Source organism: Argiope bruennichi, chromosome 2 (genome assembly GCF_947563725.1).
Source record: "Argiope bruennichi chromosome 2, qqArgBrue1.1, whole genome shotgun sequence".
Lineage (NCBI taxonomy): Eukaryota > Metazoa > Arthropoda > Arachnida > Araneae > Araneidae > Argiope > Argiope bruennichi.
Genome location: NC_079152.1, coordinates 119663985 through 119724932, shown reverse-complemented (window position 1 = coordinate 119724932; position 60948 = coordinate 119663985). Strand labels below are relative to the sequence as shown.

Genomic DNA, 60948 nt, shown 5'->3' with positions numbered 1-60948 from the left:
GATTGATTCAATTTGGTGTTTAGGAAGAATGAAATTCTTGCACAATTATTATGGATTTCTATCCAATTCTCCACGAAATTTACCAATGCCATGACTATCTGTCCGTTTGTGCGCATAAATACATTACTCAAAAACTAGATAGATGAAATTGGAAATACAATTTTACCACAAGAATATACATTTGTTCTAAATTTTGAACAAATCCAACAACTGTTTAACTATTCCATACACATGTTATTGTTGATGTATAGAGGATTTTGGAGTCAAACATTCCAAGAGATTTCCAGCAGACACATTCAATCAATCACATTCAAACTGAGCGCAAAGAAAGCCATGCTGTAAAAACATACGAGGAAGTAAAGGACATTTAACTTTGCTATGCTGCTGGGTCAATTCTATTTCAGCAATTCCTTCAGAGATGTCTCATTAGATGACATGTAGAGCTAAATTTAATTTTTTTAAACTGGTAATTCCCACACAAATATAAAAATTGTTGTACATATTTAGTAGCAATTAATTAAACAAAATTATATTTCCTTATTAAAAACTGTGAAAATAGCGAACACAATATTTTATGTTTAAAAACAAATTAAATTAATTTTTTACAGCATTTTATATACTTTTAGCTCTGAAGCCGAAAGCTCTTAAATAATATAACATAAAGTCTACGGATATAGCCTTTTTACTCAAATATTAACATTGTAAAAATGGACTTACTTAATGCATTATGATTGAGCCGCTAAGTAATGCCATGTGACTCAATGTCGTAGGGACTAGGTGTGTGAGCTATAGTTTCTCCAGTCGCTATGGGAATAAAATATTAAAATGGAAATGCCACTGTCTGAAGCAAATATGACAGAGAATATCACATCCAGGGCGCCATTTACGCTTTTTAAGTCGAAGATGACTGGGGGAGGCGGGGGTGCACAGAAAATCGTATTATGGTCCGGCCGTCGTTTACTCGTTATGCTATTGAATATCATTTAGATTTAATTGTATTTTTGATGCAAAAACTATATTTGGTCATTAATTGCCAACATGATGCTTTACATTCTACCGCAATTCAATTTTGGTGAAAAATCTACGAATACCAATTTTCAGCATGAAATAATCTGGCGATAAATAGATACTTTTCAATATATATTTTTTTTTCTCTAATCGCATCTGTTTATTAATTCTATATGACAACTATTTCGAATTCAGAGTAAATATCTTTTTTTTTTTTTTTTCAAATAATCCGAATATGCATAATTTTAAATAATCAAATATATGCATTGAATAAACTGAATGTCAGGAAGCTAAATAGAAGAACAAATTATATGAAATGCCATTTATTTTAATATCAATTTTTAAAGAAAGTAACTAATAATACTCTAATTACTACAATATGACATTCTTTCTCTATGAGGCTTTATATACAATTTAAATAATTATTGACGACATTTGAATGTTACTATAATTATGAAATTAAACATCACAGTTATAATTAACAGTTAATTGCATCACTGTTATAGGGGGGGAGAGGAGATAATTTACCTCTCGAATGCGATTATACGAAAGTGGATTCTGATCTTGCAACTATATACAAACTAACAATCCTCTGAAAATCCAACTTCATCACTGCGACTTTTAAGTACAATAATTACTGACAGCAACTTTTTTTAACCGTTAATTATAGTCTAAAAGAAGTATTGAAGAAAAATGAAACCACAGAAGTAATCATTCGTCATAACCTTTACGATATTCCACTTCGACCCTGTATTTATATGGAAATGATACAAATAATTTTGAAATTCAGCAAAAACAAAACTGAGGATAAATCGGTTATAAGCAAAAAGAATGCCAATAATTTATAGTTACTTCTACCTACCAATTTACTGAAAGACAAAACTTAAGACATTTCAGTGTAGCAGCGGTAACCGGTTACGCGCAACGAGAGCAGGTGAATTTAACATTCAAGGTTACAAGCAATAAATCTGCAGATGTTTATTCAGTCAACCGTTAAAAATCGAATGCATGAATGTTACTGGGTAAGCCCGTGAAGAAAATGATCCATTAGAATCTTTGGTGAATCATTTAATGTCTAGATGAACGGCAATGTTTTATTTCGAGATACAAATCTGTACATCATTTCGAAATATAATCGTTTTTATTAAAACTACTTATACAAAGAGAGAAAGATTTTTAAAATTTCATGTTTAATGGCGGTTTAAAAATAGGTCAAGTATTAAAAAAAAATCACTTAAAATAATTGCCATTTGTTTGATTAAAATAGGTGACTACTAAATTTTTAACCCTACATTAGAGTTGCAAATCATTAAAAAAAATTAACATAAATTGAGTGTATTTGTTGTTGTTGGTATATCTGGACCTGCAAATGCCAGGTTGCCATACAATGGATTTAATATATATGACTAATTAATATGCTGAAGAAACAGTTAATGTGGTACAGAAAATAGTTAAAAATTCAGTGTTTTTATAAAATTTTTGGTAAAAATTTCTCAGCAAATATTAATTTTCTACACTCTAAAAGAACACAGTTACCAACGTATTATTACGATGATGATAGATTTAGAATTTTGAAAAAATTATAAATACCAAACATCATAATGCTTTAGCTTAACTGTTAGTATGACTTGAAGAAATAGGAAACTTAAACAAAAATAGGTAGCCTTCCTATCCTTCCTAAAAAAAAAAAAAAAAAAAAAAACTCAATTTTTTTTAACATCATAAATGAATATTTAATTACTTTAAAGGATCAATTTCTTACGTTTATTAGAATTTAAAACAGAAAAGAAGCAATGTACTTTTAAAATATTGCATTTGAGCAGATGCAGCCATCAATCATGATGATTATAAGATTCTTATGAAACTGAAGTTGGTTTTAAAAGCAACAAAAAGTAAAAGAATTAAATGTTTTTTTTAAAAGACATTATTGAATATTCATAAGGGCTTTTTTACCCATGAAAGTAAGAGAGAAAATTTTATAAATAATAAAGTATAAAAAAAAATATTGTGCAATAAATTCAAAACAAGTGGAGATGAAATTTTATTAAATCACCATAGTACCAAAATTTAAAGTACAATTTCACATTCTGGACAGGACAAGACTTCACTGAAATATACATAGAAATATGTAAACTTTGAAAGCGATTGTCTGGTCTCATATATAAAAGCTTTGATGATGTACAAGTTCTTCAGTAAAAAAAAATTCTAGTATAAAAATCATCTGGCTAAATGTCTGTACAAAAGTATATTACATATTTACGAAAAAACCTTTTTAAGTAAAAAAAAATATTTAAAAAATATGGCAAAAAGAATCACTAAAAAGGAATCGTAAAAAGGAAAATGCATAATAAAATAAATACAAATGATCTGTATCAAATTCTGTTTCCCTTTTCATTTTCTAGATAGAAATAAATGCATTTCATAAACAGTTCTTAAAAATTCAATTAAAAAACAAATTGTCCATCAAATGATATAAATAGGATGTTATTCAAAAAATTTTAAAAAGTCACGAAGTTGGTATAAATTTATATAAAAAGAAACTGAAAATAAGCTGTTTAAACAAATGCAATACCTCTTTTCATGAATTTGTGGGGCATTTTAAAGATAATAAACAAAACAAAACAAAAATCCAAATAATAAATTAGAAAAATTAAAAAAAACTGTTGCTATTTTTAAAGATATTTCAATGATTTATTTCAGTAGAAAAAATAACTAAAAAGCTAATAGTTGGCACAAGAGAAAACATCCCAGAGAAAAACTGAACAATGACAACTAAATTTTTTGTCAAAAATAAATATACCAATGAATCATGATCACTTCACAGTATTCCTTTCAATCTTTTCCAAAATAATCAAGATTTAATAAAGTTTATATATTAGAAGTGGAAGCCCACTCTTTCTCAAGCCAATAAAGCAAAGAAGTCTCCTATATGAAATTTTGAGAATGCAAATTTAAGGAATGCAAAACCAATAAAACAAAGACTTATTCATCAGTTTTAAAATGTCTACTTGTTGTAGGTTATACATTGTTCTATTTTCAAATAATAAGCAATAAATTTTGAACATTTAAGAAAATAGTCCATTTTTTTTTCAAGAATTAATCAGAGAATTAGTTCAGTGCTTTATTGGACATATTACAAATTTTAAAAAATCAAATATTCATTTCCAATAATTGCATCATCAGAATAGACTTTATGCACTGATGGACCTTACTCATATAAGTTTAATTTTCATGAATCTAAAAATCCCAAAAACATTTAAATATACATAAAAAATCTTATGATTTTAATACTTAGATGAACAGATTCAGAATCATACAAAATAATCAAAAGAAACTGTTTGCATTATGGGCATTAAAAATTGAAAAAATAATAATAATAACTAACAAAAATTTTACTGAATACACAATGACAATTATTAACAGCAACTGATTAATGAAATATTTTTAAATCAAAAATTAAAGTAGAGAAAAATAATCAAAATTTTGAATTCTGAAACAAAATTTTGAATTTCCAAAGCTCATTAAAATGCATTTACATATAAAAAGAAATAATATGAACATACATAATAAAAAACAACAAATTACATATTATAAATTTAATTTTACCTTAACCTTTTAAGTGGTAACAAAAAGTTAATTTGTCATCATACAGTGTCATTCCAGTAATTTTATTTAAGGGTAAAATTAAGACCTGTAACATTAAAAAATTGGTAGAATATGTAAAGGCAGAATTAAAAAAATAAAAAAATTATTCTAGCAACAAATAATACAAATATGCAAAATATCATAGCATTTCATTCTCACTCAGTAATGCTGAAAAAATACCATTTATATATTTATCCTATGAATATTGAAAACTTTTAGAGAAACTAATTCATGAAATAAATTAGACAACTCAAAAATATTTTTGAACTATTAAATAAAATAAATCTGCCAAAATAGTTTATGTTCAAAATTTCCATTACAATTATACTAACAGTATTTATCTATTCAATTTAATAAGGGGGGGGGGAGGATTTATACATACAATAACAAAGAATTAAGGAATACTTTAATATACTCAAAACAAAATTTTTAAAAAATCTTATTTTCTTTAATAAGTTTTTAAATAAAAAGTGATATCTCCATTTAGAATAAACAAAAACGAAACTATTTTGTTAAAAGATATGCTATGTATAAACACATTCAAAACCAAAATTTTAAAAGCAATAACTCAACTTTTTATACCAGTGGATATAAATATTTCTTGAGTATAAATTTTATCAATATTTCTTTCGAAGTAGAACAGTAAAATTTTCACAATATTATTAGCACAAATCACAATAGCAGCACGAACAGAATCACTTATTTTTCAATATCAAATACTTTTTAGACAATACAGAATACATTTTGCATATCATTTGATTAACAGTTTTATTTAATACACTTTGTCAAATTTACCTTTTAAGAAGAAAAACATATTCCTTACAAGCACCACCACTGAAACTCCAGAATTGGAAAAATATAAGAATTTTAATGTTAGACACCATTTTTATAAAAGCAATGAGAATGTAATACGATAACAAGATATGCTTATAATATTTCTAGCTTAGTAGAAAAAGAGTAAAATATTTATTGCTCAGTTGAAAGACAGTGGCAAATTAACTAAAATTAAGTATTAAATAACTTTATTGTACTTGAAAAAAAAATCTATACAAAAATTCTTCAATTGCATAAAGAAAAAAGGATTTCTAAATTTATTATTATATCTAAAAATCATGCATTTTAGAGACTTGGTTAAATAAAAATTAATGGAAATTTAACAAGAAAATTTATCATAAAAAATATAGATTTTACAGCCAGCACTTAATAATAATATTTATTATTTTTGATTTTCATTAATAAATATCGATTTTGCACTCGAGTCTAAATCAAGTCAAACTTAAAAGATTCTAAAAAATAAATTTAAAAACCACATACAGATTTATAATGAGAAAAAAAAAATTATTTATCACAAAAACTGTAGTACAGAGATTTTTTTTAATGAGGCACTCCATTTCATTCAAATACTATTTAAATATGTATTAAACTTGCTCACATTTAAAACTCTTGAAGTAAATCTGTCCACAGATATTTACTCAATATCAAAATAAATAGCATGACAATTTAAGCTTCTAGAGCCTTACACCTAAATATTTCGTTATTTACATGAAATAAATAATTTTAAAAGGCATTGCTGTGGAATCGATGAAATTTGAGTGAAGAATGCCAATGAAAATCAAGATTTTTTTCACTTTTTTAAAGAACTTGTTAGTTCTTATTATTATTGCATGTAAGAAAAAATATGATTCTTATTACTAACTGAAATGCTTGATTGAAAAAAAAAGGCGTACATAGGTTATAATTATCATCAATAAATATGGCCTTCTTAAAACAATCTCTTAATAAGTTCTTTGTCATAATAGTCCATAATTAAAAAGAAAATTATATACATTTCATTTCTATGAGGCACCGCTGGAACCAACAACTTAAAAACTACCACTTAAATATACAGTAAGTCATAAATTAAAGCACCTAACACCATTGTTGGTCTTGTTAAAATTACCTGATATGCTATAAATGCATAGTCTGCATATATGTTTGATAAATGAAAACTTATACAGAAGTTTCAGAGTTCAAACGCAGAACAAATTTATTGCTTTTTGGGTCAATGACTTCTTCAGTGATGCATAGATGAGGCAAACGTGAGATAGTAACTAGCAATGAAATGTCATTTTGTCGAAGCATGAAAATGCAACCTGCTTCTATGGGCCGAGAAAGTAGAGTGTCACAAACCAAAGCCCAAGTCTGGCTTGGACGATGTTCTCGATCATTCTGTAGAACAGGAGATGACACTAGGTATTTCTCAAGGAAGGCTTTGGGACTCAGATCATGACTGAGGCATAGTGCTAAGTGGTCAAGAATGGATTGCATAGTGTGTCGAGGCTGTTGTCGTGTTATGCGTAAGAATTTTTGAAGGGGTTTTGCCATGGATGGAAATATAGCTTGGGCAGCTTCAGAAGGATCCATGGGTATGGCAGGACCTAGAAAAGGGAGTGGAGGGGGAAATAAGATTTTGGTTGAAGAAAAAGATTATCCAAGTTTACAATTAAAAAATAAACTGAATTCAAAATAAATTAAATAAAAATAAATCCAAAAGAGAATAATGTTAATTTAGAAGAGTGGTCAGTTAATTATACAGATTTTAATGCTAAAAAATATTATAGATAAAATGAAGTCTGAGATCACAAATGTCAAGTTATCACACAAGAACATTATTTTTATTATTTGTCTTAATTAATTTAAGTGATTAACCAGTTTAAACCAATTTGAAACAATCACGAGACTTCTCTATCAGTTTCTATCCCTATATTATATATATATATAATGATATTTTAAATTCTTGATTTGATCCAAATTAATTTCCAAAACTTTATCTTAATTTAGCCCATAGTAACTTCATTCTAAAAAATTCTCTTGTATCCAATTCCACTTTCGGTTTAACTCCTCTGCAAAACTAATGCGCCATCAGAACTATGTTTCAAATGAGAGTGATACTTTGGTGCCCTTGAAAAGGTGTCAAAGGTCAACACATGTATTCCATTGGCGCATGGCCAGAAATCCAATGTTATATAAGGCGAGTGATCATTTGTTCGGCCCTTATTCCCTTTTTATGCCTTCTGTGTTTGTGTTGCGCTGCGTCTTCTTGTTAATAATTATGCTTTCCCGAAATGGATATTAAAACTACAAAGTCTCTTCACTGCTTCGAACCTGCATTCTATTTAAACCAAAATATGTTAGATATTATTTAACCGACAGGATTTCGAAATTCATTACATATATATATAATTTTTTTGAACTTTCATTTTCAATTTTTCTAGCTGGAAAAAAAAAGTTTTAGAACTCGACCAATTTTAAGATGAAATGACAGCTATGATGTCATAGCTCTACGTCAACCTTTTAAAAAGGCATCTGCTGTCCAAGAAGCATACATAATAATAATGCAATACTGGTAAAAGCAGGTAAAAAAATATATGCAATTAAAATATGATGAAAATTGCCATTTATGCTTTATTCATTGTCTATGCAATTTTGAGCTACAAAACCCCTTAACCAAAATAACATCATGTTCTCACCTTTATAAAAGATCATTTATTATCATGCTGTATATAGCAATTTAAGAGGATTTTCAAGAAATAAGCAAAACGATTTAAATGAATTAAAAATAAGAAAGAGTAAATCATACTGTTGCTATTGGCGATAAGCGAGGACTGAACTCGCAACATTTGGGTTTGTAGCCGAGTAACATGACCACAAGACAAGAGTAATGCCCATGCCTCGTAGCTGTTATCTGGCTTATAGTCACATAAATTTTTCCTTTTACTTTTTTAAAAGGAGGTTTTTGTAGTTAAGTAGCATATTATAAAATTAACTTTACCCTTCAAAACCTCAGTTTTAAATAAAAAAAGATATTTCATAATCATCTTTAAAAAAATTATCTCTTCCTAGATTCTATATAATATTAATGGTTAAACTCAGAATCCAATTCAAAACTAAACAAATAAAAATATACAGGCAATGTACTAATCTGGACAAGTTCAATGACTAATGCTTATTTAAAATTTGTATATTAATGTAATTAAAGAAATGTAATTTTATTTTGTAGCAAAGGTAACTAAAAAGACAATTTATATTTAGAGTACTTTACAACACAACCGAGTCAACAATAAAAACACATCAAATTCACGATCTAGATTTCAGCATCCATAAGAATAATATAAAATATAATGTTAAAATTTACTAAACCTACCTTGTTCATCTTGTAGCCTTTTAATGTGCGTAAAAGATTCTTCTGCAGCAGATATCAATCTTGCTCTCCGCTTCCTCACTCTTCGTTCATACTCATGCTCTTCATAAAAGCGTTCATTGTGACTAGAGTCTCGTCGATGAATGTCACTTCCAACAACACTACGATTTGTGCAATTCATAGGACTATTAGGCACATTATCCACATCATACATTTTAAAACCAGGCGCTGACTTGCGTGATTTTGTTGGTATTGTTTCCAGGTATGGATTATAGATTGAGAAATCCCTATAATAATATTCTAATATTAAAGCTGCAGCTCTTTGGATGCTCAGTTGTCCAATGGTGTAGCAATGGCTTTCTCCATCTGGAGAACGAACCACTTTCACAAAATACTGAGTATTTAGTTGTCGCAGCTCAATTAAAACAACAGCAAGATAATGAATAAACAATAATGTATCAACCAAAGAAACAGCAAATAAAACAATGCTATGGTAATCATCATGACGTTTTTCGATGATTCGGACTCCATAAAAAAGCCAGTAAGCGAATGTAAAAACTATCATCAATGCTAAAACAATTGCACGATAAATAAATATTCTAGGAAGAGTGACCTTTGGCCTTCTGAAAAATAAAGCCCATGATCCAAATAAAAGAATTAAAAGTTTAAATGATAAACTTATTAAAAGTCCATCACATTCTGGTCCACACTTTTGCACTTTCCAATCTAGTGCTTCAACCTTAGGCAGAATAATCATGACTATAGGTGAAACAAAGGCACAAAAGGATAAAAGTGTTGTGAAGACGGTTCCAACCCACATGTGGCAGTAAAAACTAAGGCTGGTTTCATAATCTCTGTTGAGTTTCGATATGTCATCCAATGACCCAGAATGGTCACTGGTATTCCCAGTAATAGCAGTTGTGTTATCACCCCAGTTGTCATCTTGTGATAAAATCTGTACCTCTATGAATTCCTCAGTTCTGCTATCATTGCCATTACTGCATTTGCTTGCAAGTGTTGAATTATGGGAACGATCATTTTTTGGAGTTCGATGTAAATGTTTGGGCCTACTACGGCTGCCATGATGATTCGATCCACCATGAGTACTATGGGCTCTGCTGCGTCTTGATCGAGATGACTGTTCGCTATAACAAGAACGTACTGATTCGGTTTCCATGTTGGGCTTGCGTGGTAGATTTATACCCGTGCCAACATGGATGTCTCCTGTCCATAAAGACATAGCCAACTATGAGCATCTACAGATGATTATTCCTACAATGTACCTATAAAATTAATCAACATTAAATAAAGTTTAATACATTTATAAGCTATCAAAATAAATTTTTATTTCAATCAAATCAGTTTAGTTGAAACACAATCTCCTTTTAATTAATTTTTTAAAAAATTAAAATTAATACTTTTTATTTTATAATGAAATTCAAAATATTTTCATCAAAACCTTGTTTTAGTACTGTTAGAATTTATAATTCAAAAGGAATTTCAACTATGTATCCTTTATACATTAACTTCAAAACAGGATTTTACTTTCATTTTAACATTTCAGTATATAAATGCACTAAAAAAATATACATAAACATTTTGCAATATAAAATTTGTATTATCTTTAGGTGAATACTATTTAATATATTTCATTTGCCATTTCATACACCCTTGCCTTATTCATATCTGCATCTTAGCTTGATATTTTTGAGACAAGAGAATTATTTAACTTAAATTATCAACTTTTTTTATGTGGCTAACTTTAGTTTCATTTTACTGTAAGTGGCGTATATTTTTTCTTTCTTCACTAGTATCGAAATTAATATGATGCTAAATATAAGAAAGGTCTGGTATATACTTTCATATAGTAAATGTTTATTTAATTTAATAAATAGATGAAATTCAAATGTTAACTTTTGTAGATTAAAAAAATAGTGAATTATGTATTAGTTTATAAATATATATATATATATATATTTATAAATCTTGTTCTATAAATTGGTAAAAATCTTTGTCCTTACAAATAAATAAAAAACTTTATTTTCATTAAACGTAAATTATAATTGGAATTGTCGCTTTTTTTACCATCGTCTAATAGTTAAAACACATAAGAAACCCTCATTCTTACTCTGCATTTTATTACTTTAAAATATTTCCATATGCAAATAAAATATGATTCAATTAATTAACTTTTTACAAATTCCATCAATTTACAAACTATAAATACAATTACAAACGATTTACAAATTTCATCATCTAGTTAAATGGAAATTTTATTTATTACTTAAAAAGAAATGCAACATAAATTGTAAAATTTAGACAAATATAAATCTAAATACCATCTGTTTTATGTAATACAAGTAAAATTCACAAAAGTATAAAATGGAATATTTTGAAGAATATATCATAAAGTAATTACATATAACAGAAATTTTTTTAACACAAAATATATATTAGGGCATATTTCATATATTTCTACATCTTTCTAATTCTACTGAAAAAGAATCAGCTCCGAATACAATATAACAAATAATTTGGCGGAGGGTAATGTTCAAGACAGGATTTAAAAATTAGGGCACCAGACAAAGAGGACAAAACTTAGGAATACCTAAATAAATCTGTACTTATTGAATTATTAGTTATGCTTTGAGCTCATCTGGATTTAAAGCATGAAATCAGCCAAAATGAACAGCAAAGATATTTAATTTATAATAAATGCTGCATTGAATTAAAATGCATTTTTGATCTCACAGCTAGAAAACATAAATTGATTTAGCCATCTTTTAATTATAATAATAAATGAAAAACAAATGACTTGCATATTTCATTAATAAATAAGGATTAAGCAGATGGGAAAGGAGTATTAATGTTAAAAAAAAGTTAACAGAAAATAGTATAAAGTTAATGCACAAAAACTGAAATGCAATGATCAACAGCATATATTATATTTAAAAAAATCATTATAAGTAAGATCAGTTTGAAAGCATATACAAAAGAGGCAGATAAAATAGCTCATGATTCAAATTAGTATTATATATATAATTATTATGAATATATATAATAATGTATAAGAGTAATTTACAACAGCAACTATGATGATTGAAAGAAAGTTAAAAGAGAGCAATATGTAAATGTCATTAAAGAAAGCAAAATGTAAATGTGCAGCATTTTTTTAAACTACTTGAATACAATGAGAAAAGTTTTACTTTCAAATACAATACTAAAATATGTAAATAAATATTTTTTTTCATAATAATTTTCCAACATAAGAACATTTTCTATTTACTATCCTCTGAATACTTAGGAAAATTTAAATAGATCGTGGCGTTTAAAAGTAAAAATCAATACATTACCAATTATTGATTTTTACACATGCCCGTGAAAAATTTCAACTCAAATTAAGTTAATATTTATTCTTGTAAAACGGCTTACATTGAATAGTGCTTTTTGCTTAGCAAGATAAATTCCACTTGAAGAGTCATAGTGATTTATGATTTTTCAATCAGACATTACGTTTATAACGATTCAGACTTTTCTAAAATGTCTAAAAAGAAATCAATTATTTCTAAAAATATAACATGCAACTTTCTTACTCATACCCTAAATGACATTTTGAAGATCTGTCCCAAAACATTTTTATTTAAATAACGAACACACCTAACATTAAAGAACCTGAACATCATCCGGTTTAATATCCCAAATCGATCTGATTATTCTACTTGTAATAACCAGTAATTTTAAAAACGTTCATACAATTACAATTTTATGTGGACTATCATAGTACATTGTAGGAAATACTAGGATACTGCAGCTAGAAGAAATTAAAATGTAACACATTTTTTAGCAATATTTATTTAACTGCAGACATTCAGAATATAAAAGTAACAGGGCAAATGACCCGAAATCTTTTGGCAACTACATGGAACAATGCTGGATGGATTGAAAGAAATGCGATATAAAATATTAGCAATTATAAAATCTAGTATCACTTACGAACAATTTAACTGCGGTATTCAAATGCGCCTGTTACATTTTAAAAATAGAAATAATACAAACTCACCATAACAATATAATCGGCGTTGCTAAGGCAACTTCTTTCATCTACTAGCGTCATCTTTTGCCGTCAAAAATACCGACTATTCAAATGTTGTTCACTTGTTTAAGATATGAGATATAAGAAATGGAACTTGCACAGTTTGAAAGTCAACATTTTTTTAACACCACAATATTACATAACATATTTATCACAGTTTGATGTAAAAACTTTCAGGGCCCAAACAAATAATACTAAAACTGTCATGGCGCGATCAAAGGTTATCCTCGGGCAAGTCCATTAATTAGCGTTTTGTTGTCAGCATATCATACAACCTGTTAATATAAGCAGGATACGTTTCACAAAATTCATAAAAATTACAGTATAATTTTGAAAATTGATGAAAAAAATTGAGTAAATGCTATGGAATGAAAGGGTTTATCTAGAACTGAGAAAATTTTTCAGCACTTTATGCAATGAGGAAAAATTGAATTGATTGGCATATTAATCTATAGTTTTGGTACTTAAAAAATGCAATAGAAATGAAGAAATATTTCAGAAGCTAATGTTTATGAAATCAGTAAAATTCAGCACGTGTTATATTATATTAGGAATAAAATGCACACGTTTCTACATTGTGTAACTGTGACTGCAACTACGCAAATTTTTCTAATTTCTGTTTTCTTGAAAATGTCCCTTTAATTTTTTGATTATTTACAATTTGTGATCTTTTGTTCAAATTTTCGACGTCTTTCCTCATAATAATTTTTACAAAAATTATTTACCGGAGCAAGTATTCTGCTTAATCATAAAATGTTTAAGAAAACGTACAAAGTCAAAACTAGCACTACAGTCAAAGCTTCTGAAAGGTATTTTTCGTAATAGCAGCAAAAACAATAAATAGAAAATTTATAGAAGTGTACTGTACTGTAGAAGAAAATTGTAATTTCTAGTAATTAAATTTTTATATTGAAAATTCAGTCATTACTTTTGTCATATTTATTTAATTATTCTAAATTATATATTTGTTCTATTATTTGATCCTTCTGAAGAACTTATTAATCAACAATGTTTCAGACATGATTTTTTTAGTTCGAAGCGAGCAACTTATTTTGAAAAGATTCCTTTTTATATGCGTATTGTCCCTCATTTCGACTTCGTCTCTTCCAAAATTTGAATGATGTTTATAATAGCAGGAATAAAAAAATCATCATGAAATTTTTATATCAACATAATGACCTAATTTGCTTACTAATTTTATTTCAATTTATTTATGCACTTTATTCCATATGTTATTGAGTTTTGACTGTAAGGAAGAAACATAGGGTTAAACTTAAGAATATAATGCTATAATAAGTCAATTTTTTTTCAAGCAATATTTCTCCATATTTGGTATAAGAACAGGAATGTTTTTCATACTTTTTATGTTATTTGTTAAACATTGGTGCAAATTCGATTATTAAATAGGTTTTATTCTTGTGAAAAAATGTGTAATTGTATAATTTATTGTTAAGTCATGACTTATTAATGCTTTGATCTTAAAAAGTAGCTTTGTTGAAAGTTAATCTTTTAAATTAATCTTGATATTTGTTGCAAATTAAGTAAATTATTTGAGTTTTAAAGATTGACATTACAAAAATTTATGTTGCCTGATTATATAAGAGTTTTTATTAGTGATTGTATTTCCCTGCATAATTGGTCAATTCTAATCCCCGAGAATTATTTTTGCAGTGTATTAAAAATTTATACATATGCCATCTTTTTTTCGCAACAACATTATTTTATGTGGATATTGCTTTGTATTGATTTTTTTTCACTTTTTTAGGAGAATACAATGTATATTGAAATTATTCATATGTTTTGGAATTAAGAAATCTTGTATTTGTTATAACTCTTCTAAATACCAGGTTACTTTCATGTAATATTTTTATTATCTGATAAATTAGCTTTTGAAGTGAATAAACTGAACTTATTTGAGTTTTATTAAATCTTAATAATTTATCAATGGAATTTTAAGAAACAATTTATATAAATAAGTTTATTTTGACAGCTCTTAAACCAAATATAAAATTGACTAAATTAACTAAAATTGATTCAATCAATACATTTTGTTTCTTTCTTCTTTAACATCTCTATATATTTGCAAGTTACATTGGAGTTTTGGAAATTGTGCGCATAATTTAAATTTCAGAAATTGTAATTTTTTTTTTTTTGTAGTGCAGATGCTTGGTATTTTTTTCATATATGGGAAGCTTAATTATGATAGCTGTGGATGTGTTTTGTAATTATAAATCATTATTTAGTGAGAAAAAAAATATGATTCACAGGCATGCAGGATCAATAAAAATTATATATTTTCAATAACTTAAAATTGCTCTTTCCTTATAATGCAAAGAGATTCTAGATTAAAATATTGCCCTATCTATGTATTGCAGACAAAATTCAAAAACTATGAGCAGTATATGGAAAAATTGCTTTTTCATTATGTTGTTTAGAGATTCTAGTTTAAAATATTTGCCTATTTATACATCACAGACAAAATTCAAAAACTATGAAGGCAAAATTCAAAAACATAATTTTTTATATTGTATGATTTGTATTGTATTGGTAAAATGTATTCAATGTTTAACCTTTTTTTTCTGAATATTCTTATTTGTTATCTTTGTTTTAGGAAGCGTCTTCGTAATTTTGCGGAAACTTCATTTCCAGATCTATCTCAAAATGACATTAATTCTCTGATTCCAAACAAAATTGAAATGAATCAAGTAAAAGCAATGACTCATTCAGGTTCTGTTGCCATGATATATTGTTGTGGGCAAAATCCCATATTTTTTCAAGTTGAAGATATTTGTTACCCTACTGTTTATACTTTATGGAAATTTCCCAATTTGTTACCTATAGTTACTACAATACCACCAGTACTTGAAAAAATAACAAATGGTGCAGATCTGATGGCTCCTGGTGTTGTAACTGATGATTATATAGTAAAAGATATGAATAACTTAAAACCAAATGATATTTGTGCTGTCAGAATAATAGGGAATAAAGCTGCTGTAGCTGTAGGAAAAGCACTTATGTCAAAAGATGAGCTTTGTCAAGAAGGTGTTAAAGGAAAGGCTGTTTCTATAATACATTGTTATAAAGACAATTTGTGGCTGTCAGGTGAGCAAATAGATCTGCCAATCTTGCCAGAAGAAGAATCTATGGAGTTGCCTGAAATTTTAGAGAATGTTAATCTTTCTGATACTACTGCATCAGAAGATGCCCCAAATGAGGTTTCTGACTCCCTACCAGAATCTGACAATCATGCTGCAGTAAATGACCTTGCTGATGATGAAGTATCTAAAGAGAATGAAATTCTTCCAAATTACACTATGGATGAAATTTTGCATCATTCTTTTTTCACTACATTAAAAGTTACTGGGAAAAAGATAACACTGCCTATACTAACAAGTACATTTTACAGCTCTCATGTTTTAAAATCTTGTCCACCTGATCTAAATCTTGATATTAAAAAGACAACATACAAGAAACTTTCTGTGTTTCTGAAGAAAATGCAGAAAGAAGGTTTGGTTCTGATTAAGGAACTGAGCAAAGGAGTTGAAAGTATTGTGTCAATTAATTTAGAAAATCAGAGTATAAAATCTTATTCAATAGAGCCTTCATTTAAATTACACTTAAATTCAGAAAAGGAAAAGACCGTCGAAGAAGTGCCTTCATCTAACATTCAAGGAAATTATAAATTCCCTCTTGTAACAGAACTTTATGTGATATCTGCACAAGTAAAGGTCTTATTTGAAAAATATAATCTAAGGTATGATGTTATTATTTATTCCATTAAATTAAATCTTTTTAGAGTATCCAGGTGATAAGCTCTATTAGGTAATTATATAACTAAAAGGATTGAAACAAAAACACTTTGTTGACAGTGGTATATGCGTTGGGTTATATTTAAACATAATTACCTTTCACATTGAAATACTTGTTATAATAAGACATAATTTTTTTTAGTCTGCATCAAAAAAAATTTGCCCATGATCGTAATTAACTTCATTTTTTTCATGCTTTTTTTTAGACTCTTTCCAATAAAAAGATGAATATCAAAGAGGTTAAAATCTAAAAGTACATGTGTATTAACCTCATGTTTGTAATTAATCATCAAAGGTGCCATATTTTTAATAATCAGTGATTAATCACCAAAGATGTTATGTTAATTGTATCTTTGACTAAGTTCAACTATGGCGTGTTTAATGCTGAAGTCCATTACTAGTATTCTATTGAGCCAAAAGTTCACCAGTATCATGTAGTTACTAAATAAGTTCCAATGTAAACTGTAGGGAAGGAGGTTGAAGAAATATTTCCTAACCTCAGTCTGAAATGAATTGTTGCATTATAATCACCGTATGGGGACAATGCTTGTATCAATTTTCTTAAGTGTTATGACAACTCTTTAGAAACTTTTTTGCATTGCTATATTAAATAATCATGATTTATCTGCCTTTTAAATAGTTTGAAATAGTATGCACATACTTTTTAGAGATTGTTATTCAGCTGGGTGGAGATTGTAAATGGAGTTTACAGTCTGGATAACTTGTGATTATATTTTTTTATATATTGGATTATTTTATTTTTATTATTATTATTATTATTATTATTGCTTTGTAGGATAATAAAAAGAAAAAATATGATTTTTTTTCTTCTTCTAGAATCTATTAGTTTTTTTTTTTTTAATTCACATACTAATGAATATCTAATAAGTATTTAATGATGAATGAAGTTTTTGATGATTATGTAATTTTGATGGAATTATTTTTATTTAATTTTCTACTATTGGGGACATTTTCTTGTTATTTTAATTTTCAATTTAAAGAGTGCAATTAATTTGCCTAAGCATGAAATATAATTTGAAATTTAAAAAAAAATAATTTAAATCAGTTTTTAGCTATCAATTCTAAGCAATTTTTCCTCACCTAATATCTGTTAAAGGGATAAAAATTGGGGAAAGAAGATATACGTAAAAAATTATAAATAAAAAAGGAAGTATTAATGAAATATTTTTTTTCCAATTCTTATTTTATTTTACATTGTTTATCAATTCAACTTGCTTTTTTTGAAATTTATGTGCATTATTAAATTAACTTTAATTTATATATATATGAATAGGAAAGGAGATACTATACCAGTAACAACAGTCAGAGAGGTATTAAAGCGTTATGCAAAAGAAAATTCCCTTCAAAATGAAAACAATCCCAGGTAAATTTTACTTCAATCCAAGATATTGATTTTAACCATGCTAATGCTAATATTTTTATTTTTCAAATAAAATTATGATATGGTTATCCATGAATGTTGTGAAAATATAATAAACATATCATATTAAGTATCAATATGCTAATGGTATTGATAATTAATAGGAAGATGCTGTTCATAAATTGCTATCATTATTGATTCTCTCATGCTATCAAATGACTTTCTAGGTGCTTTGATTTATTAATTAGTATTGTTTAATTTCGTAACTTATTTTTTAAGATTTATCACACAGAAGGTTTTCTTTTCCTTACTTATTCATTTGAAAGTATGATTCCTGTTTTGATTATTTATGTAATTATCTTATTTTATTCATTTTCAGATTTTCATCACAGTTTCTTTCTTTTCTTTTTTTTATAATAACAGTCATTTGACATTTAAAATACTGAGACTGATTGAAAATTTATGAGTTCCTCTATTTTTATCTTGTATTATTTTATTTTATAAAAATTTGACATTGATTATATTTTTAAACAAATCTTTCAACCCTTTTTTTGTAAATTGGAATAATAAATCATGGTTACCAATACTCATTATGGCTATGGATATATAAAATTAGGTAAATGGAATTTGAGCTATTTAAAATAAAAAGACCCAAATTATTTGAAAAAGTAACCAAAAATGCGATTAGTATTTGTCTTTGTTTTTTTATTTATTAATCAAATTAACTGTAATTAGCAAAGTCATTTCAAGAGGGAAAAAGTCTCAAAGATCTTTTGCTCAATTTGGATTTGCTCCATAATTATTCAAATTTCTCTATTTAGTGAAATCTATGCCATTATATTTATCAATGTTCTGTTTGCTAATCACTAAATCTATTGATTAGCAAAGATTTAAATGCAAAGATCACAATGCTTTTGCTAAAATAACTTTAATCTATTTTTTAATTTAATACATATGAAATGTTCATTAAAATATTTAAGTATTTAGATTTATTATAATTATTTTCATTAAAATATTTATTAAAGATAATTATAATAATTTTGTACATTTATTTTTTGTATGTGTTACTTTTCTATCCAAAAAGAAGCAATGTAGATACTATTCTGTTATGTAACATTATAGAATATATATGCAGAATGTAGATATTGTTCCATATTACTGTTGAACTTTATTCATATGAAATTTTGTTGACATAATTCTGAATATTTTGACATTTAAAGATAAATTGCTAAATTATTTTATGGTTATAAAAAAAGTATTTCAAAATTAAGTAAATATAATTTTTTTTAATGGTTGAATAATATTGAAAATAATTTCTATTTTATTTTACAAAAGCTGTTTTAGTAGTAATCAAGTTATTTTGAAATTGTTTAATATGATATACTTTATTAAATTCATAGCTTAATAAGTGATTAGCTAACTTTATGAAACATATATATGGAAAATTCTGACAACATATTAATTCTTTCCTTCCAATTTCATCAATTTTTTCTCCCTCTCATTTTGTCAGTTAAAATTTTTCAATTCAGTTCACACTTCGTCAATAAAAAAATTGATTTTTTTTAATATTATTAATTTGTCAGCTTATATTTGTTTAGAGCAAAAATATTTTCATTTCTCTTTTATAAAAAATATATGTAATATTTAAATATTTCTGATATAAAAAATAACATTTTTTTTTATGTAATGTTTTGGAATTAAAGCTACAAAAACTTTTCTTTTTATCAATTTTATATGCATATAAAAACTTGTTCTTTTATCTACTTTCTTATATAATTTCTTCCCATCTTATGGCATTTTTTAATTAAAAATTTTTTTGTGCTTTTAAATAAAATAATTATATTACTCAAAATAATCTTATTTTCTAAACTAATTAAAACTAAACTAATATTTTTAACTAAATTTATTATTAATTAAACTTAATATTAAGTAAATAAAAATGAGAATATTAGCACCAAACCTTTTTTTTATTATTATTGTCTTTGCTCTTTGTGAAAATTCAGATTGCATTAAGAAATTTTTAAAAATTATCAAAAGTCAATTTTTCCCCAAAAAAATTCATAAATTTTAAAGAGTAATTCATAATTTAAAAAATATTTTGAGCAACAAATCAAATGCAGATAAAAATGATTTAAGCTGTTTACGATGTTTACATTCATTAGGAATAACAGCACTTAAAAGTATAATTTCTCCCTACATGAGCATATAATTTTAATTAATAAAAAATTAACTGTTGAATTAATATTCATAAAATTGATGTGGATTTCTGTAACTAACAAGCTACGAGTTACATAGTTGTATGAATATAAATGTTAAAAAAGACAACCATTTAGATGAGTCAGCAAGTTCAGAATTTTTGTATTTAGTTTGATTGGAATTCACTTGTTAGCAACTTCAGAGAGAGTAAAATCATTGTTAGTTAATAACATAATGGATGATTGATATATGTTATAGATTTTAATTAATAAAAAAAAACTATTTCATTGTGATACCTTCAATAAAGCTTTCCTTATGTTTCAAAATAATTGTGAACAAAATTTGCTGAAGTTTTTTTTTTTTTTTTTTTTTTTTTTTCAGTAATTTGGATTCTTTTAGCATACAAACTATTTATCTGTTTCACTTTTATTTATATAGATTGATCTTTCTCATAGGGAAGTTATTCTCGATCCTATTTTATCAGACTGTGTTGCTAAAAGAGGTGAATGTGTAAATACAATGACTTGGGAACAATTGCAAGAAGTGTGAGTATTGCTTATGTAGAAGTTATTATATACTTTTCCAATCTGATTGATACATTTTTCTTTTATTAAAATATATCTGTATTTAACCTTATTTTATCTATTTTAAGGTATTATATTTAGAAAACAAAATGAGGATGAAAGTTATGCATGCTTTAAAATTATAGTTTATTAGAAATAATCCTAATCTCCATTAACCTATTTTGAATGTAAGTTGATTAAGTGACTTAATTCTTATCATTCAAGGGGTTTTCAAGAAAAATCTGCTAAAAAAAGGACATGGTTTCCCCCTCCCCCACATTTTTTTTGTCTTAAATGACTTTTTTTAACAAAGGTGCAAATTTAGCTTTTAATGTTTGAAAGTATAAGAAAATTATGAAAATATAATGATATTCTTGTGTATTACATATGCTCATTTATCAAAAGTTTTATATTTGAAACTAGACCAATCCCTACTCAATTGTGAAAGAAACTTGCTGTTTTACATTCTTTTTCATAATAAGTGAAATCTCTTATTTTTTTGCAGAATAGTTTCTAAAATGCCTCATGCATACCAAATAGAATTTGAAAATAAAGATCCTATTGTGAAGAAAGGAAAATTAGAACCAATCAATGTAGCTGTTGATACTAGAACTGGAAACAAGAAGGTATGCTTGTGTTTCACAATATTAAGTAATGAGGTAAATACATAGTTATTACATTTATTTAAAAAAGACAGAATCAGCATATTTTCCTCTTCTGTAATTTTAAATATTAATAGCTGTCTATGATAATTAAAGTTTTTCAACTTCCCAAACGATTCTTTTCTGGGAATCTTTCTAGATTGAGAGAATTCTTTAAGATTGATATAACACCTTTAAATTAAAAAGCTTGTATCTGCTTATTATAATTTTAAGTGTATTGTTATTGTAGCATTCATTTATTTTAATATGTATTTAAAGGCATTTGTGGTGTTTGATGATAAAACCTCTGGGTTCAATAAAAAAAAATACTAAATTTGTGTAAGATTTATTTAAATAACTGCATGCTCCATAAATTTTGATTTTTGTGTCAGAATTTGAGAAATATATTTTTTCTTGTAAATTTTAGCTTTTTCTCGTCATACAGGCTCAATAAAAACATTAATTAAATTTTAGAATAAATCTGGAAGTATAATTTTTATTGCAGGTGACATTAATTACTAATTTAGAAACATATGGTATTAATCCTGAGAAACTTGCACAGCATGTCCAAGTTGCAGTTGCGGCCAGCACATCTATTACTTCAACTCAGAGTGGAAAAGGAACCCTTGTTCTTATTCAAGGGAATCAAGTACGATATCTACAAAAATTATTTTTAGGTATACAAGATTTTGATCTTTTTTTTTTAAAAAAATTTAACAGTTTCTTTTTAAAAAATTTAATACTTTTTTTGCTTTTTGATGCAAAGTTAGATTTTTTTTTTTTTTTTTTTTTTTTTGTTATATGAATATATTAATAACAATCTTTTCAAAATTTAATTCACAAACATAAAAGATCACCCAAAGAATCAAGTGTAATTATAAATTCTCTTGAAACTATATTTGACAGTTTTATAGCATTTAGTTCCCTCCCCTTTCATTGTTATTGTAATAGGTATGGATGTCTGCTGCCAAAATTCTATTACAAAATGCAATTCATAAATCCCCTTGATTTTTTTTTTTGGTAAGGGGGTATATAAATTTAGTGCCAGTTGCTATTTAGAAAAATTATAAATTATATACTACACTTGTTCCACATGAAACTGAATATATTCGTAAATATCTGATTATAAAGTGTTCGTCAATCATATAATATTCTGCTTAATAATAAATAATCGTTTTGTTTAAAATATTGTCATTTCCATTATACTTTTGTTTTGTTCTCTTGTATTTTTGTTAGTTATCATTAAGGACAAAATGAAAATTTAGTTTTTATATTAATCTTTTATTATTTAGAAATGCTGCAAAAGAGTGATGACAAAGTAATAACAAAAAATTTTTTATAAAAAATATCTACAAGTTTTCTGTATTTTTTTTGTGAATGTTTTATTACATTCTGCATAGTGTCATAAAAAAATGCTTAAATTTGAAAACCATTTTTTAGGCACTTTAAATAGGGTTTTTACAAAGAAAACTTTTTGTTTCTCCACATGTTAAATATGATAATTCAAAAGCTTGGTCATAAAGGGTTTTTTAATGGATGTATCAAACAAGAAAATTAGCAAAAGGGAAGAATTTGGAGAAGAAATCTAGGCTGAAATGGATCTAGTGAAGAAATTTACATTTCTATTCCAGCCTTGGCCAAATCTTGGTTGTTGCGTGTATAAAAATCCAAAATAAATTTTTGGTCACGCTATGATTTTATGACGAACAATATATTTGCTTTGAAACAATAAATTATTTGCTTGTGCAATACCACATAAATGCAATGAAAGCATAATTGTAATTAATAAGAAATTAGTTATTTAATTCATTATCGTAAACTCATCTTTAAAACCTACTTCATGCTTGGAGAATTTGAGAACAAAATTTGAATAAAATCTGTTGAGTAATATAGAATTTTAATAAACACAAGGGAAAAAAAAAGGCTTTTCTGTTTTACTTATATCAATCATCATCTTGCTGTGAATATAGCTCGTAAACAAGTACTATTGCATTCCTTTATTTGCTAATGTTGAATTAAAATGGCTTATGATCTAAATACTCTAAATGCTCATATTTCATTTATTGAACCAAAAATTGGCATTTCTGGATAAATAAATTAGATAGTACATTAATTTTGTTTATTTTGTTATTGATTATATTGCTTTTTATTTTTGCAGAAATTTATAAAGTACCCAGAAAATACTTACAAGGATTAGAAAATTTGCCGAATAAAAGGAAATGATTTTATTATATTAATGTTGCATTTTGCTTATTATTAACTTGAATTACTTGTTGCAGATTCAAATGTTATAAAAAAAATGTAAATAAAATTATTTACATTATATTGTATGCAAGAAATTTATTTTAATGTTTGAAACATTAATTTAAAATGAAATGAGATCAAAGTACGAGTTATTTTATTCATTTTACATTAAAAATATTAAATTTATTTTCTTTATTTTTCATGTATGAAAAAGATTCATTAAAATGTATACCTTTAAAGTATTTTTTGAAACTTTCTTCTAATAATTTAAATTTGCATGATATATTCTTGCTGCATAATTCTTTGATCTATATATTTATTGTGATGTATGTTATTATAAACTTACTTTGAACTAGATCTTTAAAAGGCCCTTTGAAAGCAATTAACATTAGTCCTGTATTTACAGTCAAAACATTTTATATTGATTGTAATTTCATTTATTTTTGTTTCATTTGCATTAGAATCACATCATTAAAATTTCTTTATTTCATTCCTTATATATAAACTGCAAAAACATTTGATCATACATTTTCATACAGACATTATATTAAAAAAACATACAGCATAATTTATTTCTGTTTAACTAATGCTTTAAGATTGCCTCCTTTTTTATTATCAGTATCAGACAATAATAATACACATAAAACACTCTTCTGACCTAGTACCTCATCAACTACCTTTTCCCAGTAATGAATTATGAAATATATCACTGATATGTTTGATTGTTGCCTTTTGGACCATTTGTTTTAAAACATTGCTTAATAGATGTGATTTATTGATTTTAATTTTTAGATAAGGTTGGGATTATCAGATTAATTTGTTCATATGTTATGAAACAGTAATGTTAAAATTTTAATGTCTCTAGAATATTTTTTGAGGAGGGTCAGATTTGTGTGTGTGTGTGTGTGTGTGTGTGTGTGTGTGTGTGTGTGTGTGTGTGTCAGAGAGAGAGAGAGAGTGAAATTTTGCACTTTGTTATTATTTTTTTTTCCAGATGTTAGCTCTTTAATCAATAAGCTAAACATGGAAATGTTTTTTGTGATTATTGAATTCTATCTTTTTTTCAATAGATAAATTGTGTTGAAATTGACAACAAATACTTTTAAAATTGGACCTACCTAATTTGATATTGGATCTCCCTGATTTGATATTATATTGATTATTTGAAGCCTATTTGATATACCATCCCCCCCTTTTCTCTTTAATATTGATACAAGTTTATGCATAGATTTTTCTGGAGGGATATTTTATTAAATATCTTTAATATCTTTTAATTACATGTTATAATGAGCTTTCATAGATAACTAAATGATTCTTATTTTTATGGATGCTATTATTTTACTTTTCTTTTTATTCATTGACTTTATTTGTCAAATCCTCTATGAGCATCTGTAATGTGTAAAATGATAATGAGAAATGATTTAAATTTGTACATATGATAAGCACCATTTTTTTTTCTACCTCATGTCCCATTAAATTTTGAGACATCACAATTAAAAAAAGTATATCCTTCCCCACCCTTAATAATGCATCCCTTTTATTTATTTTTAATATCTTTTAGTCTTTCACTATTTGCATGGATTTTGACGGTAGGTGAAATGAAATCCTCTTGCATTCCTCAATCCATTGGAAACAAATCTCACTAAAAATGGCCCTGGTGTAGCATCTGTAAGAAGAAAAAAAAAAGTTTTTTAATGCAATTTCCATTAGCATAAATAATTTTCATTAAATTTTTACAGTGGAACAATGGGTAAATTACAAATGAAACGGAATGTAAAGATTAAAAAAAAAGAAAGTTCTCTGCATGGAGTTACTATCATTGTTTTCCATCTAACTAATTATCTCGCATAAATGATTAAACACAACATGTGAAAAGAAATTGCCAACTAAGTGATTACATCAAAGACAATACTACTGAAAAAGGAGGAGCCTAATTGTTTATTAATGCAGCACTTGTAGCAAACTGTCAATTAAGGTAAGATTTCTACTGATATAGCATATATTTATCTGCAATGAAAGGATTAAACATAAGTATTTATGAATTCTCTTTCTGTTGAAATAATTCATTTTCATTCATAAAATTATTTCTTTTTAAATAATTACCTGTATTTTGTGCACACAAATGTTTGTTCTACTTGAAAGAACATTTTTTCTGATAATTTCATTAGCTTTGTTCTGATGAATAGGTAGTTGATTTTTTATCTCTAGCAGATAAGGCCATTTGCTGAGAGGGAGTAAAGTGAAGCAGGGATAATAGAGTTATAATAAAAGTTTTAAACTAGGCTCATTTTTTCCGCTACTTCTCATTAGTATCTTTAGTCATGTGCTAGAGTGAATTGCAGTCAGACCTGGTTTAATTCAGTTTCATCCATCTCTTAGTATACCGAAATAGATTTGATTCCACCTAATTCTAAAGTGACATCTGCCAACTCTGCTTTTCTAAGCCATATGATAGTTTCTGTAAATATTGATAATAGATGTGAATCTATCCTGATTTGTGGTTTTCTATAATTTTAATTAATTTCTGAATAAAAATTCCTTAGTAATAAAAAGTAATTGGGATTTTTTTCTTTCTGTTTTTATGATTGGTAATTGTAGCTGCCTTTATTATTTTATTTATTTATTTATTCCTTCTCATCAAAGTGTTTGATCTGAACAACTTTCACTTCAGTATTCAAATAAAATTTTTAACTGCAATCATGGCAAATAGTAAAATCTGATCAACATGAAATATTAAATTGAAACAACATCCTTTTTGATATATCTATTTTTAATCAAGCATGTAGAATTGAAATTGAGGAAAAAAGAACAGAAACGAAGAAAATTTGAGTAAATCTCATTAGGTAGATGACAGCAATAATATAAACTGCAATAATTTAATTAAGTTTGAATATTTAGTGATTATTTAAAAAATAAATCTGGTGTGGCTATCATTACATTTAGCAATACATCAGTTTCTATATCCAGCAGCTGTCTTCTAAATTTTTTATCATGAAAAACTATTGTATGCTTAAAAAAAAGTAACATATTTATCATCTCAGCTGACAAGATTTTCAATTAAATCAAACACCAGTAGAAAACTTACAAATTATATCCTTAAATATAACTGAACTATTCTAAAGAAAATCTTGATATATGTGATGGATTAGTTCAATATTAAAATCAATTATTTGTTTCCTTATGTTGATCATTTTGGATCATTTCATTCCGGAAACAAATTTATCTCTGTGCATGCAAATAAAGACCCTGATGAGCTGCGTTGCTTTTTTCACTTTTGACTCCCAAATATTGTAAAGTATGTATTCATCGCTTGTACTATTATTTTATGATCGCAAGTGTAACGCTTTTGAATAATTTAACTCCACAAAGAGATGATATACAGTAAGAATGTCATATTTTCGGAATTCTTTGTTAGGCCTTGACCTGAACTTCCGTCCAGTTACATGCACTTTCATTTGTCCCAATTTTCGCGTAATAAGTGCCTTCTGGTGCTTGCGCAAAAGCACGGGGAATTCCATGTCATAGAATTGCCAGTACTTGCTTTTTTTTTCTTCTCGAAAATAATTTTGTAAAGAGAAGGTATTGTTATTGTCCAAAGATTCAATTTGTTTTACGACTCTCATCTTCTTAGATCTCCTCCCAAAAAAATCTATCTGATGAAAGAAAGTTGTGCTTTGTTGTTACATCTAAATTATCTGTTACATTACATCTACTGTTAGGCTGTTAAGCGTGCAATATTTCGTGTGTGTGCAGCAAGTTACCATGCTTTATCCATAAATTGTAGATCTGTTTCAGATTTTGCAGTAATTGGCATCTGTTTGTGTATATGTGTGTGAAAGTGAATGCAATAATTCAAAAAACATTATTTTCTATTGAATGATCTCTAGACCGAAAGTGGTGATCTGTGTTTAATGTTGATACCACTGGGCCAAAGAGAACAAATTCAAATTGCATATTCAATTCATTTCACAATTGATGAAGGTAAATACAAAAACGGCAATATGATAAAAAGTCGGGGAGAGATAGCTCTGACTAGTTGAACTAGGATTTCAGTCACAGAATATTTTTGATAATAAGATTTGAAAGAAATGACAAGTATGAAAGAAAAATTAATGTCTTGTCTTAACATCGTTATTCAGTTAAAAGTATATAAGATCAGATAGCTAATATACAGTGTGTTCATTAATTATTGTTGGGGTTTCCGTACCTCATAACTTTCGAATAAAAAATATTACACAAAAACCGATTACGTATTCGTAAATTACAACTCAAAGAATTTTATTAATGATATTAAAGTGTAAAGTTTGCACAATTTGCACTTTGTAGGTATTCAGCTGAAGGCGATTCTTTGAGTTGTACTGTACGAATACATAATACTTTGAGTTGTAATTTACGAATATATAATTCTTTGAGTTGTAATTTACGTATTCATAATTCTTTGAGTTGTAATTTACGAATACATAATCGCCTTCAACTGAATGCCTACAAAGTGCAAATTGTGCAAACTTTACACTTTAATATCATTAATAAAATTCTTTGAGTTGTAATTTACGAATACGTAATCGGTTTTTGCGCAATATTTTTTATTCGAAAGTTATAAGGTACGGAAACCCCAACAATAATTAATGAACACCCTATATAAAATTCCTTTTCCATATTCGCTAGTCTAGCAAGTATCAAGTATCATCTTTGACTGTTAGCAGCAACACATATTGCATTATCTATTATCGCTATGGCCGTTCTATAGAATTAGTTTATATGGCATCACTGCCCCGTGTTAAATGGAACTATGCTCTTTTTAATATTTAATTGTAGATTGTCTCATGCTAGAAAATTAATGTCTTGTCTTAACATCGCTAAGATTCGAATCTCGTTTTTATCCAAAATCAAATTGCCGCTATTTATATCAAGGGACTATGAATTGATTTGTTACTGTCAGAGTAAAAAAATAAATTTGAATATTTAGTGTGTCACTTAGTAAGTTTATTTTTATGCAGATGTGCCAGCCAAGGCAAGCTGTTATCCTATTAACAATATATCATACCTGATTATTACGAATCAATGATGATTGTAGTAGAAAATCTCACACACATTGGCAGAATGTTTAGGAATTAAGAAGGAAAAAAAAAATTATTATTATTTGCAGTATTTAGATGTAAATATATAGAACCGTAGATGTTTTATTTCCTTTCAATAGCAATCCATGGTGTTCACGAACGTTCAAATCAAGACTATTCAAGGTATGTAACTATGTCAGGAATGATTTTTTTTTTTTTCTTTTGTAGAATGTTCTAAAATGGTTATATTTTTGAATATTTGCATTAAAACGTTGAAAAAAAAAAAAACATTTATGAAACCAAAATATGCCAGTTAAGTCCCCAAAGTTTTCTTAGAACAAAAGGGCAGGGTTTTTTTTTTTTTTTTTTTTTTTGCTAAAAAGAAGTATAAAGCAAAAATCTTCTAGTTTAGAGGTATATCAAATGATTTGCTTAACCCTTATGTTCGTTTTGTATAGTATACCATACATACAACTTAATAAAAAAATACTACCACTATAAAATAAGCTACCTATATACATTTATTTTTGCTTTTCTTCAAAAAGGCAATCTTGCCACGATAAGGGTTAAAATTTTGCAGATAGCTTAAGAAATATTTAATCTAGTTCCTGAACTAAGAAATAAGTAATATTTCTATCCATTCTTTAAATATTGACGTTCAACTCATACATAACACATTTTTAATTTCTTTCACATTATGAAGCACTGAAATAATTATAAAATATTTCTACATGTATAAATTACTTATTCTCTAGTTCAGGAACTGCAAAATATATTGCGGAATTATTATGCCAAGTTTGAAGAAAAAAATCTACATTAGATTTTATTTCTTGAAGTTTTTTGTTACGAAACTCTATTATATTTTATTTTTGAGAAAACAGCATTTAAAAATGCAAAATATTATTAAAGCGTATGTAAATACAAATATAAAAATCAGTGTAACTTCCTAAAAAATTGACTTAGAAATATAATTCTAAAGGTTTTATAAAGAAACCTGTTCAAACATTAAGAATATTAAATTAAAAAAAAAATCGTAGTTTCGCAAAAAATCAACTTTTTTAAGTAGTCACCTACCTTAAAACTGATTTGAAAGAAATAACAGAAAAAATTGCATATCGAATACAAAATAGTAATTTAAACATGGTGAATGATCATATTAGCAATAATCTTCAGTTATAGAGAGGCGAAGGAAGAATATAATGAATTAGCATAAATATAATAATTCAGATCTCAGCATGTTGACCTTTGCTATTTATGTATGGATATTTTTATTCGCACTCCGAGAAATCAATTTAAAATGGAAACTCCCACAATTACAAATGCCCTAACAGAAGTTACGATTTCTCATCCGATAATGACGTTGATCCAAAGGACAATGATGGTTTTTGTATTCCTTCAAGGGTTACAGACAGCGATGGATGATTATATATACTTATTAAAAGCGATTTGCTATATGATTCGATAGTTGCTGTAGTCTTTTACCTGTAAGTATATAAGTAGAAGTTGCGTTAGGTTGACTTGTTGGTCTGTTTGGAGCTGCTGTTGGTGAAACACGCCCTGAGCAAACTCTGATTCCCGTAAAGAGGACGTAATCATCATGGCATTCTGCAGCCACGGGGCCGGTCAGTGTAGTGGCTGCATTGGCGGCTCCTGGTAAGGCGCCAACAGCGAAAGGAGCTACACTTCGACCCTCGGCAGACAACTGATACGTTATCGAACAGAATCCAGGTTCTTTTCTGATGCAGATGACATAGTCCATGTTGTTGGGGTAACCCATGCCCAACAGCCCTGGTTCGTCATAATTGAAACTTTTGATAGCACCTCGAGTTCCTCTGTGGTATTGGAGACAATGTGGTGGTGCTGAAATAAATATATTTAATAAAATTGTTTCATCATTATAAAATGAATGTTCTCCTAGAATATTAATGTTACAGGCTACTTTTAAAACTACTACTTTATATATTCAAGGATATATATATATATATAAGGAAGGGAAAGAGTATTAAGAGATTTTTTTTGCTATTTTAATTCTTGTAGCATTTACGTCTGTCTGTATACTGCCATCATTTGGGAAATCTTTTCATTATTCTGAAAGTAATATCGCATACAAGAATTCTATGATTTAAGGAGTTTGAAGGACAATAATTAAATGAAGTAACTTTTTATTCTTGCAATATGAAAGTGCTATTGAGTAAACTGTTCCCAATTTCATTAAAACTTTATATTTAAATTCGTAGACTTACAGAAGAAAAAAAATGCGTAATGGAATAAATAACCCCTGGATTATATTTCACAAATCTTTTTACATGAATCTCGGCTGTAAGTAAAAAATAAGATCCCAATCATTAAATACATTTTTAATTATGATTAAATATTGAAGTCATTTTGACTCTTTCATGTCTGGCTGTATATTATTTAACCAACATTCTTTGCATTCCTATGTTTAATAGTATACAGGGTATCGCTAAAATTATGGTGAAACTGACAGTAGATGAGATACACAGAAATAAATGCACACAATAAAACATGAAGTCAGGAATGATGACTACTGTTGGTAAAAATTTGTCAGAAATGGTGTGCAGGGTAATTATTGAAAAAAAAAAAAAAAAAAAAAAAAAAAAAAACATTGCTACTATGAGTTCCTAGTGATTATATTGTCCAAGAAAAATGAATGAAATTCTGAATGCAATTATTTTAAAATATGTACTCACGAATGATATGAGAAATAATAGTTCAATTCTCACAATTACGGTGACAGTGACGAAATTTCAAATGTTAACTTCTTTCATTGCTGCATTCATTCACAATTGATCTTCGCAGAAAAAAACATCATAAATGGTATTGAACCGGTATGTGTTACTTAAAAAACTTTTTTTAAATGACCAAAAAAAGGCAAGAGAAGTAACCGAAAAGTAAGACATTTTATTATATTTCAAAAACTGTTCATCGTTTATGAAGGCAGGACTCATTTTCCTCCCTTTTAATAATCATATTGTATAATGTAATCTTTTTTTAATAATCATACTGTAATTCGGTAACAAAAAATCCCTTCTGTGTTTCCAATTCCATGTTTTATTGTGAAAATGATGCATTTCTCCGTGTCTGGCATACCCATTAAATTTGACCTATGATTTTAAACACATCCATATATTTTTATACCTTCTGTATTACAGAAGCACACAGTATCTCAAGCTTCTAAATTTATTTTTTGCTAAATGTGCTATACGTAAGCAGCACACTGCATTGTACAATACTGCAAAATTCGGAAAAACAGTATCGTACAATATTGAAACAAGACAATAATAATGAAACAAGTTCACTATAGTTCTTGGTATTCTGTGAATTATTTCCTCGTATCATGAATATTCTTTAAAAAAAATTAAATATATAATTCTTACTCTTGCTTTTTGCCACTTGATTAAAAAAAATCTTGCTCTTCTTTGCTTGTTGAATTCTGAATTTAATTTGCTTCATAATAAAAAAGGCATGCTACTTGTTTAACAATTTATTTCAAACATTTCATTTGCGTAAGAAACATAAAATAATATTTTGAATTTTATGCTTCAGTACCTATAGATAACCAAAAAAGTACTAACCTGCATCTCTACCAGTGCATCGCAGCTGAGTTATTTTCATGTTAAATCTTCGTCCGTAGACTCCAACCATTGTTACATGCAGGCTTATTGCTCCCGAGTCTTCCACGTCAACGTAAACTGAAATGATAATTAAGAGAAGGTAATCCATTATGTTACTTTTTGAAGGGTAATTGAGAAAATAATTATCTCAATACAACAACGATTTTTCATCGTAACTTTTATATTAAAAAATTGGAGTTCTTCCCTTTATTTTATTTATTTTGTGTGTATATTTCTATCTACATTTTTCAGCATTATGGTTGTCTGTGAACTCAGAAACGCTTTGAATCAGAAATATGAAATTTGGTATTTGGACTTTACACCAAATTTGTAGGTTTCTGTCAAATTTTGGAGGAAATGCATTCAGAGGAAATTTGTTTGTCCGCCTACCCGAGTACAAATGAACACAGTTGCTACAAAGCGAAAAGAGTTAAATAGATAAAATTTCGTAAACATATCTATAATCTAAAGTGGAGATCCGTGTCAGATTTGGAATCAAATCCATCAAATGTTTTCTCCCTCTATAATGCCAACGAACGATCTTTCATATTTATCGTTTTACCAATGGCATGCAGTTAATATAGTAGTTCTGTTTTCTTTACTGAACTATGGAACGCACAACTAGGGATGACGAATATTTTCAGAACGGTTATTACGTAACCAATATCAAAAAGTCACAAATACAAGTGATCAATACCTTTCAAAGAGGGGTGTGATTCAAATCCTTGATACGATCTTACTTATGATATTTCGATTACAGGTTTTGGATCAAGATAGAAATTAACAATCGATACCATATCACTGAAATTTGCCGGAGCGGTGACTTCTCTGGAAAGTAACAATCGATACGATCTGTCCAATCGAAGCTCTCGAAAGAAATCTGTGGTTGGATTGAAAAGTGAACGGACCAGTTATTGGAATTATCGTATCGTATCATTGAATTGCATATCACTGAAATTTATCGGAGCGGCGATTTCACCAGAAAGTGCGAAGTCACCGCTCCACTTTACGGGAGTGACCGATATTCGTATTTGATGATGCACTATTCCATACAGATCATTTTTAATTGCTCGTGACATGATTGACTTTGATTACATGTATTCTGTTTACTGCTGGCGCCATCTATTGGTAGAATATAAGACTAAAGTAAACATTTTAAAGAAATGACATATATTTTTAACTCATCTTTTCCAGAAAATGGTTCACTCTAATAAATAAATTAAATAATTAGTTTTGAGAAAAAAAAATAAAATTTCAGAAGTAAGCTGAAACAGATAAATTAATTCAATCACACGTTAATTAAATTAATAAATTAAGTATTAATTACAATTAATAAATTTTATATTTAAAATTAAGTAATAATTTTTAATTAATAATATGATTGAAATAACAGATATTTGGAACGCATATTTAAAAATAACAATAGCAATATTATTTATTATTCAAAAAATCGTGGATTATGCATCTCTACGCACAACTCTCGTGTGTGAAAATAGAAATCTGTGTACTCGTGGCGTTCACGATCTTTGACAAGGTCAATAGTTTTATGCGTAGATTGGGATAACACATTTATTATAGAGTATATCAGAAAACTTCGGGGAAACCACAATGGATTGATTATATTGTTTATAAAAATATTTTCAATGGCATGAGAGACAGCGTTTCTGTGACGGCAATTTATGAGAAAAATAGAATGCTTACTGTCATAATGAAACAGTAGTAGTAAAATCAATGAAAATTTAGAAATATTTTAGATTATTTATTTTGGAATTTGATGTAGTTCTTAAAGCAATATAATTGCCTATTATTTATATCTATTGATACTGTATCAACTGATACAGTATCAGTATCAGTAGATATCTATCATACTGATCTATTGTTTTTGTTTATATCTTCGTGTAAATACATATTTTATCTATAATTATATGCAACAATGTTTAGATATTAGATTACTAACAGCTGGGATTGAGAAAGTTCGAAAAATAAATTATAATATTTCTGAAATTGGAATTTTTGCAACTAACTGGGTCTATCAGGTAATGGTATCATAGAGAAAACGGAAAATAAGACCAAATTATGCGTCTTTGACTCACAGTGTTGTCCATTGTTGAGTCCACATATTTTAGGTATAAGGTTGTTCTCGTTTTGTCCAGTGACCACCAACATATCCTGGGAACAGTTTCCCTCTACGGGTCGAGCTAGGTCAAACACCAAAAATTCCAATTTGATTTGGCAGATGGCATCCGAGTGTTTGGACACTCGAATCTTGCACGTGCCCTCTTGCTCATACGCCAAAGGAAACCCGGGGTTCCTAAAATAAGAGACGACCTCGCTCGTGGCGCCGCCACATGGAACGTCGACTGAAAAACAGCAAAAGATTGAAAATAATGCTAATTTCAAAATTATATTCATTAAAATAATATTCTTAACTGATTGTATTCTTAACTAACTTAACTTAAATTATATTCATTAAAATAATATTCTTAACTGAACTTTCTGATTTTTAAAATTTTTTCTTTGATCATAATCCTCTGATTTTTTTTTCTTCTTTAAAATGTATCGTTCTTTAAGTTGTCACACACACACACACAATATATATATATATGATGATAAATATGAATATATTAAATATAAAGTTTAAAAATAATAAAATAAAAAGATTCTTTAAAAACACTTTTTTTTTTATCTATATACTAAAAACACTACAAATCATATTCAATAATAAAGATTATAATACAAGGTATTAACCTTTACTGAGTTCCAAAAGAAAAAAAATTCGTTAAGATACATTAATAATATGTTATAAATGTATTTTAAATAATAATTTATTTAAAATATTTCTATCAGCTCTACATGCACTTATGATTTGTGATAAAATAATTTTCGCTGTCTTTTGATGTATTAATCAGAGTATGTTTAAAAATAATTCTTTATTTTAATTTTAAATTTAAGTGAAGCGTTGCATTAATTTGTATCGTGTATCTATGTGATTCATATGGTGATTCAAAGTCTGATAAATAATTATAGATTTGTCTCTGATTGAATGTTTATTTTAAGTAGGTTTTTATGGGACAAGTGTGCCTTTATAGGGAATAAAGAAACATTTATTCTTAATATAATTGCACAAAAATGTTTATTATGCGTGGTTTGATAAAAGTTTTACGCCCTTTATCACATTTTTGTAAATTGTGGGAAGATTTATATACATTCAAGACCTTGGTGCAACTCATCAAAAATTAAATCGCAATCTACAATTTAGTAACCACTGATTTACACTGCTCTAATACTATTTTGCTTTTTACCTATTTCTATCTGGCTGATAGTGATGGTAGTATTACGATTTTTTAATATTTTTATTTTTAAATAGACACCTTTGGCGACCAGCTGTTCATAGACCATATACATTTTGAAAATAATTGGTAATTATATAATTATTTTCCCTGGTAATTATAATAATTACCAGAGAAAACAGACTTCGCTCACAGGATTTTTTTGTTGTTGTTGTCGTTGTAAAATCCTGTTTTTCCGAAATATTTAGATATGAATCACATACTGATTACGTATGAAAAATTTTTCAATCCAACCTACATATGAACTGGCCATTTAAATTTTTTTAAAAAAAATCATGAATGCGCTTAGTTTGACATGCTATTCGAAACAATCTGCTATATTACAGTATATTTATCGTTACTTATGCTTTGGAGCTTACACTCAGTTTTACCATGGAGAAATCTTGTCCGAGACGGCGCTACATGACTTCGTCATCTTGAGAGCAGATAGAAAAAGGCTCTAATGGTTATTTAAAAAAAAAAAAAAAAAAACGCTTTTTTTTAAATGTAAAATTGCGTTTTCTCAGAAAAGACACCTACGTAGATAAACTTAAAAAGCAAAAATATTAAATATAAACACATAAGTAAAAAATAAAGCAAAAAGCGCGACTCGAATCGAGGACCCCAACATATGCGTCATTCATGTTGTTCTGACTACTATACTTCGAAGCGGAAAAACTATCTATTTTATTAATTTTTATTTCATATTAAATTAACAAAAGACGAGTATGAGATTTTTTTTGAAGCTAGAAATGTATTTAGTATTGATTATATTTTACAGATAAAGTTATACAAAAAGTTTTAAATGTATTTAACCTAAAGACATCAATTTTAAACCTAAACCATTAGTTTCTTCAATTTTCCTTACGCATACGTAGTATATTCATTGAAAGATAGTGAACAAACAGCAGGCACTCACATATGCAGCAGACTCCTTCTTGTGGGCACCTACCCATAGGTGTTCCTCCCAGTTCTATGCAATCAGTTGTTTCGTAACATGTACCCTGTCTACCGTCAGCAGCCTCGCACCTATCGGCTGGGTCTGAGCTTTGACCAAGCCCGCCGACCGGTCTTCTGTAGGAGCTGAAGTAATAGGTGGCTGCCACGACAGGCTGAGACATCAAGGCTGTAACATAAAAGGTTTATTTGTTTCTTTGAACATCTCTCCTCAGTGTAGGATATCTTATTTATTTTAATTCACGTCAAGTAAAACTTCGTGTTAGCATATCCTGGTCTTTTACCAAAAAGTCAGTACTTTGACGAGTGCGACAACTGACCAGTACAGCCGCCACATCAAAAAATGGAAAGTTACCTTCTTGGAAATTGCTGGCTGTTGTACTTTAATAATTTTTATGAATGAACATCCTAAAGGTATACTCTACTATACCAAATCACATCCCGAGCTTAATTTCCCAACCCATGTCCTCCCGTTGTTAGCTTTATAGGCAAACAATAGAAGTCATTTTTAAATGGACAAGTATAGCATCGGCTGCACGCTGAGCATTTAAAATGTTTTTAAAGTATTAAATAGCCACCCCTCACCTCCCTCTTCCGCATGAAAATTATACTTTACCATCCACTTTTTTAGTGTTAGGAACACTTAACTAATTGAAAATCGCAGACAAATTTGTGAAATTTACTGAAAAAAAAACAACAGGATGTGTGCTGTTATGGTAAGGAGATGAGTGCGAAGTTTTAATGAAAGATTTGAAAACGGTTTTGATGAAGAACGAGGTGGGAGGGGTCTCTGATTGATGAGGGTTTGCATACAGAAGACGAAAAGAAGATTAAGAACAGAAGTCTTGCCATTAAAAATCCTTATCAAATGGATTTTCCCCAAATTATCAATTCATTTCTTCACTATCGTAGCACATATTTCTATAAGACGGACATACAAAAATTCTTATCCTGCTTTGATAAATGCTTCAACATTCATGGCGCCTATATTAAAAAATATCCCAAGTATTGTTTTTCCTTAGGTAATAAAAAATTTCCCCCATCTTTGTTTCTTTTTTTTTTAATTGCCTAGAAGAACTTAGTTTCTGGATATCCGTTGTATTTTATCCGATATAATTAATTTAATTAATTTATCCAATATGATTATACTTTTAATAATTAGATATATAAGATTTTAGATATAATAATTTTTCAGCTGTATAATTACTGTCTCAAACAAGAAAAAATATAATTTTCTACTGTATTATTCTAATTGAAACTATATGACAATTTTGGACAGTTGAGAAAGTAGCTGTCAGGTTATGATTAGATTGGGACACTAAATACTGAAATTACTATCGAAATATTTTCTAGAATTTTCTAGAATTCATTAATTTCGAACCACATTTGTGAACTTATCCGATGATTAACGGGAAAGTTTAAGTTCATCTGTCTACTACGGAGCAATTTCAAGTGAGTCTATTTTTTTTTAACCAGCACTTGTTAAATTTCCTGATATAGTTAAAAATGCGAATTTTTGCTATTAAAGAAAAATGTTTTCATTTCCTTAAAAAGTGTTTTTATTTTAATCGGTACAATCAAAGTTAAAGTATCATCTTCTGTTTTATCATTTTATTTGAGAAAATAATAAAAAAGTTATTTTTTATTCCACCAAACAAAAATTTTATACACCAAAATTTATATGGCTGTATTATTGATCAATTTTTAAACCAGTTCTAGGAAGTATTTTGATATTTCTTTTTTTTTTTACAATAATTCTTTATAAAATAATTTCTTTATATAGTTGCTTTATGAACAAAGATTTTCAATTACTTAAGTATAATTTTTTTTGGTAGAATAATTATGCGTACAAAATTTGCCAATATTGAGATAGAGCTTGTTTTAACCTTTTTAAGAACCATTGTCACTGCTTTAAAAAAAATTCTGAAACAAATATAAAAAATTAATACAACAACAGGAAGGCAATGAAATTCTTCTCTTTATTATTTAGCTATTGCAAAGCAATAAACGACAAAATATAAAAATTGACAAATTTCAATATTGAATAGTTTCTGCTAAGATACAGAATTTTGGCGTTTTGGAAGCTTTCAGTTGGTCAAAACACAAATTACTGCTAATGTACAGTCCTTCAGTGTTTCTGAAAGGTTTCAGCGAACAAACTATTTGAATCAAAAGAATTTCTAAACAAAACATTTGAATCAAAAGAGTTTCTAAACAAACTATTTGAATCAAAAGAGTTTCTAAACAAATTATTTGAATCAAAAGAGTTACCAAACAAAACATTTGAATCAAAAGAGTTTCTAAACAAACTATTTGAATCAAAAGAGTTTCTAAACAAATCACTTGAATCAAAAGAGTTTCCAAACAAACTATTTGAATCAAAAGAGTTTATAAACGAAACACTTATATACTTACACATTGGAGGCATTTGCATTGGGTCATTCGGAGAATCGTCAGAATATAAAGTGGGTCCTTTTAACAAATTCATACCTTTCACCTGATTCAGGGATCGTCCAGCTCCTCTTACGAAGGCAATTCCGCATTGGAATAGTAAAAGAAAATTCAGGACCTGAAAAAAGGATTTTAAGTTTTTCACTCAATGATTCATCCATATACGAGATAAAGAAGTAAAAAAAATAAATATTATTTCTAGGAAATTTTAAGCAAAAACATTTTTATTTTCTCGTATACGGAGTAAAGAGAAATTATAGAAATCGTCCAAAAATTCGAACTCGAGATTTTGACGAATCTCAACATTCGAAAAGCACATTTTTGGAAAGTGTCCGTCTGTCTCTCTGTGACAGAGATAACTCAAAAACTTTATCTAGACAGATGGAATTAGGTATATGGTCTTTATACCAAATATGCAGATTTCTATCATATTTTGAACCAAAATCTTTTCTGAGGAAGTCTGTCTGTGTTGCTGTTCGAATATTATTTAACACGATAACTACAAAACGAAGAGAGCTAGATAGATAAAATTCGATACACAGAATCAACATCTATAGTCAAGGTACCTTTCAAATTCTGAGCCAAATGCAACAAGGGGTTGACCGTCTGTCTGTCTGCACTTTTAGAAACAAATAAACGCGACAGCTCAAAGATGCAATAACTTAAATATATCAAATTTGATATGTGATTTCTTGACTACAAATGCAGTTTTGTGACAAAATTTGGTTTGAATAGGTTGGGGAACAAAAATAGGTTGTTGAAACAAATATTCGATTTTCGGATACTATTCATCACATGCCAGAGTTTAATCGCCAAAATTATCACCGCGGATAATACGAAAGATCCATTAAAAAAACGTTAAATTCACGCCAAAGGTTAATATTTTGTAACTATTGTACGCCGCTGCTATTTAAGACGTCTTCTGGGATAACAACTTTATTAGAATGTATGAGATAGAGTTTTGGGGAAACCGATTCTGATGGTTTAATGTGATGATTTGTCAACATCATCGAAAAGCTCATTGTCCTGTTTTTGTGTTTGCTTTGTAAGAAAACACATTTGGAAAATATGAATATTAAAGAGGCATGGTTAAAGTGCTTCCCCATCAACTATCTCAAAAAGTGTCATAAAAATCGTTAGTGTTTTTTGTTATTTTTCAGCTGGCAACAATAAAATACAGGAATAAAATTAGAGTATCCTTTGTCCTTTAGCAAAGAAAGACTGTGTTGCAATTGCCTTTTCCCATCCTTCGATATTTTTTTAAAAATTTTTCTTCTGCAGGAATCTTATTCTCAAAATTATTTTATTCAACATACGTCAAACAATCTTACATAAGAACGTTTGAGCCCCTTGTAACTCCTGAGCTTCTGAATTTTACAAACATATATCCAGTGGTTTAAGTATGTATTCAAAATCAACATATAAAAATAATATGGCCAAAAAAATTGAGGGTTGAGGGTCAAAGTAGATCAATCACAATTTTCACTGAGCTAAGCACCATATTTTATAAACATTGAAAATAAATCATTTGATACTTGTTGCTATCTAGTGAATGGAAACAAAATCTTTTATCTTCCTTTCTAGTTTTGCAAAAGAAAAAAAAACCCAACATGATACTGCTTACTTTAGAGAAAATTGTGATATCGCTTACTCTAGTTTTCAGTGTCATTTCAACTTTATTGGCAGAATTATTAGAAAGCAACTAAATATGAGTCAATGAAAATTTAAACCACTTCAAGCAAATCAGTAAAATTGAAGAAAAAAAAAATGTTATTTAAGGAAACTTTTTTGTGTTTTCATTTTATGACATTTTACGTGTTGCAAGAAATATTCTTAACTCCTTCAAGTGTAATACATTTGGTAGGAAAAAAAATATTAGAGGTACAATATTCTAGCTACTTTTATGGTAGAGATTATAAGAAACAATAACCCATATTCCTTTCAGAAGGGATTGACATGCAACTAAACTTGAGCGAGTCAAAATAAAAGAAATTCTTCGAAATTTTTATGGAGTTTCGCTTATTTGATTGTAAGATTTCCCCTAATCTTGTATTTATTTCTTGATATTAAGCAAAAAAGTATCTTTCGAGTAAGGAAAACTGAAAGTGTTATCATTTTCAACAAATAACACAGTGAAACTCATGCATATATAGAACTTCCATGCATCAAATAGACCGAACATTTTTTCAAAAATCTTTTATATTCAAAAGAAAAACTGTTTCTGTATCACGAATAAAATTTATAAAAGTCGAACAAAAAATAAAAGTTATGAACACTTATAGCATACAAAAAGGATATATTTATTTTGTTCGTCTATCTATCTATACTTATATAAAGCTCAATGTGTGTGTGTGTTGGCGCTCTACAGGCCAGACCGTTTGACCTACAGCTACCAAATTTGGTACATGTATACCTTAGAGGTCGAGAATGTGCACCTGGGGTCCCCTTTTTTTAATTTTTAAATTGAATTTTAATTATTAATTAAAAACTAACTTTCCCGCCAAAAAAATCTTCATTTTCCCCACCGCCAAATGAGTAAGGCTTCAGTTTTTTTCCCCACGCTAATGAGCCTAGGCTTACTATTTTTCGGCCGATTATTTCTAACGATTCTGTTTATTTTCTTAATGTTTGATGCATTTAAAATTAAACATTGCTAATGAATCGATCTTTCAGATTCATTCTCAAGTACTTTTCAATTAAAATAAAACAGAATAAAGGAAATTAAAAATGTCTAATCTGCGTAGCGTTACCCCAACTGGCGTAGAAAATTCACGCATTTGCTTTACTATAACTGGCGTTGAAAATTCACGCATGCGCACTGTGTTCTGATTGTTGACAACTATTTTCAATGGATGCGGACTTGATTTAAATTATTTTTAGGTTAGTTTTATGCTTTTGTAATTAAATTTATGTTAGTATATTTTTTGTATATGCTTATAGTTTTAAGTACATTGTTTTTTTAAGTAGTTTAATAAAATCTGTTTTCGACCCATTATTTTAAGCGATTCTGTTTATTTAAAAAAAATATTATTATATTAATTGCAGATTAATCATTTCCACTTTAATTTAAAGCATAAATTCTACGGGAGCTAACAGAAAATGAGAGAGATACAAATTACGTTATGACTGAAGCCTTTATAATATTATGAGTGAATTATATGACTATCAAAATTTGAAATATTTTAATGAAGAAGCTATTAAAGTAGGAATTACATAAAATATTTAATTAATAAAATTTTAACGAGCATTAAAATTGGCGAATCGGCTGGTCGCCAAAGGCGGCTAGTATGAAATAAAGTAGATGGAAAAAAAAAACATATTCACTGGTTGTTACTATAAGGCTATTCTCAGAAAACCAGAAGTCATTTGCAAATAAATAAATGAAATAATATAAACGTTTGTCAATCATTCAGTCATATATTAATCGTAACTTTTATTTGAATTATTCTTTTAAATACTTGAAACTATATTTTAATTTTAATTTTAGATTTCTTATAAAGAGTATGGCCTCTGAATGGAAACCTTTAATTTTGAAAGAGAAATGTGATTTAATTGAAAACTTAAGAGGAAAAATGTTTAAAGTTATGGCAAAAGTATGAAATTTCGTTGAGTATGTTATGAACAATTTTGAAACATCGTTGCTATTTGGGCATTAATAAAAAATGATGATTTAATGGTTGTAAATCTTTGATACTTTAATTATTAACTTTCCTTTAACCTTATAATTATTTTACTTTTCCTTTAAAAAATTAACTATGCATAATTGTTATGCATTTTTGTATATTGGAATTTCTATATATCGAATTTTTCCAAAAATATTCGATTTATAAAGGTTTGATTGAATATATGTGAATAAATTATATAATCGAATTACTAATTGAATATTAATTGGAACATATACTGTTTTTAATTCACGATAAATTTTAAGAATAAAATGTAATTGATATAATATCTGCAAAAGATTTTATTTTATTCATAAAAAAGAATATGGAGAATGCATTAGTAACTTGTATTTTTATAATAAATAAATTTCTGATACACGAAAACATATACCAAAGCTCTTAATTCCTCGAATAGAATATTAAGGCACCATTTTTGTCAACAATAAGCTAAATAAACTTGAGTTTATAATATCGCTAAACTTATTTTTAGAATAAAATAAATTCTGTTTAAAAAATAAGATGGATATTCTATATCTAAAATGCTACGATAAAAAAGTAAACTACTTAAAAAATTTTTTTTTGACGTCTTAAGATCTATCTATACCAGTTAAAATTTATATCAACACGCTATTATCAACTTAATAAATCGTTTCTATAACAATAATTAATTTGCAGATAAACAATTCAACATACCTTAAAAACACATGCCTTAGACAATCCGCAAATATTTGATCTTTCCATGATGTTAATCCTTACAGAGGGTGGGGGTATCCTATATTGGGAAAGAGAGGGATGTGTTGCAGTGGGGGTGTTGTGCCGCCGTTTGACGATGGTGAGATGTTTCAAGGCCACTGTGAACCCTCTCCTCTTATTTCTGCATTAGACAGGATGAGCATATGTATTTATGCGCAGTGCCGTGACAAGGAAGCATAGGATCGGGACCCAAAGGACTGACGGTCAACAGGTTGAAAGGGAACCCTGTCAAGCTGTCAATATTTTGACTGAAATCGAAGCGATTGTTATTGGGCGAACCTCCATACCTAAAAAATATCGCCCGTTTGGCGAGTGAAAATTTCCATGGATTTATGTAAAGAATTCGATGTTGAAATGCAGGTAGAAATAGAGAGTTGGTTGGTTTGATGTCTTTTCGATTCTGTATCCGAATGAAACTGTACAAAAATCAAAGATGCAAATGAATCCATGATGAATTTTGTGGTTTGGAAACTAGTAACGGGCATTTTTAAAATTAAATGATCTATATTGACATAACAAATGTTAACCGTCGAGCAATGTTGAAGCTGTTTTTGTAATAGCTGAAATGGTATTTTTTGTTTTTTGTGTTCCTCTGTTTAATTTTGTGATTACATCTCTACTAATAATAAGAAAGAATGTGCATCTCTATCTGTATGTAACTATTAGCGTTCTGCAGATCATTTAATATAAAGCTTACAAATTTTAAAGATAACAAAAAAAAATCATTTAATATAAAAATTACAATATGAATTGGTGCAAATATATATTGGAAGATGGGAATGCGCACCTCTGACCCATTTTTAAAATTAAAATTAGAATTTCGCTTAATTAAAAATTAAGCTAAGCTAAGCTGACATTTTCCTTCGATAACCTAGAAAAATATTATTCCTCAAAAATGATTGCATTTTGAAATTTGAAAACTGTCTTTTTAATGATATAAATTTAATTGAGGGACAATTTTTTTTGTCAATTTTGACAATATTTGAAATTTAAAAATATTTTTAAAATTATTGTTAACAATAATTTACATTGTTGCATTGCAATTTCGTCGTTTCATCAGATATTTAATCGCGTAATTTTCTTCATTGAACGATAAATAGAAAAGATTTCTTTTCTTTTCTTTTCAGCGTGGTTTACAGAAGGAATAAGAAACAGAAATTACAGTTTCGTGGGATTTTAATGGCACAAAAAGAAAATCTAGTCATGCTGACAGTGCCGTCTGAACCAAAGTGTAGTTGAAAAGATAGATTACGTGGACAGTGACCTTTTTAATGTAGTAATGATGTCATACGTCTAGACTTGGGAGAATTCTTGAACCCAATAAATAAGTATAAAGTTATTAAAAAATAACACGTCATTAATGCCTGTCATAATTTGATGCTTAAAAATATTGAGTTGAGGTAATTATGAATATCAAACTGTGCCAAAAAGTGAAATTAAATAAAATAAATATTATGGACGAATCACCTGATATCTGGGAATACTGCTGCTTACAGGGGAGCCAGCCGACCTGGAAACCGGGAATCGTCAGATAATTCCGGGTGGTCGGGAAAAATCAAGGAAATTTATTACAAACCTGGACATTTTTTATAAATCGGTAATTTTTTATCGAATATGATAATTTTCTGGCATTTTTTTGTAAGTACAATGAAACATTACTGGCAACTAATGAAAATCAATCATTTACTAATAGTCTGAAAAGAAAGACTAACGACCATATCTAATTCATCGCAAGTAATATATATATATATCCAATTTAATCTAAATTAATTTCCTAAATTTATGTCTAATTCGACCCCAAGCGGGTCATTCTAAAGTGTTCTCTTGTTTCCTGATCCCCATTCCATGTATGAAGCTGTGTAAAAATTACAGCGCAATCGGTTCTATGTATCAAGCGAAAATAATCCATCCGTTGCCCTTGTCAAAGGTCAACACGTGTATTCAATCCCCACGTGGCCGGAAATCCCATGTTATATAAGACTAGTGATAATTTGTTTCGTTCTTTTTTCTTACTTCTGCTTTTGTGCCACACTGTTGTGGACGTTCCTTGTCCGCGCCTGCTTGTAAATAAATTGCTCTCCCGGAATTGATACTAAAATTAATTTAAAAAAAGATCCCAATGATATCCCTTACGTGCTCAGTTACAGACAGATCTGGTGATCTTGCAGGCCAAGGTAACATGTCGACACTCTGTAGAGCACGTTGCGTTGCCACAGCGGTATGAAGGCGAGCGTTATCCTGTTGGAAAACTTCCCTTTGAATGCTGTTCATTAATGGCAGCACTACAGATTGAATTATCAAATTGACGTACAAATTTGCATATCAGTGTGTTTGGAATAACCACGAGAGTGCTCCTGCTGTCATAGGAAATTGCTCCCCAGACCGAGACTCCAGGTGTAGGTCCAGTGTGTCTAGGCCGCAGACAGTTTGCTTGCGGCGTTCCTCTTGTCTCCTTCTAACCAACACAGGGCCCTCACTGGCACCAAGACAGAACCTGCTTTCGTAAGAAAACACAACAGATCTCCACTCCAGCCTCCAATGAGCTTTGACTTGACACCGCTGGCGTCGCAAACGGCAATGGTTTGGAGTCTTTGGAATGCACGCTACAGGGCGCCTGGCTCGGAGCTGTCCTTGAATTTACCGATTTCTAACAGTTCGCTGTGTCACTGTGGTACCAACTGCAGCTCGAATTTTTGCCGAATACGATGCGCCACAGCCGTATGCCAAATACGGCGGTTTTCTCTCTCAGCAGTGCCACGTGGCCTCTCGGAACCCGGTCTTTTTGAGACAGTACCATTCCTTGACCACTGCTTCCAACAATCATGGACAGTGGATACATTCCGGCCAAGTCTTCTGCAATAGCGCGGAAAGAAAACCCACTACCTCGTGGCCCTATTACACGACCTCGTTCAAATTCGGTGAGAGGTTGATAATGGCTTCTTCGTATTCTTAAAAGCATTCTTGGCTAATATCAACTGAATACGTCAAATTTCAAAGATAAATAATGCTCACGAACTTTACAGCACGCATTTAAAGCAAACCTGATATGCATATTCTGAGTAGCGCTACTAGCGCCACACTTATGAGCGAAGCGCCAAATTTGAATCGATATCATCTTTCAGATGTATATACACGCCTACCAGATTTTATTTATCTAACACAAGTCTTTCTTGGTGTTGGGATTTTTTTCCGTCAGTGTGTGTGTGTGTATATATATATATATATATATATATATATATACACACACACACACACACACACACACACACACATATATATATATATATATATATATATATATATATATATATATATATATATATATATATATATATATATATATATATATATATATAACTAAAGCCCACTTCCTGTTATTTTTATGATTTTAACCTTTAATGTGTCTCTTTTGTTTAAAAGATATATATGGAGCTATCACCCCCCCCCTCAATTTTTCTTCCTTCGAACGTCAAATGGATCATACCATGTGTTACGAGAACGAAAGTATGCATTTTGGGTATTAATATTCAAAACGATGTAAAATATTGACCCATTATTATAATTCCGAAAGAATTTATTTTAATTAAATAAATATTTTACAATAATTATTTTTTTCCTTCTCGCAGATCTTTTTGTTGAATTATAAATTATTAGATGTTATTGCCATTATTTCCGTAAAACATTTTTTTTTTTTGTGTTCATTTTTAAACATTATGAATATGAATTACCAAATTCTTCATACGTATGGATGCTATATACGACATGGATTGGACATTATTGCTAATATCTTCTTTTAATAGTTTTTTCATTTAAAGTTCCCCTTACATTCAACAAAAGGCTTTAGAATTTAAAAAATAATATTAAACACGAGAAATTAATTTGTTTCATACATTATTGATGCCCATTTTTCTGGTAATTTTCACAAAAAAATTGTTAAAAAAAGAAGGGCAGCATTTTTCTTATATGCTTTGATGTATATAAAACTATTTGGCAGAAAAATTTACGAAATTCATTCATACTTTCTTTTTTTGAAGTTTATACATCTAAAACATTTTTCTTTTTACGCAATAAAGAGTAAAATTGTTAAAGACCAATTTTCCACTTTTTTTTCTCTATTTTACGGGTTAAGCATTCAGCCAGCATGCCGATGATTTTTTTTTAAAATTAAAATTGTTGAACTATAAGTCAGTGCAATTTTGATATCATTGAAGATATTTTCTTATTTTGATGCAGAGATTTCATTTTGTATTTGTAAATAATTTTTTTTTCTGTTAGTAAAATTATTTTTCAGTTTTGAACAATAATTTTACTAACAGGTAGAAGCCTGTTAACCTTTTAATTAGAATCTTTCTTATTTATTAAAATTCTGTTCACATTGGCTCAATTTTGAATAATTTGGCGCGAAACCTAAGTTTAATGCCATTAGCATGAGAGCAACCCTTGAACGCGAATGTCGGTTTCCCTTCCGTGGCCTTTGGTCACCGGCATTGTCCGAGCATCCTCCCGAATTGAATAACGATTCTCCATCCAGCCGAGCGTGCAATAATAAGAACCGTTTAGCACTCCCTTTGTACCACCACCACATAACAAATATTCCATTTTCCAAAAAGTTCTACGAATAGACATTCTATTAAAACATATTTATGATCAAGAGTTGTTTCCTGGTTTGTCTAGTCAACAAAACAGGACTGTAATAAAGCTATTAGTTGATTGGAGCTACTTAGGTAATAAAAATATAACGTTATTGTATCGATTGGCAGGGTGCAGCAGATTGAAAATTCTTGTAAATTTCAGAATGATGTTGACTCACCAAATCGGGTTTATTACTGACATCTTTTTTTCTGGTAATTTATGTAAATGAATTTCAGGCTTAAAGGATTTTTGACCTACTTATTAACGAGCAGCCAATTTTCGTCCTACTTCCTTGTATGTAGGACACTTAGAGACTTGAATCGGTGGGATTAGTCGAAATTTGGGAACTGACTTGAGATTAGATTTTGGAACTTAGAAAAGAGATAATTGTCGATTTTAAAGCGGAATAACTATTTCGCTGAAAGTATGTCACATTATACCATTGAATATTGTGAAAGGATGGAAGACGAACAGAAATGCACAGTTTTATCATATTCTCTGTTGGCTCTACAAGCCATACAATCATATCACAATTGTAATACAGAAATATGGACTATAAAAGAAAAGATATAAAATGTAAAAATTAACAAGCAGATAGAGTTAAAATTGGGTTAAGGTCCATATTGGAATAAATGGTAATGAAAAAGCGGATCAATATGCAAAGTTGGCGGCACAGAAAGAGAATGTGATTGATATAATTGTCGCCAAATCAAATGTTGTCTTAAAATAGGAATTAAGAGAAGAAAAAAAGATAAAATGGTTTGACAGAGAGTATATGTCCATAAAGGAAGAGTAACTTATGGCTTTATTCCTAACCCAGAAATAAAAATAAGAAAATACCATCCAGTGATAATCCAAATTATATCATGGCTTGGGAGATTTCCTGCATACTTACAAAGGTTTGGATAAATGCCTGAAAATATATGGACCTGTGAAGGAATTAGAACTGCTTACCATCATTTGAAGGGATGCATATAAATATCGGAATTAAAAAAGAATCTCGAAGTTGATAATGATGACTTAAGTACAGTCCTGATGACACCAGATAATCTTAAAACGCTGAAGGACATGATATTGAAAATTGATAGTTCTTTTACCAACAATTTGAAAGTTCTAAAATGTTTGGTTGTCTTTTATTGTTGAATGAGAATTTGGGGGATTTGGACGACACGGAATTTTGAGGAGATTTTCTTAAAGTAGTGTCCTGCTTCTCGTTTAACAGTTTGATAGGTAAGGCGAGTATTAAGGTCGGCGATTGACTACTTTGCTTTCTGGGAGTCAACCGCCACGAAGAGGATGTCAATTCGGTGAATCGGCTGCTGTTATGGACAGAATATGTTAAAGCAGTAGTCTGCCGCAACAAATCCTGTCGATATTGCTTCGTTCAGTGGTGGCGGGGTGTTTGGCTGTACACAGCAAGAAGAAATCTATCACATAAAAAAAAAGCAACTGAATCCGGAAAGCATAGAAGGGTTGCGATAGTCTGAGTATAAGAACTCTACTACGGGACCAAATGATTTCAAATTCGAATTCCGATTCCTTTAAAAATCCGCTGAATATGTGAGCTTGATGCGCATTTAATTTGGCATCGAGAATCAAAGGTACATCCCCTGTTGCGTCTCAAAAGTTTGGAGATTGATATGCCTGCTCAGTTATCTTCATATGTGATCTGATTATGGTTAGAAATTACAAAGTGATTATAAAATGGGTCTCATATTGATTCAAAACAGAAAATATTTTAAAATTAAATTTGATAGCTTGCAGTGTGTTACTAGGACTGCATATTTTGAAATTTCTTTGTCTAAATTCAATTTTTTGTAATCTTTATATTTTAATTTCGATTTTACTGTAATACTTATTCATATATTAGGGAAAAATAAGCTAGATGAAGACTGTGGCTGAATGTTGTACTCTAGGAATAAGAGAGAATCATCATCATCGACAGCTAAGAAAAAAAATAAAAATTTAAAAAATGAATCTAAAAATAATTCACTTTAAATGCTCTAAAATTTAATGAGTAAAAATAATGTTTGTCTTATTTATGATGCTTTCTTTCCTTTAAAATGATTTTTATTTGTGTATGAATATTTTTTTTACATCAGATCTTTTGTTATTTATAAGATTTAATTAGCCGATAGCATTTCAACACGGGAGTTGGCAATAAGAGGTTTGGTTTCATCCAATATTCTTTGTTTTTCTTTTGGACTCAAACTTTTCTTTTTGATTCACTTAATTAATTTACCGTTTTCCTCTTACTATGTATAAAAATTACTGGAAAGGATGGATCTCTCATCTTCTTCAACGGGAACTTAATCAATCTCTCATCTTCTTCAGAATACAATCTATGCTATTACCCATTCTAGAGATTTCCTTATCCACGTTGATCCATAAATATAAAATAAATGTAAATAATAGAGGACATCAGCAAAATGAGACCTCGAACTTCCATTCGAAGCCAAAACTGCCATCAAGCTACCTCAGCCAGCAGGCTTTCTTAAGATTTTAGTTAAAGGTAATTTTTTTTTAATTCTTAGATTGGAAGGAATGTGTAAATCGAGCCCATGGTCACTCAGTTAAATTAAAATCTCGTTTCGAAATTTCATAAGAGCTAGTTTGGGATGGACCTTTTACTTTCCAAACTTGAAGATTTTAGATTACAGTCTTTCTCATTTTAGTTGGAGGAGGTTGAATTTCAATAGATCTAACAGGAATTAGACCTACACGCATAATGAATCTCTCTGAATTGACTCCGGGATTCGCAATTGTCGATATCAAAACTGAGATTCCACCAGCAAGTCACAATGCCGTAGCGCGAAATTCTGTATAGGACCCAAACCGTAATACGATTTCTTTCGCCTCCTGTCATATTTAATTGCTTAGCAATTGCAAATGGTGCCCGGAGCTGGCATTATTTGTATAGATATTTCACTTTAAAAAAGTGACGTAAACGCTCTAATATTTTGTCACCATGGTGCCTTCTAAAACTAGTGCCCTGAGCGTCTATGCGGCCTTTGCTGGCCAGTCGCGATGTCATTGACAGATCATTTACCCTTATATCTATATAAGATTAATTCACTTGTATTAATTTATTTACGTTATCGATATTAAATTTAATAAAATTAAGAACAACTAGATTTTAGAACTTGGCTGTCAAATAAAGAAAATCTCTGCTTAAGTATATTTATCAACTTCAATCAGGATGATCAGTTAATAAATGGACCTGATGGAATCTATTTATCCGAATGGAATTTATTTAAAAAAAATCATTTGTCAAGTTGGTAAATGAATGTAGAATTCATTTTGTCAACTTAGGGTTAGTAAGGTACTTGTAACTATTATACAAGAGACATTATTTATTATAATACTTTGGATGAAGAAAGAATGATACGTAAAAATATATAATCGCATTCTCTAATGAATTAAATAAGGAAATAATAACATAACTTAAGAAAAATAAAACTTTTAGAGCGTCGATAAGTATACCATTTATCAATTACAAGTGAATTTTATCGTAGAAATCGTTCTTGCAACATATTTTTGGACTAACTTTAGCCAACACTTAACCTAATTTTCCTCCAATTTTCATGAAATATATTTTTAAAATATGTCCTCTGTTTACAAGAGTGCTTAAAGATATTTTGAGAGTTAAATAAAAAAATAATATGTAAAGGAAAGGATTCTTAGGCATATTACATCTTCTAAGTTTTGATTTTTCAGTCTGATATTCCAGAAGGCAGCAACAGATACATTTGAACATGCAGAAAAAAAAATCAAGTATGGACATTAAATTGTCAATAAAATTAAAAAATAATATGTAAAGGAAAGGATTCTTAGGCATATTAGATCTTCTAAGTTTTGATTTTTCAGTCTGATATTCCAGCAGGCAGCAACAGATACATTTGAACATGCAGAAAAAAAAATCAAGTATAGACATCAAATTGTCAATAAAATTAAAAAATAATATGTAAAGGAAAGGATTCTTAGGCATATTAGATCTTCTAAGTTTTGATTTTTCAGTCTGATATTCCAGCAGGCAGCAACAGATACATTTGAACATGCAGAAAAAAAAATCAAGTATGGACATTAAATTGTCAATAAAATTAAAAAATAATATGTAAAGGAAAGGATTCTTAGGCATATTAGATCTTCTAAGTTTTGATTTTTCAGTCTGACATACCAGCAGGCAGCAACAGACACATTTGAACATGCAGAAAAAAAATCAAGTAGGAACATTAAATTGTCTTCTTCCACTGTGCACAGTAACACCGGTCTAGCATCATTAATGTACGCAGGAAAATTCGAGGTCGGATACTTTTTAAACTGCCTTCGTAAGTTCATTCTTCATCTAGATATAGAGCTGATTCGGCATATTTTTCTCTTTTAATTACTAAACATCAATTAAAACTTTATGCTAGGAAATATATTACAGATTTTTTAGTGGAGGAAAACCTGACATATTTTTCATAACTCACGGATAAAATTGAACATTGGACAATTAATTAAAAATTATTGCACACTGCTGATTCAGTGGGAACTTTGCGTTACCACATCAAAATTAGATTGATTTAAATACAGATTATAATTTTACATAGAAAAGTGAAAAAAAAAATGTTTTTATTATAAGAGACAATTCTACACAAAGAAGATTTAATCTAAAAGATAATTTTTTTTCAAGAATTATAAAATGGGAATGTTTTTGAACAAGTGAAGAAAAGGAAATAAGTAAATAAATAAACTATAGCATAACAGTTTTAAAAAGACATGCGCAATTATTATAGTTTGCAGCTTATATATCTTGTTAGACAATAAAAGATATTTGAAACGAAAGTCTCTAGCTATTTTTAATGTATAATAAACCGGAAAGAAAACAATATTTATTTTATAGTATTGTTTATATATGATAGTATTAATATTACTGAAGAAAGTATACTCATGTGTAAAATTAAGGTCACAAACATAAAATCTGCGAAAAATGAAAAACTATTCACTGTGTTGCCATGAAATTTGGCACAGAGGTACACTACAATGAAAGAAAGAACATAGACACATAACAACATGGAAATGATTTTAATTGGGAATTAAGAAACAGGTTATATCAGAAAGTGTGACATTATGAATAAGAGAAAAAGCATTTATCTCGGGAAAAGCCTGCATAATTTGGAGTGTGACCACCCTGCACTGCTATACAGGCTTCACAACGAGCTTTCATATTGTTTATGAGGGTGTCAATAAATGCTTGGGGCAAAAAAGCCCCTTCTTCCAAAAGCGCGGCTTTTAACTCTTGGAGGGTATTAGGAGGGGGATTAGGCTGTCCAATGGTTCTTCCGAGACCATCCCAAACATGTTCAATGGGATTGAGACCCGGAGACACCGAGGGCCAGTCCATACGTCGAATATCCTCTTCATAAGGAAAATCATCAACGATCTGGGCTCTGTATGGACGCGCGTTATCACCCATAAATATGAAGTCTGGACCAAAAGCATCCCGGAACAACCTCACATAGGCTTCAAAGATCTCATCTCTACAGATATGTGCATTGACAGTACCCGCATCGAAGACGTGCAGTGGCGTACGACTGTCCAACATTATGCCACCCCAGACAAGAATTCTTTTACCATCAAATCTGTCGATTTCTTTTACGTAGGAGGGATGATAGGGAGCTCCTCGCACTCTCCAGATGAAGATTCGAAGAGTGTCACACTGTGTGGCAAATCTCGACTCATCACTGTAAAGAAACGCCCCCATTCTTGCTGTGCCCAAGACGGATGTGTTCGGCACCACAACAACCGGTCTTTTCTGTTGGATGCAGTCAAAGGGATGCCCTCAACTGGCCGCCGGGCATAAAGGGCCCTCTCTGCTAGACGTACGAATACTGTTTGTCTGGAAATTTTTATTCCAGACGCAGCAGCAAGGTCATGAGCAAGTTGAGGAGCCGTTGTCAGCCTATGCCGTCGTGCGCTTAATGCCAAATAGCGATCCTGTGCAGACGTTGTTGTTCTGTGACGGCCTTGACCGGCCTTCCTGGTTACAGTACCACTTATTTGGAATTGATTCCAGAACCTGGATACCATTTTCGGTGTCACTTGTAACCATCGAGCCACCTCCGCTTGAGACTACCCAGCTTCATGCCTGTCAACGGCTCTCCATCTCAAGGAATCGTCTAAACGATTATGAGAACTCATTCTCACTGGAAACAGGTTAAATTTTTTGTTTTAATGCAATAGTCACAAAATGGCAGGCAAAAGTCCCAGATTCCTAAACAGTATAATTTTGGTAGTTCCTCAAAAACTAATGCTAGACAACATTTTGTCCCACAACAAAGGTTAATATCGTGTTACCGGTCCTTCACAATATATCAAATATAATTTGTTTAAATTTTACTGGTAGCCATTTAGAATTACTTTGAAAAACATTTTTGTGACCTTAATTTGGACATGAGTGTATTAAATTAAATAGTATTAGATCGTACTAAATGAGCTTACATTTATAGAAAGACATAAAAGCTAATACATTAGAGTTAGTAGGTGTATTTATTGGAATAACTAGTAGCTTGGCATGAAATAATCCAATTATTGAAAAGTAGGAAAGCCCGCAAATATGCAAGTAAGAGCAATTTATTTTCAGTAGCAAGATAGACACACGGATCAAAAGATTTCATACCCTTTCTCCCGTCACTTCCACCTCGAATTTCATCAAGTTTGAAGCTATTGGCCTGAGAATTTTTCAACTAGGTGTTATACGTCTAGGTTAAACAATCATTAATAAATAAAAACGCAGACGAGGGCAAGCTATCGATTAGTAGACGTCGTAAAATATTTTTTATACAATTAACATCACAAAAAAGGAACAGTTCGCCTTATTTTATTAATCTTTTTACTTTTCATAAAATAAGAGACACGTAGGAAAAAAAATTTAACTCTATTTCTTCTCTTAACTTCTTAAGGATTAAAGTTATTGGTACAAGAGAAAGTCAAAAAATTATTTGTCAAAATTTCCCATGGAGGTGTCACATACTTATATTAAACAACATTTAATTAGCGGATGGAAATTGACTATCGATCCTTAATTTCTAAGGAGTGATAGTTATCAAAAGGTTTTTAGTGACAAGTACCATAGCCTACTGCACAATATTGTACGATATTATATAGTTCAATTTGCAACAGTATTAGATAATATTGCAATATTTAACAATATTATATAGTACCAATACTATATAATACAATATTATATAATGTTTTTAGATATTATATTATTCAATATTCAGTAATAATATACAGTATCGAGATAATGATTTAATATCCTAAAGTAATTTTAGATTATATTATACACTGAGGTTACAAAAGTCATGTGATACCAAATGCAAATATACAGATAGCAGTAATATCACGCACAAAATGTGTAAATGGGCAATGCATTGGCAAGGCATTCGTTTTTATTGAAATGATTCATGTGAAAAATACTTGTGACGGGATTATCACAGTAAGACGGGAATAAAAAAACTTCGAACGCGGAATGGTAGTTGTAGCTAGACGCATGGGTCATTCCATTTCGGAAATCATTCAGGAATTCAACATTTCGAGATACATAGTATCAAGAGTGGGTCCATAATACCTAATTTCATTACCTCCCACCATGGACAACGCAAGGACCGATCGCCTGCACTGCGTTGTCCATGGTTGTCCATCTGTCATGGAATAGATAGAAAACACTGTTTGAAATAATTTCATTAATCAATGCTGACATTTCATATGGGACTTACGACGGACATATCCGTTAGGACAATTCGGCGAAATTTAGCTTTAATGGGCATGGCAGCCAAAGATAGCTCAAGCGCCTTTACTAACAGCACGGCATTGCCTGCCGCGCTTCTCTTGGGCTTGGATCCATATTTGTTGGACCCTAGATGATTGGAAAACCATGGCTTGGTCAGATAAGACACGATTTCAGTTGATAAGAGCTGTTAGTAGGATTCGAGCGTGGACTAAGTTGCTAGTTGTCAAGAAAATATTGTGCAAGCTGGTAATAATTATATTCATTTACTTGGAGACGACTTGCAGTCACTCATGGACTTCATGTACCCAAACAACGACGGAAGTTTTATGGATGACAATGCTCCGAGTCACCGGACCACAGTTGTTTGCGATTGGTTTCAAGAATATTCTGGACAATTCCATGAAATGATTTGACCACCTAGATCACCCAACATGAGTCCAATCGAACATTTATGGAATATAATCGAGAGGTTGGTTTGTGTTCAAAATCCTGCATCGGCGATACTTTGACAATTATGGATATCTATAGAGGAATCATATCTTAATATTTCATTGGAGAACTTCCAACGACTTGTTGAGTCCATGTCAAGTTGCTGCACTTCGCCGAGTAAAAAGAGATCCGACACATTATAAAGAAGTATCCTATGACTTGTCACCTCAGTGTATGTGCGCCACTAGGATAAGAATATTTATTCATCGTCATGAAGCAATAATTTACCTAATATTTATAATTTAGTTGTCTTCAAAGATGGGAGATTTAAATCGGGATGAAAATGTCTACACACAACTAAAAATTTCGCTTCTCTTTGAACTGTATGTCCCATCTATAAAATTGGCCGAGATTTTTATTCTCTCCAAAATTTATCCCTAATAAAACAAACATGTATTCTTCATTAAGAACCCTTCGCAAAAGTCCCTTAACGAAGATCACATATTCTTTGTGAACTCAGAATAATCTCTTTGCTTTTGTACCCCGATGTTATCTTCGAATCATCCATGTCCTCAGGTTTATTGTGTGACTAATTCCCTCCGATATCTAAATATTGATTCAATTTGCCACCAACGTAGCAGCTTCACGATTAGGTTTTCTTTTAAAATTGGCAGATTCTCGCTTGCTATTTGTTCATTTTTACTTCATCTGATATTGCTGGAAACCCAATTACTATTTTTAAAAAATAATGTATGATTAACATGTGTATTGCTTAGGTAATCAGGCAATTTCTAGCCGAGAAACAAACAAATTTCTGTTACTCAAATTAAAAAAGGTAACTAAAGCGGAAAGGTATTTTTTAATGTTCTCACAAACTGTGTGTATAAAAGAAAAATTTACAAATAATATTTGTTTAAACGCATGTTAATTTGATATTAATTAAAACTTTACTTTTCCTTTTTTTACCATTTCCCCATCAAGTGCAATATAAATACTTACTACGACGTAATATTAACTTCCATTAAATATTTCAAACAATGCTGACAAAACAAACCTCAAATGCCATAGATCAGGTGATTCTCTATCTACCAATCACAAAGCAAATAAAACGCAATCTAATATATAAAAATCTCGTTCCACGGTGTTTGTGTTCGTACTCCTCCGAAACGGCTCGACCGATTTTTATGAAATTTTTTATATGTATTTGGTAGATGTGAGAATAGGTCATAAAGTTTTTTTCATAACGCTAGGTAATTAGAGTGTCCCTATCCAGATTTTTTTTTTTTGTATTTGGCATCAAAAAATACCTATAACCCCAAATTTTCACCCTCTTACACCCACCCTCCCATTTTTAAATCGCGATTTTAGTATTTTTGTATGAACTATATCCAAATAATTAACCCGTCGTTGGTATTTCAAGCACAAAGAAATTATTCATGTGTTGTAAGACAGATGGCGCTACGTCCACCTCATCGAACTTTCATTCACACATGCATTCAGTCATTCACGAGAAACGACGAGTCATTTCTGCAGTGCGTGCAAAATTTGTACGATTTCTTTTAATTTATAAGAAATATATATGTGTTTTATGATTGTAAAAAATGGGTGGTAAAATACGCGAGTTCGCAAATTGTACAGACTAAGTCTATGACAAAGGATACCGACGTGCTCTGATTGGTTTAAGCCTTGGCATCTTTTTGGCAAAAGCATTGCCAAATCACAATTACGAAATCACATATTCCGTTAAAGCTTACATATTTATACGTTTTGCGCATTAAGTAATTATCTCCCCATATGTATTTAATGGGAAAGTAACAAACGTTCAGCAACAAGTTTCAATGACTGCATAAATTATCTAATAAAGGCACGATAGAAAAATAAGAACTATTTAATTGCTGCCTCATATGTTGAGTAATTACTTTCATATAGTTTTTTATACTTCTGTGCATAAACAACATTAGTTACTTGTATTACAAATATTATTAGTAATATTTATTATTATTAATTAGTATTAGTCGTATTACTAGTAACATTTAGAGAAAACAATTATATTAATAAGAATTAGATCTTGTTGATATTCATTCATATCTTCCATAAAACTAATGAAAGGTACAAGGTTTGAGCCAAATAAGCGAAAACTACACTATTATGAGTGCAAAACATTGCCAAAAAGATGCCAAGGCTTAAACCAATCAGAGCACGTCGGTATCCTTTGTCATAGACTTAGTCTGTACAATTTGCGAACTCGCGTAAAATACTAGAAGAACAAATATCGGTATACCGTTTTTCATCAGTAAGTACAAAAATTTTGCCCATTTGTGTGTGTGTATTACTGTGAACAATGCCAGCGAGACACAAGGTGGCCCATTTGAGTCGTCAAACGAATAATGCAACAAACATGCGAAATAGCAGAGCAGAAAGAACAGACGAACAAATCCAACAAGATAACGAAAATGTGCGTGTGATCATTTCGCAATTGTGTGCATCTCAATCACAAGAGGCACGAGCTGAACGAAATCAACGAAGATTGGAACGGAGGCAACTCATTTCGCTAATTCTCGCCAAAATAGGATCTAATAATGGCATCGCATTGGCCGTCGCATCATCTGGCATTGCAGCAACTTTATTGGATGGAGGCAGAACAGCTCTTTCAGCATTTAAGCTGCCACTGAATATTCGAAATAACCCAGACGCAGTGTGCAACATAAAAAAACCATCGTCCATGGCCACGGTACTGAAAAAAAATGCAAAATTATGATTGTAAAAAGGTTGGTAAAATACTAAAAGAAGGGTATATCGGTATACCGTTTTTCATCAGTAAGTACAAAAATTCATGCACTATGAATGCATTATGGCACACAAACATTCTCTTGTGGCGCTGAACAGAACACTCAAAGACATAAAGAAAAAAAAAACTATTCGGCGGCACTCTGTTACTCCTTTCCGGTGATTTCAGACAAACAATTCCCGTCATTCCACATTCAACGTACGCTGATGAGATCAACGCTTGCTTGAAATCATCGCCACTGTGGCGTAATGTTGAAAAAGTCCGGCTAAAAATAAACACGCGCGTCCAAATGCTACAAGATCCATCTGCTGACACATTCTCGGACCAATTGTTAGATATCGGCGATGGGAAAAGTTGCTGTCTATGAAAATACTAGATGCATAAAATTGCCCACTCATTTCTGCACTGTCGTTGCTCTCATTGACCGCATAACTCTCGATGTACGCACACAATACATAAATCATGCGTGGTTGGCAGAAAGAGCCATTTTGGCAGCAAAAAATGTGGACGTCGACGATTTAAATTTCAAGATACAACAGTCGTTGCCAGGCGACTTGGTATCATACAAACCGATCGATACAGTTTGCGATGCTAACAAAGCTGTAAATTATCCAACAGAGATTTTGAACTGACTGGATTTGCCAGTCATGTCACCACCCCTTCTACGACTGAAAGTTGGATCTCCGATTATTTTATTTTGGAATTTGAACCCACCGCAGTTGTGCAATGGTACGCGATTGGTCATTAAAAAATTGATGAAAAACGTTATTGAAGCCACCATTTTGAATGGAAAATTCCGAGCCGAAAATATTTTGCTGCCACGAATTCCAATGATTCTCACAGACATGTCAATTGAATTCAAACGCGTTCAATTTCCTATAAGATTGGCATTCGCAATGACAATCAATAAGTCGCAAGGCCAAACGATGTCTGTTTGCCGCTTATATTTGGGCACACTGTGTTTCCCACACGGACAATTATACGTGGTATGTTCTCGCATGAGCAAACCATGGAGCTTATTTGTGTTGGCTAAAGACGGACTGACAAAAAATATCGTACACTCAATTGCTCTTCAAAATGAATATTAATTTTCTTTATTTCATTTTTATACTTTAGGATAAAAAATAAATAACTTTTTTCACTTTAATTTTTACGAGATCAAACAATGTAGATGTTCGTTACATTAATGAAATACATTGTATTGAGAAAATGAATGGTTGGTGTTTTTTTTTATCATCGTCTACAGCGCTCCATTCCTCTTTCTGCCATAGATCCCATCCCCACACATTTACAATACATTCGTTATTTTTTAATTAACAACCAAAATATTCAGAACAACTTTTGCCGGGTCAGCTAGTGTTTACATAAAATGTTTTTATATAATAGATAAACAAATAAATATGATCCTTCCTTGAGTCTCATTATATAGTTATTCTCTGTGGTTTAATAATAACACTTAATATCTTCAACTTTAATATCAAAGGATATCATATCCTGTACTTGGCGGATTGAAATACTTTTGATCTATCAAAAAAATTTAATGATGGATTCCATCCATCTACCAAAGCAAACGTTTTCTTTGAAAACACGTAGCGATGAACTGTTCGATAAAAAATTACTTTGATTGATAATACCCTCTACTTTATGAAGGAAAAAAAAAATGTTAGCTGTATCGTCACACATCCTTGACGATGTAGTGTAAAAAATGTCTCGTTTTTTAA

General features: G+C 29.5%; 3 protein-coding genes across 5 annotated transcripts; 1 reads left to right on the top strand and 2 right to left on the bottom strand.

The window, feature by feature from the left end:
* Nucleotides 1-4620: 4620 nt before the first annotated feature.
* LOC129961901 (vang-like protein 1) lies at nt 4621-13156 on the bottom strand. Its single transcript, XM_056075529.1, has 3 exons — nt 12894-13156; nt 8837-10116; nt 4621-7070 (listed from the first exon to the last, which is right to left on the bottom strand). Exons 2-3 carry the CDS (start codon nt 10071-10073, stop codon nt 6643-6645), a joined length of 1665 nt encoding a protein of 554 aa, XP_055931504.1. The 5' UTR covers nt 10074-10116; nt 12894-13156; the 3' UTR covers nt 4621-6642.
* Nucleotides 13157-13521: 365 nt separating this feature from the next.
* Nucleotides 13522-23826, top strand: LOC129962040 (eukaryotic translation initiation factor 2D-like). 3 transcript variants are annotated; one of them, XM_056075728.1, is made up of 7 exons: nt 13523-13735; nt 15538-16680; nt 18030-18119; nt 20768-20857; nt 21381-21501; nt 22022-22165; nt 23675-23819. In XM_056075728.1, exons 1-7 carry the CDS (start codon nt 13680-13682, stop codon nt 23711-23713), a joined length of 1683 nt encoding a protein of 560 aa, XP_055931703.1. In that variant the 5' UTR covers nt 13523-13679; the 3' UTR covers nt 23714-23819. The 3 variants fall into 3 exon arrangements, with proteins under 3 accessions (XP_055931704.1, XP_055931703.1, XP_055931702.1); XM_056075727.1 differs by having other exon boundaries at nt 13524-13735; nt 22022-22193; nt 23675-23826; XM_056075729.1 differs by lacking the exons at nt 22022-22165; nt 23675-23819 and having other exon boundaries at nt 13522-13735; nt 20751-20857.
* Nucleotides 23827-25300: 1474 nt separating this feature from the next.
* On the bottom strand, nt 25301-53982 carry LOC129962305 (uncharacterized). The gene is made up of 9 exons (XM_056076052.1): nt 53691-53982; nt 45618-45696; nt 43545-43725; nt 39154-39307; nt 36701-36907; nt 34546-34812; nt 32414-32530; nt 30300-30677; nt 25301-25426 (listed from the first exon to the last, which is right to left on the bottom strand). The coding sequence occupies exons 1-9, from the start codon at nt 53980-53982 to the stop codon at nt 25329-25331; spliced, it is 1773 nt and encodes a 590-aa protein (XP_055932027.1). The 3' UTR covers nt 25301-25328.
* Between the last annotated feature and the right edge of the window lie 6966 nt (nt 53983-60948).

Excerpts from the sequence above, each read along its gene's own strand:
- LOC129961901 (XM_056075529.1), bottom strand. The coding sequence starts at position 10,073 with ATGTCTTTATGGACAGGAGACATCCATGTTGGCACGGGTATAAATCTA. Across the intron at positions 7,071-8,836 it reads AAGGCTACAAGATGAACAAG|GTCCTGCCATACCCATGGAT; the intron begins GTAGGTTTAGTA and ends TCCCTTTTCTAG.
- LOC129962040 (XM_056075727.1), top strand. The coding sequence starts at position 13,680 with ATGTTTAAGAAAACGTACAAAGTCAAAACTAGCACTACAGTCAAAGCT. Across the intron at positions 18,120-20,767 it reads CAAAATGAAAACAATCCCAG|GGAAGTTATTCTCGATCCTA; the intron begins GTAAATTTTACT and ends TCTTTCTCATAG. Across the intron at positions 20,858-21,380 it reads TGGGAACAATTGCAAGAAGT|AATAGTTTCTAAAATGCCTC; the intron begins GTGAGTATTGCT and ends ATTTTTTTGCAG.
- LOC129962305 (XM_056076052.1), bottom strand. The coding sequence starts at position 53,982 with ATGGGGGCGTTTCTTTACAGTGATGAGTCGAGATTTGCCACACAGTGT. Across the intron at positions 34,813-36,700 it reads AGAAGGAGTCTGCTGCATAT|TCGACGTTCCATGTGGCGGC; the intron begins GTGAGTGCCTGC and ends GCTGTTTTTCAG. Across the intron at positions 32,531-34,545 it reads ACTCAACAATGGACAACACT|TTTACGTTGACGTGGAAGAC; the intron begins GTGAGTCAAAGA and ends TTATCATTTCAG.